Source organism: Gouania willdenowi, chromosome 21, assembly GCF_900634775.1.
Source record: "Gouania willdenowi chromosome 21, fGouWil2.1, whole genome shotgun sequence".
Lineage (NCBI taxonomy): Eukaryota > Metazoa > Chordata > Actinopteri > Blenniiformes > Gobiesocidae > Gouania > Gouania willdenowi.
Window position 1 is genome coordinate 3,440,610 of NC_041064.1, and position 72,089 is coordinate 3,512,698.

General features: G+C 36.2%; 2 protein-coding genes across 2 annotated transcripts in view; one reads left to right on the plus strand and one right to left on the minus strand.

Annotated features, from left to right (window-relative positions):
- Positions 1-619: 619 nt before the first annotated feature.
- ube2f (ubiquitin-conjugating enzyme E2F (putative)) lies at positions 620-49,592 on the plus strand. Its single transcript, XM_028437056.1, has 10 exons — positions 620-857; positions 5,229-5,422; positions 7,762-7,791; positions 8,977-9,042; positions 17,806-17,873; positions 22,542-22,612; positions 22,713-22,770; positions 29,968-30,000; positions 31,898-31,960; positions 49,071-49,592. Exons 2-10 carry the CDS (start codon positions 5,308-5,310, stop codon positions 49,119-49,121), a joined length of 555 nt encoding a protein of 184 aa, XP_028292857.1. The 5' UTR covers positions 620-857; positions 5,229-5,307; the 3' UTR covers positions 49,122-49,592.
- Positions 49,593-67,856: 18,264 nt separating this feature from the next.
- The window catches only part of ramp1 (receptor activity modifying protein 1), a 42,893-nt gene continuing 38,660 nt past the window's right edge, over positions 67,857-72,089 (minus strand). Inside the window, exon 3 of the mRNA XM_028436569.1 lies at positions 67,857-68,557. Coding sequence (XP_028292370.1) covers positions 68,302-68,557 — 256 coding nt within the window. The 3' untranslated portion in view covers positions 67,857-68,301. The remainder of the gene's footprint in view (positions 68,558-72,089) is intronic.

Consider the following 72,089-nt stretch of genomic DNA (forward strand, 5'->3'; position numbering starts at 1 on the left):
CTGAGCTTTACATGTTGTTCTGAGAAGTAAAAGCATCGACTCCTAAAACTAATATTTTGTTTCATATGATATATGAAGTATTATAGTTTTTTATATCGCCAAAATAAAAAACTCGATACATCTTGAATCTCGTACAATCACCCATGATATGATTGGTCAGGAGGTGGGACTTTTTCACTAGCTCAGATCCTAGCCAGAGAAAAACCTGCTTTCGACCAGGCTAGCCGTTCAGCATAAGTTACCATGGTGATTTAGCGCCGCAAGACGTTAGCGAGCTTTGTAATCCAGCACACACTGATTAAATCCTGGAAGTTAGCGCAATAAGAAGTAATTTTGCTTCGTAAATAATGCCCAACATGTTAACAAAAGTTCACAAAATTACAACAAAAAGACAAAACGTCAAAATATAGAACAACAAAAACACACATAAATGACTCCAGAAATACAGAAAAACATTGTTTGTATCCTGTAATAATAATTGGGTTAGTCATTATTAAACTAAACAATTTTATTACTATTTTATTTTTATTTTTTAATTCTAAATGTTGGCATAAATGATGATAATGTGGACCTTGGCGGAACTTTTTATCCGCTGCTGTGTGGACACACGGACCACTATAAGAACAGTACGCAACCTACTTCCGGTTCTCATCGCACCGAAGCTGAGTTGTGTGACTTCGGTGATTGTCACACCGGTCCTCACCCACTGCCAGCCTTTAACCGGAGGTCTGTGAGTCCACCGAGAGTCGGTCTGCCCGCCCTGAGCCTGGCAGCAGCGGCGGACGGCCCCGTGAAGCCCGTAGGCCGGTGTTAGCTAACCATGGTGTAGCAACAGAGAGCTAGCTCTGAGACAGCAGGTAACACCGCCCTCACCACATAGCACTAATACACACACTTTATAAAGACTAGCAGTTAAAATTAAGGGAACACATTTAACCATGTATTTGTTTATCTACAGGGAGGAATAGACGGTGTTGTAATGTATGCTAACATGCTAGTTGTTATTAGCAACTGACTGATGATAGCACCGCAGCTAACAAGCTAAACTTCACTGGACATTTTTTTTTTTTTTAAACTTTATTTTTACATTTTTTGCCAACAAAATTTACAAACCACTCAGACAATTATTACAGATTTTTTAACTTTTTTATTAATATGAACATGAACAAAGCCACCGATTCAAGAATACACCATAAAATGCATAGATATGAAAATAAAGCTAATCTCAATAACATTAAGAAAAATACATGCAATTTTGTCATTTTGTGTATTTTTGTTGTCATTTTACGTGTTTTTCCTGTTATTTTGTTATCTTATATATCAATGCGCAAGTTTGTTGATGTTTTGTATTTCTTTGTTATTTCTTTGTTATTTGTTGTTGTGTGGTTTAGGAGAGTCAATTTGTGTATTTTGTTGTTATTTCCGTTCTTGGAGCCATTTTATGTGTTTTGTTGTGGTTTTGTATAGTTTTTTTTGTCATTTTGTGTGGGTTTTAGAGTCATTTATGTGGCCATCCTGTGAGTTTTTGGCGTACATATTGGGTGTTTTTCTATCATTTTTTTTTTTTTTTTTTCTTTTCGTGGGTGGGGGCGTTTTTTTTTTTTAAGTCATTTTGTCCATTGAAATTTTAGGGGCAGCACAAAAACAGACTGAGGGCCACTTGTGGCCCCTGGCCCAGCAGTTGCCCATATCTGCTCTAAAGTAATGAAAAATGAATAAATAAATGATTTTTAAGGCAGTTGACCTAATAGCTGTTAAGTTTAATTAATTATATAACTTTTTATTGATTTAATTTAGAGTTGAAATTTGTTTCAGAAGCCAATGAAGAAGGGTGGGGTTTTTATGTTTTCACTTAAGTTTAAATGTTGACTTTTCATTGCTTTAAACCTGTCAGACACTTTATTATGAGTAATCCGACCTAAGATTTAGTGTTTGAGTGAAGCTCGTGCTGATATTTCTTTTTTAAACTGCTTTTAAACAGCATTAATAATGAATAAAGTGGAATAAATGATGAGTCATCATGAGACGTAAATTAGTCTGCACTCACACTAACATGGATGTGTTTGTTAAGGAGGTTGGATCAATATGTTTTTGTCTCTGTTTGATTTCATCACGATACTTGGGTGCCTATTCGGTATATTGTGTGATTGAATTGAATAGTATCTGTTATTTTCCTTATCCAAAACAAAAGTTGAATCATACATTTCTAGAAACAATGTACAAGTCATAGTTAAAAAATAAAAAAACATTTATTTCACTGCATTATTTCACTCATTGTTTTTTATTGGATTTATTGAGGTTATTTTTCATGGTCTTTCAGTGTTTTCTGATTTATTTTTCTATTCTTTTCTATTCAGTTGCTGAATATGCAAATGATTAAGTAGTTGAACTAGTGGTTATTTTATCCCTTTAAACATATATTTTTTTTTAGTTTTTATTGGATTTTAGGTTATATTTCAGACAGGTCTACTAACATATATATATATATATATATATATAATTAATTCAGTTAAAGAATATTGTTATATATATGTTAATAATAAATAGGTTAGTTTTTCTCATAGCTAAATTTGCTGACTATTGTTCTCAGTTTGAGTAATATTAATCAAGGCTTTTTGAACATTCCACATTAAAAAATAAGTACTGGCGGTAGTACACACAGGTAAAATAAGTTTAATCTAAATGTATTTTTTTTAATTTTTCTTAGTGTAACAAATCAGAAAAAAATCAGTTTAATTCTAAGCTGTTATTCAGTTCCAGGTGGAAATTTATGATTTATGGTTTTCTGATGCTTCAGATTTATTGTGCACGTAAATGTGCATGAGTTTGACATGAGTGACTAAATGTAACATGATTTCTTGTGAGTGTGTGTTTGTGAACACACACACTCAGTGCAGAGTGAGTGACAGCCAGAGCAGCTGTATGTGCGTGTGGGTCATTTTACATGTTAAATATAGTTAGGAAAATATATTTTAGCATCATTTAAAATTACAGCATCAGTTATTTAAAAGGGACTCCCTATTTCTGGTTAATTGCAATAATTTATTCCCATGAAAAGTTGGTGTTTTCCGATATTCCCTAAATTTGTGAGCTTAAATTCCCGTGGAAATTGTTGTGAAATTATTTATCTTGGTGTCATTTTTTTACTTCATAAAAACCTGGCATTTGAACAGGGGTGTGTAGACTTTATATATTCACTGTATATATGAAATAGGGCAGAAAAAACATTTAAATAGACGCTTTGAATAACAATAAACTACAGAAATAATTGAGTAACATTTATACAAAGTTCAAGTTTTTATGCATTTAAACTTTTTTTTTTTTTAACTAAAAGTAATTCCGTTAGACAGAATATTTATCAAATTTGACCCAGCAGCAGAACTTTCAGTTGGTAGTTTTGAGGAGCCGCGTGATTGCTTTGTTTTATTGCATCAAAAACACAATTATATTTGCAGATAATTACAATTGCCTGTTTAATTCTTTTGATTTTGATTCTTTATGTGAGGAAATCATCAGTTTTTCTACTAAAAATAAATAATTTTTTCAATTCACCTACACATTAATACCCCCAAAAACATTTACCGTAGTTTAGGGCTGGGCGATATGGCCTTTTATAAATACCGCAATATTTTTAGGCCATGTCACGATACACGATATATATCTCGATATTTTGCATTACCCTTGAATTAACACTTTGATGCACAAAATCACACCAGTATGATGATTCTATATGTCTACATTAAAACATTCTTGATCATACTGCATTAATATATGCCAATTTTAAACTTTCATGCAAAAAAGGGGATATCACAACTAAGTCAAAGTTGACATAACTGTATTTATTAAACAGTGAGTGGCTCAAACATAAAATTGTCAACAGAAAGTGCACGTTCTGTGCAAAATTGTCACAGAGACATTTCAAAACAAGACATTAGTGCAGGATGCAACTCACATGGCATTTCAAAACACAAAATTAAAGTGCACTTTTTGTACATAATGCCACTACAATATTTTAAAACAAATAGTGCCCTTTTGTGCATGTTGTCATTAAGATGATGTAGCCAATTGTACATTTACTGTTGGTTAATAAATTTTTTCTCTGAGATTAGTTTCTAGGTTCAAGTGTGAGTTGGGAATGATTACTAAGATGTGCAGAGAATAGACAGACAATTTGTTGTTTATAGAAAATAAGTACCATGGATTTATTATATTACAGAAAATAATAATAAACAAAAGTGGTCTCAAAACAGACTCCAGTTCACCCGCTGGGATTTAGCTCAGTTCATAAGGCGTCACAGCCTGGGGAAAAAAATAGTTCCACTCAAACGAAAAATGAAGTCAGTCCTACCACCCTGGTAGGACTGAAGTTCGTTGGGTTGGTCCACTGGAAGAGAACCTAATTAAATAAAGTTGATCCTACCACCCTGGTAGGATTGTAGTTCATGCGTTCCTGGTAAGAGGATCGGTGCGGCGGTCCTACCGCTCTGGTAGACCTGCAGTTCACCGTCCACTACGTCATCTCCGTGGGTAGTTCACCATCTTTAGATCCATGGGGGGTTTAAAAAACCTGGCCGATGCAATCAGAGTCGCCTATACAAAGTCCTCCGTTCTGCTGCCGATCGCTCCTTTTGTCAGGTGCAAGGCACAACCGCTGGTCTGCACAGTTAGTAAAGTGCTGTCTGCTGAGCACCGGGTGTGCGTGCTACCGTTCATATGCTGCGTTTTCAGCTTCTGCTTGATCGTTTCCCGTATTCAAGCCTTCTCCTCCCGTACCTCATGCTTCCTGTTTATACTAGGATACTGGTCTGTGATTGGCTGGCGTGTGCGCGTGTGGATGAGTGACGTCAGTGCAGTCTATTAGTGCGGTGAAATAATATTGTATATAAATAACTGAAGAGTAGATGTTATAATAAATTTACTTCTGCTAAATATAATATAATTAAATAATATAAATATAATACATTTCTTTATGACGTGGGTTACAATGACATTTCAAAAAAAAAAAAAGTCAAAAAAAAAAAAAAAAAAAAAAAAAAAAAAAAGTCCGCGAGTTTAACGGTATGGTCATTTTCAACACCGCACAGACTACAAGCTGCGATATATCGAGTATATTCGATATATCGCCCAGCTCTACCGTAGTTTGATAACATCTTACTGTCGGACGTCACATGCATTTATCTAAAAGTAATAAGAAATGCCCTGAGTTTTTTGTTGTTGTGATTTTGCAGCGCATCGGTGCAGCACTGCAGTGACACAGCACGGTGCAGTGCAGTGGGGGGTGTGGGGGGGGATCACAGCAGCAGAGCCATGCTGACACTGGCCAGTAAACTGAAGAAGGACGATGGAGGAAAGACGGTCCGCACCACCGGAGCGTCGGACTCCACCCACAGGGTCTCCATCAGGGACCGCCTCCTTACCAAAGGTAAGTAGTAGTTCACCTCTGATTAGGAAACATTTTAAACCCAGTGGGATGTTTAAACTCATAAAGAACCTACACGTTAAAATGTATTGGAACATAATTCAACACATTAATTGATCTTTATTAATAAAGTGTTCATACTTTTTACATGTCTGTAAACAATGTAATGCACTGAAAGATGGAGGAAGGTGATTTTATTCTCATGTAATCAGTGGTAAATATTAAAGGGATCCTATGCTGTTTTTACAAGTTTGACATAAATATTTTTGAAATGTACTTATTAGTAGATCTATGCCTAACAAAACGCGTTATTTTGCACCATATTTGTTTTATTTTAAAATGGGACTACTTAACAGTTTTAGAGCCTGTGTTCCTCCATCTTGAAATCATGTGATTGATGATGTCACACGGCCCCACTGCCTACAAACATCTCATTGTTTTCTATTGCAGTCAAACATTCAGCCTGATTTTTAGATCATTTAGCAGCTTTTTTCAGTCAAAATGACTAATTGTGCTTCTTTTGGTTGTTCTAAATCAGTGGTAGACACCTTTTATTACAGCAGGGCCACAAAAATGTTTGTTTGATCGGCGGGTCACATGATCAACATTCATGTCAGCATTTAGATTAATGAGCGATCTGAGCATTAATACAGGAAAGAACAAAGAGTTTTTATTTCAATTTTCTGTGTTTTTCTGTCATTCTGTGTATATTTGTTGTTGTCGTGAGGCATTTATTTCTATAGTTCTTTAGTGTGATTTTCCTGTAAAATGTATGTTTTTTTTTTTGGAGTCATATTGTGTATTTGTGCTGTCATTTTGTGTTTTTTTTGGAGTAATTTTTATTTATTTCTGTTTTGTTTGTTTGTTAGTACTGTCTGTGGGTTTGTGGAGTCCTTTTTAATGTTATTCTTGTTTTATTTTGTGTACTTTTGTTGTCATTTTCAGTAATTTTGCATATTTATTTGAGTAATTTTGTGTATTACTGTTGTTTTGTTAATTTTTGGAGTAGTTTGTGTGTTTTTGGAGTATTTTCTGTGAGGTTTTTTGGTGTCTTTTACTGTATTTTCCCCCAGTGTTGTAATTCTATGTATTTTTTAATGTATTCTTGCTTTTGTATTGTGTATTTTTCTGTCATTTTGTACCTTTAATTTGGGGGCCGCATAAAATTAGACGGAGTGCCTCATGTGGCCCCTGGGCTGCCAGTTGCCCATGTCTGCTCTAAATAATTAGTAAATTTTAAAGATGTCGATGTAAACCGTTTTTGTTTACAGACGGAGAATAAAAACAGTTGTGAACTTGAAATATGGTGAAAAGAGGATAAAAGTGACAATAATGAGTCAACATGTGGTGGAAGGAGTTTATAAGTGCTGAAAATGTCTTGAATGTAGAAAACATTTGCAGAAAAGGCATTTGAATTTGAAAGAAATGGGAGTAATGTAGCAAAAATGCATTAAAAGGAGCAAAAATATGACAAGAAAAAGTGATAAAATAGATTAAAATATGGCAAGTTTGGTGTAGTTACAGAAAAATATTTTAAAAAATGAGCTCAAATTGTTTAAAAAATAGCACATACCTCAGCACGGGAAGTTTGCTTCATCTGATTAACTGTCTTTGGGTTGCAGTAAAATGTCATTCTTTACGGAGGATTTGAGGACGATTCCTGCTAAAACTGAGGGCAGACGTTAAGCTGTAACTCTTGTTTGTTTTCTTGCGTATTTCACAGGACGACAGCAGTTTACCTTTTTTTGCTTGCATATTATCGCCCACATTAGGACGGCTAACTCCAATACTGTAGGCGTCGTCAACAAACAACAAAACAGGACCAGATGTTGTGAAAATAATAAGACCAGTGAGTCTCATGTCCCTGATGATGACTGAAACACATCATGTAACGTCCTTTTATTGCAGCAACAATTTTTTATAGATCTCTGAGTATTAGATGATTTAGTAACTCAGGTATTGGTTTCACTCCCTTGTGTCACAGTACTTTGCTGTAAACCATGTGAGAGCTGCTGCTGAGTAAGGAAGTATTTATCCTCGTGCTTCCAGCAGCTCTGCGTTAACACTAAAGGGGTGACTGCAGCATTCTCAACGAGGCGGCCTGGAAAAGCTTCGGCTGTCGTCTGAGATTCTGTGTGTAAAAATGTGTTTGATCAGCCGACAAGTGAAAAGTGTGTCAGCGAATAGGAAGCTTTGAAACAACCTCCTCTGCTTCTATTCCCCACAGCAGCCTAATGATTTAATCTTTAGATGGATAGTAGATACAGCTATACTTTATTCATCCAGAGGGAAAGTCACACTTGAACATTTTTGTGTTCATGCAGATTTTTTTCTCTTTACAGAAGTCGCAGAGCTTGAAGCCAATCTTCCTAGTGAGTACAAACTTTTCTTCTCTCAACTTCATGCCTGTCAAACTTATTTACAACAAGTTTAACACTAAAATTAGAGTTGCATTCAAAGAAGTTATATACAACCTACATAAAGGGACAACAGAATTACACAGAAATGTCAAAAAAAAAAAAAAAACAAAATGAACAGAATGCAAAAAAGGACTCCAGAAAGGACATCAAAACTACACAAAAATTACTTCAAAATCTCAGAATGATAATGTCAGAAAAATACACAAAAGCACGACAAAATTATACACAAATTACCTAAAAAAAAAGGACACAACTACACAAAATTACTTCAAAATAATAGAAAAATATACAAAAAGGACATCAGAACTACACAAAAATGACCCCAAAACACAAAAAATTACAGAAAAATACACCAAATTTCACAAAAATAACTCCAAAAAAAAAAAAAAGACACTAAAAATGCACAAATTGATGACAAAAAGGCATAAAATGATACACAAAAATGACTTAAAAAAATTCAAAAATGAAGACAAAAATGTGCAAAATTACTCCAAAAAACCACTAAATAACAAAAAAAATACATAAAAGGACAAAAAATGACACAAAAATTACCCCTAAAATCCAAAATGATGCAGAAATGCACAAAATGACAAATGTACAAAAGGACATCAAAACTACACAAAAATCACTTTTCCATGACAGAAATTACCCCAAAACACACAAAATGTCAGAAAAATACATGAAAGGACAACAAAATTAAACGAAAAATACTCCAAAAGCCCAAAATGATGACAAAAATGACAAATGATCAAAACAAAACATAGCTGCTTTTACGGGTTAAGCTAAAAAAAAAAAAAAAACCCTGGTGTTTAAATGGTGTTGATTGGTTTTCAATGTCACATAATGTGATTGAAACAAAAGCTTCTATACTAAATCCATCCACCATGAGCTCATCAATCTCAGCGCAGTGTCACTTAATGGACACCAGGGGGAAACATTGTGCCACAGGGATTCCTGCAGGGCGACTGTAAATCCTGAAGTCAATGAACGGACTGGAAGGATTTAATGAAAATACTATGTATTGATTGGACGCAGGGCTGGTAATAACATGACCCAGTGAAGTCTCACTCAGCTGTTTGTGGTCTTTACGCTCGGAGATAACTGCTCTAATCCCTGTTATTGTGTGTGTGTGTGCAGGTACATGCAAAGCCAATTTCCCAGATGAGGATAAGCTGCATCATTTTCAGCTGGCGGTGTCTCCCGGTAAGAGAAGAAAAAATATTACAGTTATATATTTATTTCATCCAGGTGTCACATCTGCTGTGGTAATAAGACATTTAGCCTGTAATGACTTGGTGATGGAGCTTAAAATCCTGCATGTCTGAACACACAGATCTGCATCTGCTGTGGGTTTATCCAGCTTTTCCTCATGGTAAAAACTTACAATTTCTGTCCAAAGGTGTTCCTGAAATTCTGCTGCGTTGTCGTTAAATACTAAATCCATTGTGCTAACTCAGCTATGTTTCAGGCTAAGTGAGCAGCTTGTCTGATATTGTTCACACTAACCACACTAGAGTGGAGTCTACCTCTGGAGCTCCCCTCCAGCTTCCCGTGTGTCATACCACTACTTTATTTTACCCCAGTCTTAGTTTAAGGCTGAGGTTTTTTAGTCAAGCAGACAGTAATGACTTTGGTTCATCCTTTATTTAAGGGAATAAGATGATTTGAGACTATATTAGTTTCAGAAATGATGATAAAGACAGTTTGGCACAGAAATTGGGAGCGTTTGGCTTCAAATATTAAAGGGGACAAATCAATTTGTGTCTGAGAGTTTTACAAAAGGAACTCACACGCCATCAATACGTGGACAACTAATGGCGCGTTCACACCAAACGCGTCGAAAGCAGCAGGTTTACATTCACAATACATGGTGGACGTGCTTCTAGGGAGCGTCGGAGGTTCCGCTGTGCGTCCAGGCTTCCAACGCGGCCGACGTTGGAGTTGTAATAGTTGAACTTTTGGGGCATATCGCAGCGCAGTGACCAATCAGGAGCGTTCCCCAACCGTGATATGTTCAGAATAATGAGAAGAAAACACTAACCGAAGGCAGAGACAGATGGACAGGCTTTTCTGCTGAAATAGAGCACCTGTAGTTGGTGTCCTGGTAGGAGAAGCGAACGCCGATGCAGGTCAGTAGGTCATCAAACTGGGCACGGGAGAGATGGAAGTAGCGCTGAAAGCGACTCTCGTCTGAGCGCAGCGCTGGTGAATCCAGAAACGGCGCAGAGGTGCAAATAAAGCCAAGCCACTCTCTGGATAATGTAGAGCAGATGAACAGGAGTTGGAGGGGGCGTGTTCAGCAAGGAACTCCAAACTTTATTCTCAATTCAACTACACTTCTCTATAATCCTCTGACATCACAGTGCACACACTGAGTCTCACCAAAATACATGTGACCAGAAACATCACAATAATGTTCCACTACTTCACAGTCACTGGATGAATTATGAACGTAACTGATTGCCACAATATCATCCATTGTATGAACACCACCGGCAACAGAGAAGTCCCTCCCCTCGACGCGCATGCCCGAGCATCTTCAACACTGGTGACAAGCGTCTGTATTCAATGAGCACAAGCGTCCAACAATAATAATACTGTTTTCAGCCTCAAATACTGTTTGAGATCCATGTTCAGGTTTTTTACGGCTGTTCCTGGGGCTGCTACTTCTGGATTACATGTGCAACTCCCTTTGCAATAAAGTCAGCAAAAATGATGGTTCCGTGTTCCATGAATCTGTGATAACCACATTTGTTTATCCATCTGAATAATATCCACTGTTACACAGGATGTTTATGATTATTATTTGGGCCATAGTATATAGTCATCTTAAAGATGTAAATCCTTGTTTTAATCAGAAATAAAGTGGTGGAAAAGGTGGTGAAATGGGATTTAAAAAAACATATATACATTGGTTAAAAGTTCAAATTAGAGTGGGCAAAAATAAGCATGAAATATAATGAAAAGAGGTTAAAAGTGACAATAATGGGTCAACATATGTGACATTAGGTGGAAAAGTGATGGAAAGTGTTTCTAATTGCTGAAAATGTCTGGAAAGTGGAAAAAAATGTACAGAAAAGGCATTGTAATGTGGTGTAGAAGTGTCAGAAATGGAGTAATGTAGCAAAAATGCATTAAAAGGAGCAAAAATGTGGCAAGAAAAAGCGATGAAAATAGGCTGAAATATGGCAAGTTCGGTGTAGTTGCAGAAAAATGGTAAAAATAAGTGAAAATGAGCTAAAATTGTTCTATCACATTCTCCAGTTTTCATTCATATCACACACAGGAAACTGGGAAATTACTTTGAAAACTAGCAATTTAAATCAAAATAAGCTTTTAAATCAAAACAATATGAACAATGTTGTCTTTTTCTTGATGTTTTACTCCCAGCACACACACTACCAGGCCCTGGCTGATGATTAGCAGGTATCTTTGGTACTGAAGGCCTTACTCAGCTCTGTGTGTGTGCGTGTGCGTGTGTGTGTGAGAGACGCGCGCGCACACAAATGGTGGCATCATTACTGCAGGTCAGCTTTGATAAAATCGGTGTGAGCAAAAAGCTGAAGCGTTGAATCAAATTTAATTGTTGTTTTTCATCTGGAAGTTTCCTGTGACGTCACTCCGAGTGGAAAATAGTCTGTTTCACTGCTGGTTCATACGCGTCTCAGTATTCTAGTGACTTTATTCAGACTGCAGCATATTTCTTTTTGTTCAGGGGGGAAAAAACTTTACTCATGTGTAGTTGTTCTATTATGCCGTGAAGGTTCTGCTGTGAGATTTGTAATGTAGTGAGTCAACTTTATTCACAAAGAAAACCTAAATTTGCCGTGAAAGGAATGTCGTTTTGGTCGGGCGTGAAATGAAAATATGCAAACGTAGCTGGCCTCGGGTGGTGTGCTGTCTCGTATCGCTGCTACCTAAACCAGTCAATGGTGAAACCATCTAGACTTCTAGTGTGTGTAATGTGTAGCTCATCATGCCTTACATAAGCACTCCTTACTTAGTCGTTTTGAGGAAGAAACATCAGCAGCAGCCGAGGCTGAGCCGTTGCTCTGTTTGAGGCTTTATATCAACCACAGTAAAGCTCTACTAGTATCACATTTAGAACACATGTACTCAGGTTAGGTTTACTAGTCTGCTAGTACACTTTACTAGTGAAGCAAAACATGTCACTACGACTAAGGGTGTAAGAAAAAAATCGATTCGGTGTTATATCGCGATATTTCACCTCACGATTATCGTGTCGATCAAAAAAATGTCCAAATCGATTTTTTTTTTAATCATGTTTTTAACAAAAAAAAAAAAACATTTAATTACACTAACATATGCATAAGTCTGCTTTTTTTGCTACGGTAGTAGTGATAGGGCTGCACGACTATGGCCAAAATGATAATCACAATTATTTGGATCAATATTGTAATTACTGTTATAATCATAATTATTTATCATATCAGTGGAAAAATCTGTTTTTAATGCGCTACTTTTAAACAAACAATATGTGTACAGTTTACAGTGCAAAATTAAACTTTAAAATTGATTTATAATAAATTAAAATGTACCAAAGGCTAACTGAATAAATAGTCTATTACAGCCTGCATAGACCCTAATTTAATTGTAAATATTGCGGACGATCAGGTTAATTTAATCGTCGCAACCAAAATCGTGATCATGATTAAAATTTTCGGTGTCAGCCAAGGATTTTCATTTTGGTGCATCGCTAGATAATAGATCGGTTATTGACCAAAGATCCAATATTGTGCATCCCTAACGATTGAAATTAAATGTTTCCTTTATGTTGCCATTCTACTCTTTCCTTTCAGCAGCTCTCTGCTCTATCCCAGTTGTCCCAGACTCCCTGCGTAGCAGAGGAATGGGGACACCAAGGACGTGCCGTCCCATGTCCCCGTGTGAATTAGACGCACAACAATGAATGAAAACGAATGAGCAAATTGCTCAGTGTTGGTGTTTCACACATGTTGATTTTCTGCGTGATTGCATGAGAAGAAGCTTTAGATGGAACGTGTTGTGAGTGTTGGGTTCAGGGAAAGGTCAGAATATCCAAATGTACATCCAGGAATTTAGTAAATATGGCGTGAAAGATTCTGCTTTACGTGAAGGAAGCATGGAGTTGATTCCATGGTTACAGGATTTAAACATACAGAAGATGAATTAATAAATAAAGAAAATATTCTTCTATTCTAACATGGATACTTTGGTTGCATCAGTTTTTCATCAGAGGATCGGGGCTCGGATTTTTAGTTTTAAAATTTTGTTTCAGAGTTTACTCATTTCTGCATCATTGTTTCCATTTCATTCGTTTTTCCCTAATCAGATGTCATTCCTGAATATTAGACTTCCCGAAATATTGCCACACATGCTTGATATAGTTAATTAAGTTAAGTTTTGTCATTAATTTAATATTTCTCCGCTGTATTTGCAACGAAAGCACGAATTGAAATCAGTTGAGATTCTCCCTAAGATTTGACTTCTGTCTGTTGTTAAAGTTGCTAAACAATGAATACAGTATACTTAAATCTAAATGTGTAATATTGTCCCAAAATGTTGATGTCGTATAGCTCTTTCCATTTCAGGAGTTGAACTACGTCATATCACGTCACATTTTGCCTGAGAATTGACGTTTCTGTCACTTAAGCCATCAGTTTACAGTAAAAGAAATTGTGACATTGTCCCAAAATATTCATGTGAGCGTATGTTTCCCGTCATGTTGCAGATTCTGCTTGATTTAGTTTAGAATAATGAATTAAAAATGACAACAATATTCTGTCTGTTTTCCACGTTTACGGAAAATCGGCGCTGTACGCATATCACACCAAAGTGGGAGTGGAAGAGTTTATTCTGCAATCATCTTCATAAGACTTTGATCAGCATGTTGTTTTTTGTGTCTCAGGAGGTACATTTGTCTTTATTATTCAATCAAAAAAAAGTGTTCAAATGCAAAATAAATATTTGAGTATCAAAAATTACACTTTTTTTTTTTTTTTTGATTGATTGGAAAGGTTTTTTTTTTTATTGAAGTAAACTTTCTGGTACTTGTTTGGCCTATATTATGGGTAGTACATTTATATCTTCATTATTCAATCAAGAAATAAAAACATTTTCAGTAAAAAAAAAAATAATTTCAGAGAAAAATGTTCGAACGCAAAAGAAATTTGAGCCAAAAAAAAATTGTTTGGGCACTTTTTTTTTTTTAATTGAAGTGAAAAAATTTGAAGCTCTTTTTTTAATCATTTTAACTCAACTTGTCCGTGTTGAGTTCGTGTAGTACTGAGATTGTGTATTTGCACTACCGGAAAATTCCTTTTTGCTAAAAGAAAAATTCCTTTTTGTTTTCAAAGTGAATGGACACGTGTTTTATTTGTTTATTGGATTGGTTTAGGATTATAATGTACTGAGTTTACCTCCGTACAGAGTTACCTGTACGTTGTTACGATGTTATGCGAACTCAGTACATAACACTGGTCACACCATATGAAAAACTTCTAACACAAAATCAACCGTTGTGTTTATTCCTTCTTGACACTTATGAAAGAAAATGCCTTGAATTTCATTCTTAACTTTTAAATTATGAAATGAAAATCAAATAACCACTCATTTTTATTTTTATTTTTATATCTTTTTCTAACATAACACTGGCGGGTAACATAGATCCGTCGATCATCCTTCAGCTAAATAATGCCCTGTTTCACCACTCTAAGATCACCACCCTACGTATTTCTGGACATCTGTGCTGACAGGAGGTTGAATTGTTGATCCTAACAAAGCACCAGTCAACACCACTGTTATTGTGATGAAAAGGTGTGATTCATAGCGTGACTGTGAAGGCTGCAGCGTAATCGTAGTAAATGAGGCCTCTTTGAAATTACAGGGAAGAGCAATAACAAAGCAATGTGTGTGTTTGTTGGTAATAATGAATCAAGCTTTTCTTTATTTCACGGCTGAAAATAAGGTTTGTCCTCGCATATAAAAATATTTCCAGTAAGTTCTTTTTGTCTTTTTAAATGATATGTTATGGTTTCATTTATTCAGACAACAGTTTTCCAGGAAATGTGCTTTGATCTCCTGATGTGTTCCGAATAAATTAAAATAACATATTATTCAAAAAGAACGCTGGAAATATTATTCTGAAGTCAAGGAAACACACACACACACACACACACGTATATATATGTGTATGTATATATATATGTTAATAAAAAAATTAGAGACATCAAAGTGTTCAGCAGATTCCTCTGAAGAACACTGGCAGTTGACAGTCTAAACACGTCAGGAGATCAAAGTACATTTCTTGAAAAACAGTGGTCTGAATAAATTAAACCTTAAAATATTATTCAAAAATGACTTGCTGGAATTATTACTCGGAAGTCGAGGATACAGCAAAGCGTTCAGCAGACGCCTCTGAAGAAAACTGGCAGTTGACAGTCGAAACATGTCGGGAGATCAAAGTAAATTTGCTGAAAAACAGTTATCTGAGTAACTGAAACCTTTACATATTATTAAAAAAAGACTAAATGAACTTGCTGGAATTATTTTGCGGAAGTCAAGGAACTTCAAAGCGATCAGCAGATTCCTCTTAGGAAGACTGGCAGTTGACAGTCCAAACATGTCAGGAGATCAAAGTACATTTCTTGAAAAACAGTTGTCTGAATAAATGAAACCTTAAGAGTATAATAAATCAGTGGCCGCGTTTACATGGGAGCTTTAACCTGACCTTGTAAACACTTAATTCCTAATGCAAATTTAATTCCGAATTCAACTTAATTCTGAATTAGGTGGCTGGTTTATTCTGCTTTTCTTGTAAACCGTTAACACTTAATTCCGGTCGTTTTGCGCATGTGCGACTTGCGGCGATGACCCGCTTGGTGACGACATCATCCAACATGGCGGCCGAGAACAGAGCTGACACTATTTAATAACAGCCTTAAAAGACATGGATATAATGAAAAAAAGAGGATGGACGGAGGTATAAACATGCTGACATTAACACGGAGACATGGACTTATCACACACATGGAGATCAGCAAACGGCTTCATCGAACTGGTGAAGCCTGTTCAACCGGCGACGGAGTAAATGCGTCCCCGTACTGCTGCACAGGCTGTAATATCACCAAGTTTATTTGTGTGTTATAGCTACTATATTTACCAGGGAGCAACTATTTATTCCTGTTTTTTGTTTTCTGGAGTTTTACTGGGCTGACGTTTCTGGTTGAGCTGTTGCTACAAAACTACAATCAAAATAAAGGTGAAAACAGTTCTCATGTGTGGTGTTCTGTGTTACAGCCGACAATAAAAGCTTTGTTGTGTGTGGTGATATGTCATGTTCGCCTCCTGTCCAATCAGAGCCTTCCCAACCCCCAGACCTAAAGCGGAATTAACTAAAGCTGAATAAACCGGTTTTCCATGTAGACCTCAGTTCGAGAATTACTATTTCCATGTAAACACGAAGCAGAACACTTTAATTCCGAATGATTTCATTTGGAATAACTAATTCAGAATTAAAAAAAATCATGTAACCGTGGCCAGTGTTAAACCGATGCTAGCCCAGTGTTTAGTAAGAGTAAAGTCTGATTGTTCCAGTAAAGTAAAGCTTGTCATTAGTTATTTGAAACCTCTGTAGACTCTCTGTCTGTTGTCTATGCTGATCTACTTTGTTTCTTTTGTTGCCTTTTCTCCTTCACGACTTGTCTTCACCTCTACTGTTAACATTGGTTTTTTCATTTGTCCATTCCGTCCTTCACCTCTCGTCAGATCCCATTTATAATGGAGGAGGAGAGGCTTTTTATTGCACTCTAATTAGATTACTCATTGCTCTTTGTTACGCTGACTGGAATAGGTTAAGGTTTCAATCGCTTTCTTAACAAAGTCCTTATCTCCAATTGCTCAGTCTGTGTGTACAGACAGCCTGAGCTCACATAGTTAATGTCTGCTTTTAGGACATTAGCATTTCATTATTGTTGTTTATCCTCAGGGTAAAACCTGTGTGTGTCACGGTGTTGCAGGCTTTACAGTACACAAGTGTGTAAACATTATATATTTTATTCAGACACATACTTACACATGTGAGCATAAGCTGATTCCTGAAAAACAAAACTTTTTTATCTTTTAATAAGCTATAAAGTCTTGGAAATGTGTTTTGTGTAGCACAAAAGCTTTTGTTGGTGTTTTTTTTACTGTCATTTTGTGAGGTTTTTGTCTTTGTGTATTTTTGGAATCATCTAGTGAGTTTGCTCTGATCTTGTGTGTTTTTGTTGTCGGTATTCATGTGTCAATTTGTTTTTGTTGTTTATTAGAACAAACATGGGGAAATGATGGCCTAGGAGCCCAAAAGTGGATCCACAAAACAACTTCAAAAACACTCAATGTCAGAAAATTACTAAAAACCCACTATTTATTTCTCATATTTTGTATATTTTGTGTATTTTTCTGTCATCTTAACATAATAGTGGGTTATATTAACTAATAAAAAAATGTAATGGCCATAAAAGCCAATATCCACTATGAATAAATAAATGCTTGATATAAAGAGTGTTTCTTTGTCTTTAAAATAGTTAATTGAACATCCTTCACCTAAATGTTAACCCTGTTTACTTCCATTATCAATTTTATTTTTGCCCTTTATTATTTATCCTTTTCTCACAGGAATGTCAACAAGTACGTAAATGTCATTTGACTAATTACTGAATAGGATCCACACACCAGTCAAGGCTTTAATTGGGTTTAAAGGCTTTTCATGCAGAGAAAGACCAACGTTGGCATCAAAATATTGATTATGCCACAGTTTTCATGACGTGTCTTCAGAAAGTGTTGATTATAAATCAAAGATCAGCCACAGCAGCTTTTTATCTGTGTGTGTAAACCCAGAGGAGGCCACTTTGATATTAGGACTGACTTTATTAGTGCTTTAATCCTCACTGATATTTCCCTCTCTGTGTGTTTTATCTCTTCCAGATGAGGGGTATTACCAAAGTGGACGCTTTCAGTTTGAAATAGACGTGCCCGATGCCTATAACATGGTGGTGAGTGCTCTGTGCGATTTTTCTAAACCTCAATATACCTGTCTATGTCAAACTCAAGGACCAGGGGCCACAACTGGCCCTTTAGAGAAGGGGTTCTCAACTTTGTGGTCAGCACCCCATTTGGGGTCGTGAGGCACTGGGAGGGGGTTGCCAGATGCCGTCAAGAAATTAAGAATATTTATTTTAACAATTTTTCTGCAATGACACCAAACTTTTTTCGTCACTTTTTTTTGCCATATTTTTGCTCCTTATCGTGCTTGTTTTTGCCAATTTGACCACATCCACGTTTTGTAATTCCCATTATTTGCCAGTTTAAACTATTTTTCCCTACATTTTTAAATTAAAATACCCTCAAGTTGAACCTTTTAACTAATTTCTGTGGTTTTTATAATCCCATTTCACCACCTTTTCCACCATTTTTGGTCACTTTTAGCCCATTCCATTTCCGATTAAAACAAGGATTTACATTTTTAAGATGACTATATACTATGGCACAAATATTAATAAACTTCCTGGATAACAGTGGCTATTATTCAGATGCATAAATACTGCTTTAGAGCATCCATTGTGGCTCGCAAGAGAACGTAAAAACAGAGATGAACATGAATAATGGTGGAAATTACCACCTAACTCAGTTGTAGATACTGTATTTTAGCTCCTTCAAATACACAAATTTACCAAAACTCCACAATATTTACAGGGCTCCGTTTTCCCATGCTTATATCACATGACAGTCATTTTTAATTCAAAAGTTGTGCAAGAATTCAAAATCTTGCAATTTTACTGAAATTATTTCGAAAAATTCACCCAATTTAAATAAAAACTGATCACAGAGTCTAGAAAATTTAATTGAAGATCCTGCAGGGATTGTTATACAGTACTGTATGTCTCTTATTGCTGAGACATGTTTGTGCCTTTTATTATCTATACATTATTTGTACGATACCATAATGTTAAAGATGCTTGTTTTCTCACCGTCTTTAACTTCAAACTGGTCCAAATTTGGCCCCTGACTTAAAATAAGTTTGACATCCCTGGTCACAACTCTATTACTGGCTTTACAGGTTTATGTTTATTTGATTTTGAACTGATCACTTAAAATGTAAAGTTCTGATCAATAAGTTGTCAGGGTCTGCAACAGCTCTGACACTTTCCTGCAGAATGAAAATTTGCCAGCGCAGTCATTTTATTCTCGCTGATGCAGAAAAAAGAGAAAAGTTCACTTTTTCTCCTGAACTTTGTCCCAGTCTTGGCTCGTCTGTTATCGTGCTTGCAAACATCAGTCAAAACCAAAGTCCCGTTACTCTAAGAAAGATAAATATGTAAAGAGTTTATTGCCAGTGTGTAGCGGTAGTTCCCTCGAGATAGTGTCAGAAATGGAAAAATGATTTGTTTGTGGAAAAATCCATGGAATGCGGCTGGAAGGAATCCCATTGTGTTCAATAGCAGTAGCAGCAGCATTGGCTAATGTCAGCGTGAGAAATAAGGTGTCATCTCCTCTCATGGACTCCCATGGATCACTAGAGCCAGGTCTGTTCCAGAAAATTACCTTCAGAGGGAGCAATTTAGAGAAGTTTGGAGTGCAACCTAACCTTTTCACTGTGGCAGCTCACACATAGTTAGGAAGATTCCTGGGTTGTTGGACACGCGTGGACACATTTCTTTTTAAAGGGTACTTGTAGTGGAAATGTATAGAGCAAAAAAAATGTGTTTAATGTATTACCAATAAACACAATATGTGCACCTTTTTTTTAACACACTAAGGGGACTTTTTAGAACAATTTTATATCTTGGGGCATAAACTGTGGAAAGCTGCCGTTTTGGACAGGATATGACTCATGTTTGTTGATCCTGTCGCTTTAAATGAATAAACGGTGCATTGTGGGAGGTAGAGGCGTTACAGGTCTGCTTACATTGTGGAACGTGTAGTTTGTTTGTTGGCTCTGGGCGTGAAGCAGCCGTGTGCAACCTCTCCTTCAGTGATAAAGTGCAGCAACCAGGTTGCATGTTACAAGAGGATTCATTTTCTGCTTGTGAGTTTCCCTGCACCCACTTAGCATCAGAATTAACCTAACGGACAGAGCTGTTGTTTGCAGCAGAAACGAGCCATGGCTGAGTAGTTCGGTGTTGGAAGTGCAAAAATATTGTTAGAAACTGCAATGAAAGCTGCGTGAAAGAATATCTGCTCATTGACATAATGTTGCGCCAAGGAGCAGCACCTGACGGCCCCCCAATTCTCCAGAGAGAGTTCATCATTTAGTCGGATAAAGGTGAGTTGATAAATAAGAAGGAACATTGTGGTGGGGATGCGGTTAGTGCCATGACACCCCCCATAGGATCCCCTGTAAGCACAAACGTAGTAGTGCTCTGAACAAGTACATTTACGAGCTGCATTGAGACTTTCTGTGAAGGAATTCTGTCGGAACGCGTCTGGTTTCAGATGCAACTATGGCTCTGTGCTTATTAGCTTAGCCCATTAGCTTAGCCCACAGATCCCTCTCATAGCAGAGCTTGAAGCGGTCCTCACATACCACCAAATTTTGTAATTTCGTAGAAATTTTTCTGCAAGGGTTTTTCTCTTGTTGTTATAGCAATCATTGTCTTTACACTCCGCAATTGTTCGGAAACTTTAGATCAATGGAACACTGTTGCCTAGCAACAGCTAACAGGAATCAACCAAAGTCCGTCATATTCTGACCAAACTGGCGGCTTTCCATTGTTTATGCCCCAAGATATAAAATTGTTCTAAAAAGTCCCTTTAGTGTGTTAAAAAACTTGCACATATTTTGTTTATTGATAATACATTAAACACATTTTTTGTGCTATACATTTCCACTACATGTGCCCTTTAAACAAAACGTGTCTTGCAATCAAATCAAACCTTTACATTTAGAACAAGAGTCCACAAGAAAGAGTCGGACTGAGCTCGACAGAAAATCATTCAACTCAACCTTTTTCTAATAAACCTCAGGTTTGAATGCAGGGGTTTGTTAAGTACCCTGACATTTATATTCCTTTATATTTCTGACACTCTATCACAGCTTAATACAAATCCATCAAAGCAGAATATCATTCTGTGGACATTGACGAGTTCTTTCAATTTGATGAAATAAAGTTGTCGCTTTGAAATATTTTTCATTCTAAATTCTAATTTTTTAAAAAGTTTGTCTCCTGAATGCTGCAGTTTTTATCCAGTTAAAGTTTGGTTTTGTACTTGAAGGGCAACAGTACAGTAATGTGTGGATGCATTAATCACAAGGCCTTGATGGAATCAGGAGAACGATAAACCTTGGAGGATTTCTACATTCGCGCTCACATCATTCGTTTGATTGGCAGTATTGAGTGTTTCATGTTGGATGAATGATAAAAAGGTGATGGTTTTCTATTATACTGCCATCCAAATGCTGGACCATCATCCAGTTGAATAAACATCTTCCATCATCTACAGCACGTGTTAAACTCGAGGCCAAGCTTTAGAACATCCAATGTGTCCAGCAGGAGAAAGTAAAAACAACAGAGAAAACGTGAATCATGTTGTCATTTACCAACTAATTCAGTTGTAGATATCTCAGTCCCTCCAAATACATACATTCAATGAAAATCCACAATATTTGCAGAGCTTGATAGAGCCTGATATGTAACAACTCAAAATGTAACAAAGCCCGAATTATTGAAATTTAAAAATTAAAACCCGAAATGTAATAATTTTTAATATATATATATATACATATATATATATATATATATATATATATATATATACATATAAAACCCAAAATGTTAGCTGATCAATAATGTAACGATTCACTCAACTCCTGATACGATTCGATTCACGATACGATTCTCATGATTTATTTTACAAAATGGTACTGTAAACAAATGACCGAAAAATATTCCTTTTTTTTATTGGGAAAAAAAACTAGAAAATACTAGGGATGTAACGATTAATCACAAGGCAGTTAAAAATCGATTCAATACTGTATTATTTTCCTTTTATTTTTTGTTGTCAAAATATTCCCTTGATAAACTATTCAAAACAATGCAGTTTAACTAAAAAAAAATCTTCAATAAAATAGATAAAGGAATAATACAAATGAAGAAGCCTATTAATTTAAATTCTGGTTCTGTAGTAAACAATGCAAAACTGCATAATAGTTATTTTTCTTTTTAAAAGTGCAACTAAAAATGTAATTTGTGCCTTAACAATTGGACTTAAAAAAAACATTGCACTGTATTTACGTCAGATATTTGTTTGGCCCAGCAGAGGGTGCTGGTAACCCAGTGGTCAGTTGGCATGCAAATATTCATGCAGTGAAGAAGAGATGCTACGCGCTAGCAGACAGAGCTTAGAAAAACGTGACTTTTACAGATATTCACGTAATCTTACAGATATTCTTTCAGTGTTAAAGGGGTAAGGAATCATTTATGAACATGTTTAAGAGTAGAAGGTGGCCAGAAAGAAAGTAGTAGCAGATTCCGCCCGCCGCCAACAAGAGAATGATAAATATATATATGCGATTCAATTTTCAGAATATTGATATCAACCGTGATACCTATGAATCGATTTTTTGAAGTAAAACTGATCCATCTGTGTCTGATAGAGGCTTTAATGAAAATGACATCTTCTGTTAATGACCAAAATTCGTCTTTTCCCGTGTCCACGTGCAGCCTCCTAAAGTGCGATGTCTGACCAGAATATGGCATCCTAACATCACAGAAAATGGAGAGATTTGTTTGAGGTAATCTTCTGACTCGATTTCACGTTTTTCTATCTTTTACTATAGATGCACAGTATGTTCTGCAGGAGATGTAATGTGTTTTCTCACCTTCTTTCTCCAGCTTATTGCGGGAACACTCCATTGATGGTACTGGCTGGGCACCCACTAGAACATTAAAGGTAAACATGCTTTTATTTATCTAGATTTGTTTATCTACATTTGTTTAAAACAATGTCATGTTCTAAGGTTTTTATGTTTGCTAACGCATATCTGTGCTAGTCGCGTTAACATCAAAAGTGTTTATTGCAATGCAACAGGGAAGAGAGAATTAGGGTGGGACTATTTTGCTTATGCTGAAAGTGTAATATGATGCTACAGTTATGCATATTTGGCCATATTTTCCGGTCTGCATTCATTTTTTTTGCAATAGAATGAAAATGTGTGTTTAAGTAGTTTCCACATTAGGTTTAACACTGAGGTTGAAACTATTCTCAACGCAAACAGGCCATTGTTTTCTTCACTCTGTAAAAATATCTTTTATATCTCATTTTATGGATTATTGCTTCGAGAAGTTAAACATCTGTCAGTGTGTGTGAGGTAATAACTTCTTTAAAATTGATTTTTTTTTTTTATTCTACACACAAGGTGAAGACACGGGTATGGCACCTCTTGATTTTTATTCATTATTCTTTTTTGCTTGTGCGACGCTGTCCTGTTAAGGCAGAATGAGAAAGCTTTGCCTCAGCCTCATAAATTAAACATCACAATGAAAAGCCTTTCAGCTGCTTAGAAAAGATTCCACTCACTTTTTATCCTTCAGCCACAAGCAGTGTGTGAAGATTCAATCGACACCAGCCGCCTGTCCCCATTCACAAAGGGACTCTGCTGGTGTTTGATGGAAACTATGGAGCCAAACCTTCTGCAGATTTCACTTCCATGATAAATCAGATTTGGCATTGTTGGCGAGAGCTAGACGACGAGATACAGTAATTATAAGAATCTGTAAATGTGTGCATTTAAAGCTCTGGGAGTGTTTCAGGAAATCCTCTTTGAATGCTTTCCTCATAAAGACATTGTGTAATATCAAAGGCTGACAAATAATAAGTCTTAAAGTGTTAAGTGATTAAATTCTTTACAGATTTAAGGCAAGCAGTTTAATGTGCTTTACATGATTAAATAGTGTAGCAGAAAACAATCAATAAGAACATTTAAAATCACCAGTAGAACATTACACTAACAGTAATATGATTAAAAATCTCCCATTCAGTCATTCACAATAGAGAAAAAACATTTAAAAATGTTCACGTGATGTTGACTTTAGCTCTGCTGCAGTTTGTTCCACTTCTTTGCAGCATAACAACTAAAAGCAGCATCACCATGTTTACTGTGACCTCTTGGCTCCACTATCTGACCTGTGTCTATAGATTTGAGAGACCTGCTAGGTTCATACTTGACTAAAGGCAGGCAGACACGGTGCGATTTTTTCAATCGTTGTACTCAGCTCCAGCTCAAACCGTGCGACTCAATTGCAGAGCCCGAATGTGCGCAGCTCACGATTCATATTCTCACACTGTACGGACCGACACTCTGACACGGTCTGACTGCTCACACTGTACGTTCATACACGGCACGTCAAGGTCTTGTTTCCGGAAATGCAACATCCAAATTAGAAGAAGAAGAAGAACTCTGAAGCGTCGCCATTAAAACAGAAGAAGAAGAACCAGGAAGTGGATACTTGTGAATCTCAGCAAAAAGAGCTTTAAAAAAGAAAAGGCGGCGATGTGATGGACCAGGAACTGCCTGGACAGACGTGGGCAGTACATTCCGTCAATACTACAGTGGTCTTACGATGTTAGTGCATGCACAGTGAGGGAGTTTGTGGTAAGTCGGTTCGTGGCACTGCTTCAACAGTGATACCCTCATGCCCAGGATTTCAAACATGTTTGATTTTCTTACGACCATACGATTGCTGATCGGGAGCTGGTCGTGAGGTGTTTATCGCTTCTCATGACCCCATGTATACTACACGATTTAGCCAAGACTAAGCCCGATCCCAAAAATAGACGCACGAGTGAAATATCGGCTCAAAATGGTCCAAAAATCTCAGTGTATGCCCGCCTTAACATCTCACTGATGGGTTCTGGACCACATTTCTACACCAGCAGCAGAACCAAAAGTCTATTCTGAGGCTGACTGGGAGCCAGTGTTAAGACTTTAAAACTGGAGTAATGACTCTCTCTTTGTTCTGGTTCAGACCTGAGCTGCATTGTTCTGAACCAGCTGTAGATGTTTGATGAGCTTTTGGTGGATTCCTGTCAGAAGACCAGATTTCTTCTTAAGATGTCCTGGTGGTCTTTAAAAGACTTGATGAGCATCTGTTTTTCACGAAATTAAATACTGTTGTCGTTCTATTTCAGTGTTAACTAAAGATCAATTCTCACCTCACACTATTTAGTTGGACTTTTTCACGTTGGCCTTAAATGAGTTGATTTCTAATATTTTTCTATATGGTGATTAAATATTAGTGTTTCCTAACCTTTTCTGTCTCGAGCATCTCTTCAAATTCAGAGCTGCCTTTTGTCACTCCTTGTTTTATTTACATGGTCAGCAAAAACCTCAGGGTTTAGCTAATCTCTAAGTGTTTCAAGTGATTAAAGTCCTTTCAAATTTAAGATGTTTCTATTTGTTTTTCACGACTGCTTGAATTTGTGGATTTTCTAATATATTTGATATGGTGACAATTGAGGCCCAAATATTGTCTCACAAAGTTTACCTAAGATCTAGTTAGAAAATAAGGCCACGTTATTGTTTATTCTTTTAATGCTGTTTATTGTCGATGTACCGTGTCTGAAATCAGCATGGTGCTCAAATTCCCAGAAGGACTATAAACCATTCAAATAATACAATAAATGCACTTGTACAAACATTTATTTGGTGTATTAATTAACTGCTTAAATGGTAATTTCGTTGTTCATTGTTTCGACCAATGGTTTCCAATCTTTTTTGTCCCATGTACCCTTTTGCATTTTTGTCAAATCATGTGGACCCCCTCTTCATATCATAACTCTCGCCATAATTTCAAATGCTTTTTCATTTGTGGAACAGTTCAACTCCTAAACCCCTAACGGTGTGTCATTGGTTCCTTACATCTACAAATATTAAACAATGAGTTTAATTTAAAGTGGAATTATATTAATAATACTAATTATATGTATACAATGCAACTTATATGTAAATACTTCAATAGTAAGTGAAGTCTCCTTTGTAAAATGTAGTTAATTGTTGTCTCCTATTGTCAGAAATGTGATAAAATGGCCTCCACGGTATAGAATATTCCTGTTTTAATCAATTAAAACGAATATAGTATTTTATTTAGCAATAGTGCTGTTAGTTTGTGGTGAATATGTTTAAATGAGTTTAGTGGGTTTTGTGTTGAGCTGTGAATGCATACATTTGTGCTAGTTTACAGCAGTGAAAATCAAGCAGGCACAGCGAGGACTGGGAAACACTAGGTCAGGGATTGGAGCTCTTAATGCTTGAAGTGCAGCCTGCACAGCTTGGGCTTATAAATGCTAAAAGTTACATTGCCTATGCCTACACACACACGATACACACATTAATGTAACGTTTCCGTTTCAATTTTTGGTGCATCCATTGTATCCAAGGTCAGAAATAAGGTCCCTCTTATTTTTGGTTTATATGTGACTGATGCGTCGGGGGCTTCATGTAGATGTGCACGTGGTGTCCACATGGTCACAGAGGGGTGAGGGTGGTTGAGTTAGCGTGGACCTGCGTGGGAAGGTGTCGCACTAAGTGTAAAAGCTGCAGATCAGAGTGGGTGATGCTGTCCCTGTTTGTCAGTCACCACTCTTCCCTACTTCGGCCCACACAATGCTTTATGTAACATCTTTTACCGTTTTTTCCACGTCTAGTCACCACAATCACTACAAAATACATATATTTTACTTTGTTTTCCCCAATGTTGAAATGTTTTTTCACCTTTTTTATATCACTGCCATAACTTTTAAAAGCAAACAAAAATGAAAACAAAGGAGCAGTAGGGGTGTAAAGAGTAATCCATCTCGATTGATTACTCGATTGTTTGATCAATAATTGAGTCAAATTGATTTAAAGTACATACATCGATATCATTGCCATTTTGCCTTTCGCTTTGTTAAAACACCAAACATTAGTTGATGAGAAAAAAGGGCTTTTCAAAGAATGTTTTTCATGTAAATACCTTAAATAGTCAGGCAATAACATTCTCAAAATGTATCAATATTATGTTTTTATTCTTTAGTGTGAAAAAAAAAAACAGATTATTGTCAATCGCAGGCCTCTAAATCAAATCGGAATTATATCGTGGCAGGCTTGTGACATCGGCAAATATCGATTTGTTCTGATTATCAACCGTTTATGAAACCGGTCATTTGCACCCTTAAGCGGCAGCAATTTGACATCAATTCTGTGGAAAAATGTGTGGTAGTCGAGATCTTGTTTAGGAATTTGCAATTCAATGTTAGAATTATCTCATTTCTATTTCCAACTTTCAACTAAATTTGTCTCTGTTGATGTAGATTGAGGGTGCGTTCACACCAGTCTATCCTGGAGCATTATAACACTCTAGAAAAGAGCAATAAACTCCACTTTGTGAACCAGAAAATAAGGTCTAGAGGTAGATCAGGCAAGTGAATTCTACACCGATTGTTTTGGCTGAACTCGGAGCGTTTGCAATTGTGTTCACAGCTCTGACAGAGAGCTGACTGACAGGCTGCAGTGCAAGTAAAGTTAAAAAATAAAACACATACGGCTCATATAGCAATAGAAAACAGGGAATTGGGGCAGGTGTCTGTGGATATCTGAAAAATAAGAGCAGAATAAGCAGGTTTTAGCATTCAGCCTGCTTTTCAGATCATTTGCTGCAGAACTTTTGCTGCTTTTGGTTGCTCTAAAAAACAAGGAAAGTTCAAGATGCTGATGTAAACCGCTTTTATTTACCGAAAGAGGATTAAAAACCGTAAAAAATCTGTGATGTGACTGTTGACAATGAAGCAGAGAAGAAGAGCTCTCCTAAAGGTCCTTTACTCTCCCTTAAACAGTGTGCTGACATGCTCTGGTGGCTGAAATTAGCGAGTAAACCACAGACATTAAAACTGTACATTAAATGCACTTAAGATGATGGTCTGAAGCTAAATATTAAAACTTTGTTACTACTTTTGGAGTCATATGGAGATTTTTACCAATCGGTGTTCGCATATGATGTCACGTCAGGACTAATCTTTGTATTAATGCTCCCATTGAGAATCGTTATGACGTTATTCCTAAGAAGAACAGGAAAATCAAGCTAGAGTTTTTCATAAAGTCTGTCACATTGGTTCAGGTTTTTGTGTCAAATTTTCAGAAATGTAGCATTTGAGTCTTGATCATCTGCACTAGATGTGAAGAAATGACTTGCTTTAATTGGCATCCACACTATTTAATATAATGTGTTATGATTGTGATGTGATTGAAAGTAATTGGATGGAAAGTTGAATAGTTAAATTCGTAGATTAGCAAACAGCTGCTCCCATTTAGCAGAAAAAGCCTAGCATCGTATTCTATTTATAGTCATGGTGCTTTCTAGTAGTCTTGTTATCTGCTGTTGATTTGTCATTGTTTTTGACTAATTGGATCTCACTGGGCAGCTCCTGTGAGTAGTGGGGGTGGGGGTGGGATGGTGGGGGGCAGGATAATGGAAACTATAGGCTTCAGTGATGATGGGCAATTACGCTGCCCCTATCATTGTTCTATACATAGAAGCATAAAGGCTGTAGGGAAAGCCTTTTAGTTTACTAAGAGAGCCATTTAACACATTGAGCCATGTTCAAATACATACATCTGCAGATATGCAGCCTAATGCTCAGGAACGTACCACCCACTTTGTTTTCGGACACTTTTAAAACAGAATACGCTTAATTTTATTTTTAACGATTCGAACTTGCAAACAAGTGCAATGAGATTTATTTGATTAGTAGCTAGGTTTATATGGGTGCCCAGTTATCAGATCAAGTACAGACTCAAGTGTTATCACTCACCAGGCAGTGCTCAAATTATCGGCGATGTGTGGTTGCAGGGTATAAGTCGCTATTTTATTAATTGTGGAAGTAACTTATACAGAGGAGCGATCTATCCATGGACATTAGATTTCTGAAAATAGTGCAATGACGAGTAGAGATGTTGGATATTAGCTTTTCGCCGATATCAGTTATGTCACCAAGATCTGAAATAAAGGGTGGTAAACCAATTGCGTCCCGAAATCCTTTGGTGACACAGTTTCCGCACCTGCTGTGAGGAATTCACTAAGATTGCAGCAATGATTAATGCACGTGCAGAAGTGGTGGAGACCGCCCTATTTAAATGAGCGTTTTGCTTGTTCAATGTGGAGACGTGAGTGCACAGAAGCACACAATGACCTTTGAGGAAGTTAATTTGGGTCAGGTCCTGTAACTTTGCTCTGATCAGTGCATGAAAAACAGGCAGATTTGGACAGAAACCGTCCTACTGATATCTGAATTAATGCAGAAACACAGTCTGTCAATCAGCACCATTTGAAGATGACCTACTGACCATCATCCAGCAGGTCTGAGCTCCTGAGTAGTGCTGTGTCACCATACTCTCATATGGCTTGTATGTCTTTAATGCTCCCCATGTCTTTGCTCTCTGAATCGCCCCCATTGGGGGCAAATAAAGTTGATTGATTGAATATCGGTGGACCGATAATATCACCTGTCCGTGATAACTAGCATGAAGTATCTAATTTAGTTCTGGGGTGGAACAAAAAAGCTCCGGTTTCTACCTGGTGAAGTTGAGCTGATGGACAGATTTGATTGATGATTGGCACTTTCTTTAACTAATAGTGTACCGTAGCAAATAGCATAGGAAAGGAAGCAGTCCATTGGCTAAAAAAGGTGCCTTTCTACCAAAACAATTAGAAGCAGTTTAACATCCACATGTGCAACTTATCCACCAGAATGACTTATCTGTAGATTTTCCCAAGAAGAAAGTACATATGTTGATGCATTTTGTGAAATAAATATAAAGTTCAGAAGACACGGTACACACACACTATGTTGTCTTAGTATATAGTGTTGTAGTAGTGTAATAATATAATTTAAGTTTAACTGAATATGTCTGAATGCAAAGTTTGTAATGTATGATAATGGGATGTATTACTTTTTAAATGTTGTATTGTGCTATGAACCAAGATTTTTAAAGTTACTGTAAAAAAAACGTGTATTTTATAGTATGTACAACTTTGTGTTCTATAGAGTTTGCCTACAGGTTTTTGTCTTTAATGGGTTTTTATTTATAATACTTTCTCTTTTCTGTTTTTGTAGGACGTTGTATGGGGATTAAACTCACTCTTTACTGTAAGTATTGCCTTTTTCTTTTTGTATATAAGATATTTGTAGTATGAAAAGTTAGCGTAGAATGTACGTTTCTGTTTGGTATTTTTCCTGCATTATTAAGTAATTTATATTTAGCTGAGCTAGCTGCAAGGCAGCATTTTAAATTTGGATGATTTATCCCTTTTAAATTTTGGTGGCTTGGTTAAATACAAACGCACACAAATTAATCACTGATTATCACTGTGAGCATAACTACATTAAGCTGCAGGTCAACTTTGTATTTCCCGATGATAATGATGATGGTAATTTGCACAGATACGTGGTCGTGCCCCAAATTGTAGCACTCAATGAGGAAAAAGGCCTCTAGAGCGATGCTGCTTTTCATCTCACCAATAACGGCCTTTTGTTTCTTGCCTCATTAATCGTGAACGCGTCACTCCAACCACCGAGTGATTGAACCTGTTTGTTTGTTTGTTTGTTTGTTTGTTTGTGGCTGTTCAGAATGTGAGGAAAGTCAATAGTCGGTTACCTCCCACTGAATTCCCAACATTTGACCCACAGATGGAAGTATTGAACCTCTAAAGTGCTTTATTAAAACAGTTTAACAAACATCAGGGGCCTAATTTATAACCGTAGCCTGTGCCCAAAACGGGGCCTGAAGGATGCGCATAAATCTTTTCACGAAAGGTTGTGGTTTCTAAAAAAATTAAGAATGTGCGCACTAGTTTGCTATCTCTGAACCTGGCACACAGACACTTTGGAGGCGTGGGAAAACGACGGTTCTGATGGTGAGTTGAAGCAAGATTCAAGTCATACATCTAAGGTGCTCATATATCAGAATTATAGATCCACATAATCAGATAATTAACAGTGAGCCATTAGGTCAGACATAGGCATCTTGGTCTGATTTTGTGCGGCCCCCAAAACAAAATTGGAATTCATGAGTTTGGAAGTTACATGAAGCCCAAAGTAACACACGCAGAACTCCATAAGCACAGAAAATGAAGGCAAAATGCACAAAATGTCAGCACAATACACAAAATGATAATGAAGACACACTAAACAACCACTTAAACATAAAATGAAAACGTATATACAAAAGGACTTCAGACACACAAAATGCCAATGACATTTCCCAAAATGACAGAAAAATCTACAAAATGACAACAATAACACACAATGACTCAAAAAACACACAAAAAGGCAAGGAAAAATTGCCATTTTGACAAGAAAATAGAGAAAATGAATTAAAAAACACACAAAATATCTTAGAAAAACAAGAAAACTAACACAAAAGGACTAATACAAACCATTCCTTTCTTTTCCATATTTTTGAAATATATATTTTATAGCTTTTTTGTATTAAAATAGTCGTTTTAGGAGTCGCTACTTCCGTTACTTCTCAGAACAGCATATAACTTTCGGTTAGATGTATTTCTAAATGATTTGAAATTGATTCACACTCGGCCTGGGCAACATATCGAGAGTCAAGATATAACACGATTTCTTATTTGGCAATATAGAAAATTCCAATATCGCCTCTATATCGATATATTTAAATTTTTTAGCTTATTTTTTATTAAAATACTAATTTTAGGAGTAGCTGCTTTAGCTACTTGTCAGCACAGGCTGAAAACCACAGTTAGATGGATTTCTGAGTGCGTCCTAATCCAGACCTTCCCCTAAACAAGCCATACTACAGAACTCACTCACTCAATGTTTCATCAGCAAATTTAACCCTGAATTGACGTTCAGTTAAAATATCGATTAATATCGTGTATCGCCATGTTGAGTAAAAATATTGAGATATGAGTTTCGGTCCATATCGTCCAGCCCTAGATTCTACTCATTGTTTTATAAATGAGGCTCCTGGGCTGTTGTCTGATAACGTCTTTTATCTTCTTATCTATTCCTTCAGGACCTGTTGAACTTCGATGATCCACTGAACATCGACGCAGCCGAGCATCATCTGAGAGACAAGGTGACGTGTTTGTTACTTCATTCAGCGTTTATTCTCCGTGGCTTTATCCTTTTTGCAAGGCTATACTTCCCCATGCTCCGAGCATGTATATAACACAACCTCCAAACCTATTTGCATTCTCTGCTGAGAGTGTACATTTGCCCAGCTTTTCATCTGCTTCACACTCGTAACAACGTGTTGAAAGGAGGCTCTCCAAGCACAGGACTGTTCAACTCCTGAGCTGCGTGCATGCAAAGCACATATAGCAGTAGAACATGCACGTTAGAGAGCGTGTTTAATCTTTTCTAAGTCTAAAAGGCACCACACCACATCCCCATATCTCTCTTTGGTGCTGTGTGTTAAAGCAAAGTTGGCTCAATTTAAAAACTAGGCTTCTTTACGCCCGTAGATGTTAACACTATAATCTCACTCCTAATGCTGTGTACACTAAAGCTGATGCTGCCTGGAAGTTGTTTCTAATTGAATCCATCGATATATTGACTCTTCCTTACGCTCTCCTGTCTGTATTTGTAACTAAGTGTGTGATAACTGAGTATTCTCTTAGCAAACATGCAGCTCATTGCCTGACGCTAACTGACCGTTGAAGTAAATAAAACGAGGTCCACGAAGCTGAAAGCATTTCTAACTCTAACTGGGACCTTTGGCTCCCTGTAAATACCCTTTGGTATTCGTGCAAGTGAGTGCAGTCAACAGTGCGTGATAATGGTTACCCTCGTGATCCCATGAGATTAGAACGAGTGTGTGTGTGTGTGTGTGAGAAAGTGAAGAATAATTGTTGGTTTTATGGCAGGAGGAAGGACTCAATGCTCCATAGGAGTGAGGGACTGTGAGGGAAAGCTTGTTGGTTATTTCTACACGTGATTCGAACTGAAAACGAACAACGTAATTAACTTTATGGATCTCTGGTGATGGTTTCTGTCGCCATCGAGCAGATTTAGTGGACGACTCTTTGTTGACGGTAAATTCAGTCACCGCTACCGTCAGCCCTCTAAACAGGAAGACAAAAGCAGCATTAATGGTCAACCACCACTGAAGTTATCTGGGCTAATGAGGTCATATTGGCTGTATTGATTAGCTGTGTGTCCAGGTTTAACCAATCATTTTGTTCTGGTATTTTCAGCCATTTTTAAAGCACTGTAAATTAGGCCTATCACCCACTGTGTGTATGCAGCCTGGACTGGTTTTACTTCCGATACAATACCGATATTGCGTCCTTTTGTATCTGCCAATACCGATATTGGTCCGATATGATATCAGCACTGATCACACATACTTTTATTTATCGTGTAGTGTGGAGTGTTAGAAAATGCTTTGTAGAGGGTTTAGTAAGTTTTATTATGAATTAATTTAAATGTGTTGATTTTTTTTAAAAGGGACAATGCACATTAATAAACAGACATTCTGTAAATGAGCCAGAGTTAGCTGAAATAGGCTAGTTTTCATCTGTTGTCCCTGGCCAGATTTTAAAAGCTAACCTAAAATGTAAAACGTATTAAAATGCCAAGAGATTACAGCATGACAAAAGAGAAGAGGTACAAATAACAAAATAATTACTGATCAAACAAAGCACCAAGCCTGGACTCAAACTTTCAGAATTGCCACACAGTAAATTACAACTGGAACACAGTTCAAACAAAATGGTAAATCCATACTTGACACAAGAGAAACAACATAGAAAAAATCTAAATAAAATATGACTGTCAGTGTGAACATAATTTGTGGTCAAGAAGCCATATTTTTAGCTGATTAAAGATTAATGTTTAAACTTTGGGGTGACATCTCTTTAAAAGAGGAATAATGCTGTTTAGCAGTTGTTAGTAATTAACAAAAGCTCTGAATGTGAATTCTCAAACTATCTACTCTTCTATAGCAGAACAACATTGATACATAAACCACAGATGTATAGGTAACAATTATCAACACTACAGAGCAAGATGCTCACTAAACTAAGGCTAATACTTAATAAAATGAGAAAAGAATGCTTAGTGAAAGAAAGGTAAAGAAATGAAATCAACACAGCAGGGTGGGATATCGAGGTCCGTCTGTGTGTTTCAGCTTCTATCGTCCGATGAGAATGAGATTGTGTGTATGCGATTTAAGCACCTAAAGTTATGTGAATGTTGTTATTTTTAAAGCGGCAGGCGGCTTGTCAGGTAACAGACTATGATGTCCAGAGGGCTTGATGCAAAGGCCTTAGAATTTATGCTCCTTTTGGGCAGTATTGTTCACTGTTCAGTGAAGAAGTGGAACTTTCACGCCCAGTTGCGCTGAGTTTGCCTAGCAGGAAGAGGTTTTGCAGAGCGTGTAACTAAATTAAAGTCTAATAAACAAACAATAACGTTTGTGAAAGCATTGCACTGGGGACATATGAACCAGCATCTTAAAAACCAACTTCTATCTTCATCTTTTAAACAGAAATGTAACTTATTAATTTATGCAGGTGTTAGCGTTAACCATTGGAAATATGTTTTACAGCAGCCGATTGGGTAGATTTGGGTGTGGGTTTCTGCTCATTTGTTTGTGTGCGTGTTTGGTGTGTGAAAGCATCTTTTAAATTAAGAAAAAGGGGGTTGCTGGCAGTTTTAGGACAATGTTTTTGTTTCAGTTTGTGAGTAAGAAGAAGGCGAGAGTTGGTTACAGGCTTTGGAGGCCTTCTCTTAAAGAGAGGCGTGATTTCCAATATCAATTTGTTTTCTTTTTAGTTTCTGCATCCCTGTATCTAGGGATGTAACGATTAATCGTAAGGCAGTTAAAAATCGATTCATAGGTATCACGGTTCACATCGATAATGTGAAAATAGAATCGCAGTTCGGAATCTGCTACTTCTTTTTTTCTGGCCGCCTTCTACTCTTAAACATGTTCATAAGTGATTCCTTACCCCTTTAGCACCGAAAGAATATCTGTAATATTACGTGAATATCTATAAATATCACGTCGTTTTTCTATTAGCTCTGTCTGCTAGCGCATAGCATCTCTTCTTCACTGCAAGAATTTCTGCATGCCAACCAACCACTGGGTTACCAGCGCCCTCTGCTGGTCCAAACAAATATCTGACGTAAATACAGTGAAATTACTTTTTTTTTTTTTTTTTTTTTAAAAGTCCAATTGTTAAGGCACAAAACACATTTTCAAGTTGCACTTTTAAAAAGAAAAAGAACTATTATGGTTTTGCATTGTTTACTATAGGACCCAAATTTAAATTAATAGGCTTCTTCTTCATTTGTGTTATTCCTTTATTTATTTCATTCAAGATTTGTTTTTAGTTAAATTACATTGTTTTGAATAGTTTATCAAGGGATTCTTTTGACAATGAAAAATAAAAGGAAAAAAGTACAGACAACGTAGTTCATTCTATGGTAAAGTGCAATGAATCTGTAACCATTTTTAATCTAGCGTCAATTTTCTACTAAATGGAAAAATTCCAGTTAATTTTCATGCCCGAATGTTAGGCTGCTTCCTCTGGCTTGGTTTACATTCGAACTTCCTTTTTTCTAACGTGATACGTTTTTGGCTTCAGAAGCTATCATTATGCCTAGCCCAGGGTGCTGGCTCTGATACCTGAATCCCTGAGATAGAAGGAGGCTCACTGTGTTCTTGTGAAGTGATTAAATATTTTTCCTTGTGTGAAGTTTCTAATAATGTGTCACCTTGTCCTGTGCTCCCTGCATCACGTGACTGAACATCAGAACAAACCATGTGAGGACTCGTCACAAAACAACTGAAAACCCATGACCCCCCTCCCACTAAATCACAACTCACTGTCATCAACTTTAACAAGTGGATAATGTGGGAGTGTGTGTCATCATCACACAAGTGTGTTTGTGTGTGTTTGGGCTTTTGGAGTGCTGCTTATGCTGGAGCTACACTGTGAATTCATTAGCTGGTTTAAAGAGTGTGTGTTGAGGTGTAAGTGGTTATTGTTGCGGTACGCTAGGCAGTAGCATGGCACAACACTATCTTATCCACTGTTTGGAAATAAACAATTGAATTAAGTGGTAAAGTGGCAAACAACAGTGCTGTATTTTACAGCCTATTGAACGCACTGTTGCAATTTTCCAAGAAAAATCCACGTAAAGGTCACACTTCACATGACTCGGCCAATCAGAACAGGCAAGTAGGCGAGCTGCTGTACTCCCGTTAGGTTTCACTGAGATTTGTGTATTTTTGTGTATTCTGATGGGTTTCCATCTCTACAGGAAGTCTCCTCCTCAATGCTCCACGTCTGCTTATCAGTCCATTTACAGCTATTTATGGTTCATTTTTACTGGATCCAGACTGATATACTGCTCCCTTCATCTGCTCTTCTTACCATGCACTATCAGCCTCATTCATGTCCAAACTCTGAGTCAGAATCCGGATGCGATCACTTCTGAACAAACTCAATGTGCTGATTTTGACACTTTATGCTGTTTATCATTTCTGACTGATTTTTTTACTGTATCCAGGCTGACGCAGCGCTCTCTCTCTTTCTCTACATCAGATCGCCTTATGTAAGCTTCTCCATCAACGTGGTGATTTGACAACGTTATACTGTTTATTTATTTATTCAGTTTATTTCCGACATAATTACGTTCACTTTTTTTTTTTACATTTTTTTTTTTTTTTTTTTTTTTTGTACATGCCGAAAAAGGAGACGAGAGAAGCAGCTTATCTGGGTCCCGTCCCCTGTTTTACCATCGCAAATTTACATGGGTTTACATGTCTCTCTGGTCAAACATTCTTGAGTTGTTCTGAACAGTCCTTTTTTTGTGTATTCTCATCTGTAGTCAGTGTTGTCTTGTTTTTATTCCTCCTCCTCTCTATCGTTGTTCGTGTTGGCCTTGTTCGTGTTGGACGTTGTTAGCATTCCTCCAGTTCAAGAATAGTTCCTCTTTCGAAGGTGTTTGGAAGGTTTTTCCCTTTTCATGCATAATGTCACCACTCGGGAATGTCTCTTTTGGACACACAAGTTTGCAGCTTGTTTTGTGTCTACATCAAGGTTAATCCAGCTGTTGTTAGTTCTATTGGCAGTGTTGTATTTTCCACTGTTAGATTTAACTTGTATAAACACATTATTATATCTTAGTTCATAAGCAAGGTAGTAATTTCATTGTATTATATCTTAGTTCATAAGCAAGGTAGTAATTTCATTGTATTATATCTTAGTTCATAAGCAAGGTAGTAATTTCATTGTACAGGAAAACGTGTTTCTAACTGCACATATGACAATTAACACTTTGAATTTAAATTTAATGTAATCCTTAATCACCCTACCACCTAGCAATTGAAATGAATAAATGACAGACCTTTTTTACTCTTATTGTTTCCTATTATCAAAAACTGGCTGAGACATCTTACATTTTAAACCTTATTGTACTTTTTAAACGCTCTTCTCACTGTAAATGCATACGAGCCAGCACCGCTCCCCGGTCCACAAGCTTGGATTTATTACTATTTGGTTTTTATTCAAGCAAACATCTTATTTTTAAGCACAGAAAATAAAAATAAATATTCAATAGACTTGTGCTGTCACTCACTCCCACTCAATTTCCCTCCACTCAGACGTCATCCTGTATACGGACCACGTCTCATCCGTCTGGTTATTAAAGCTGTGATAGCTTTCACTTTTCCTCCATTATCTGAAGCTGGCTTTTCACCATTCAGTTCACCATGATGTTCAGTGGCTGTTACAGTTCAGTCATCCTGCTATAGGGGTAAATAAACACAGTGTCCGATACGCCGGAAAATATGGTAGTTTGATCTCACGTGGGCCACAGATTCTGTGTGGGAAAAAGATCAATTTCAACTGATGTTAGGGCTGCAGTAAACTATTCTTTTAGTAATCGATCAATCTATTAATTTTTTTAAATCAAATGTTCATAGAAGAGAATTCATGCTTGATTCATGTCCTTGTTCCTCAGAAAACCACAGAAGAATCAAACGACATGAACTCACACAACCTTTTAAATATTTATTACTTCACTAAAGGCCTGATGAGCAACATTTCTTAAATAATCACAGCTCCAGTATTTCACTGAACTGTGCATTTAGGTCCAAATTCAGGTCAAACTAAACTTTTTTTTCCACAGAAGTTTAACAATAAACGATAACGTCGACTGTCTGTCGAGCAAACGACTAAAGATCCAAATCAATCCATCCATGTCCTGTTCATAGTGGTTTGACTTTAAGTACTGATAAAATATTCTGTGAATGAACCGAAAGTATTCACGTGTGGAGTCTGATATATTGTGTGTCTAGGATGTGTTATAATTGATGTCAGTAAAACACGATGTTGTAATATTGATTTTATGTCCCACTTTGAGAGCCCCTCCTAAAGTGAGACAGTGACACTTGTATGGGGGCTTGTTCACTCTGTGCATACTGATGTATTGGTGCTGCTCTGATTGATGCTGGTCAGCCCAATGAGATACCTGTTGCTTTTTTCACTCTGTGGCTTCCTTCAACATCTCAAGTGGGTTGGCCTGTTTCAATCAATACTCATTGAAGTCAAACAAGCACAGTCGACTCTCACAGTATTCACTACATCCCACTGGGATTAGCTTTCACATCTATTCCTGCTTTTTTTTTGGTGGTCTTTGTTCCCCTGCAGAGTCTGGAAACACGGAGGGGAGATTATTGCTGTATTGCAGGAGTTTGTCTGAAGAGTGAACAATATTTTTTGATTATACACTTTGTGTTGTACTGAGTCAGTTTTGCAGACCGCGGGAGGTTAATGTGACCTTGCAAGAGCCAGATTGTTATATAGCCCCGCCCTCTAACTCGAGTTCTCCACATCGATTTGTGTCTGTGTTTGGGAATCCTTTCAGAACCAGGGAGGGACATGAACAGAATGCTTGAAGCTGATTAAGCGAAGCGCCTGTCCACCATGATATTTTTTTTGCCAATCACACGGTAACAAATGATGTCATCGGCATGTGCCGCAGAGTCGCTGCTACAACAACAACAACACGGCTCTGCTGATGGAAACTTTCTTTTGGGATAGTAATGCTGCGGTCATTATGTCGTTGAGTGACTTTTGCCTTATTTGTAACAAGTATGTGAGTTAAGGACACGTTAACCATCCTCCTGCGTCGTCATCTTTCTATTTTGATTTGGAGCTATGCTATTAGCGGTAGCCCAGCTAGTTCCTCTCCACGCAACTGCGCATGCGCCAGTTTTGCTTTGGCGCTTCTGCCTTAGTCACACCCGGATATCCCGCCCGAAACCACAACACTGCCTCATGATTGGTTCAAATTGTTCGGATTCGAAAGGCAAAGGCAGGAACAGTACAAGATTCTCCTGGTGAACGCCAGAATCCATCTTACAGACAAGGTTAAGGTTAATGAGATTTATGTTAAAAATCAGTGAAAGAAGGAATGTGGAAATGTAGTTTTGCTGGATGATTTTTAGGACTGAAGATATTTGGGTATTTCAAAAGCCGCTAACCGATTTATCGGCAACTATATGAAATAAGAACATTGATATATACTGTACATGAACAGAAACAGAACACTACTACTAATTAGTAACACTGTCAACATGGAATGATGAATAAGAAAAGGAGAACTGTATGTGGATCAATGACTTAAAATGATATTTCATAAAATGTTCATAATCGGGCAAGGTTTTAAAATGGGGCATAAAACAAATTTGAATATATTTAGAGTAGTTTATTTATATTTAGATATTTTTTCAAAACGGCAGTCATGGCCAGTCGCACCACATGATATTTTGACACTTTGAGTAAGCACATTTTAACTAAAAGAAATGCAGTTGAACACATTTAGGTGTTGCGTCATTGATTGATTTACAGAATATAAAGTGAAAAACAATTACATTTCCTGTAAAAAAAAAAGTTGTCTGAATAAATGAAACCATATATATATTATTCAAGAAGAAGACAAAAAGAACTTGCTGGAATTATTGCTTGATGTTGAATAATTTTGAGGGCTAAAATCAGTCGTGGTGTAGTTTATAGTTATACCAACTATAGTAATACCAACTATTTAAAAATGTCTGTCTTTTGTAGAGCATTTAAATCTTTAATTTTAATGTAAAATTAATGTATTTTTTTTAATTATTTGTTGGTGAAATGAAATGTCTGTATTCTTTTTTAGCTGTCTTTATTTTTTTTCTGTTCTTATATATACTAAAATATAAGAACATGGACCCCAGGAAGATTAGTAACCACCACGGTGGAAGCCAACAGGGATCCAGTGAACAAACAAGCAAATAGTTACAGACCAAATGTAATATTTAATACCATAAGAAGCAGTTTGATGTTGAAGTGTTGGTGATAAAATGGGGAGGGGTTAGTGTCACATCTGTTCCTCACTGTCTCACTGCTGAGAGGTAAGGCTGAACGCTGCAGTGATCAATCACTCCTCATCACTGAGTTCCCTTTAGTGTCAGAGCCTCGTCCCAGTAGTGATGCACGGTACTGTCTGCTAGCTCGGCCTCTGCTGCACAAAGTTAGACCTGTACCAAACTCAGCAGCTGTCGCAGGCGGCTAAACTTTTTCCACCCGCTTCTGCTCTTTAGTGATTCAATGAAAAGTGGTGCATTGCAGCTGAGGCCTCACGTCGTCTGCAGCAGAGTTCTCCTAACAACATTACACTTTGGAAAATGATCAAGTGCTAATGATGTTCATGCAAAGCACTGTAGGGAACATTGTAAATTAGGATTCTGAGCAGCAGGTTAATTAAACAAACCACACACGCTCTTTTAAAAGCCTTAAAGCTGTTGGAGATTAAATCTTTTAGCAGATAAAAACGTGGACCTCATAGATCAATAAATTAAATATCATTTGCTCCAAAAAAACACAGATGTACAAGGTTAAAATTGATGGTCGAAAGTTTGTTTTGATCTCCAGTGTAAACACTTTCTTATTGACATTGTTTGAATAGTTTGGTGCATTGCATTGTGGGATGTGGAGTCCTGTAGACCAGGGTTCCTTTGGGTTGCGAGACACTGATGGAGACACATGCTTTTAAGAAACTAAGAATATATATGTATATATATATATAACAATTTGAGCTCATTTTTGCTTATTTTTACCCTTTTTCTGCAACTACACCAAACTCGCCATATTTGAACCTATTCATCACTTTTTTTTGCCATATTTTTGCTCCTTTTAATGCATTTTTGCTACATTATTCCCATTTCTTCCACTTCTCCATCAAATTTCAATGCCTTTACTGCACATTTGTTCCACTTCACAGACATGTTTAGCACTTATAAATCCTTCCCACCACTTTTCCACCTAATGTTACATATGTTGGCCCATTATTGTCACTTTTAACCACTTTTCACTATATTTAATGTTTATTTTTTTGGCAATTTAACCACATTCACGATTTGTTATGCCCATTATTTGCCAGTTTTAACTCATTGCTCCAATATTGTCCATTCCCTTGATAATGTAGTTGTTCTGATCCCAGTGTTCCATTTAAATGTAAAATTACTGTATTTTATGATTCCTATGTTTCTTGTCCTGTATGTAATCCTTCTGTATATTGTTTTGTTAGCCTGTCTAGGGACATCAGATGGAAACTAGCCAATGGCTATAATCTGACATACTGTATTTACATTTGTTAAATGTTCATTGATATGTACTGTCCCTACTTAAATAAAAAGAATAAATACAAATATTGGGCTGAAATATCTAGAACTGAATTAGTTTATAACTTAAACTATGATTCATGTTTTTTTCTTGGTATTGACACATCTTGTAAAGGGACATACAGTAAATTTAGTGTAAATATGAGTATTTCCATGGTGATAATATCATGATCTGCACTCAGAGGTGATGAGTATGATTATAAACGGGTACGCTAAGCTGTCAAAAGCTAAAAACAGGCTAAGCAATTGGAAGCAATGACGAGGCTCAACATGACACTAAGAGCGGCCCCCGAATTATCGATATAATTTGCAGAGAAATGACGGCGTCATTTAATCTGACAGCTGTCAACATAATTCACGTAAAGTACAGTCAAACACGGTACAACATGTTCACACATCATTTACTGTCTTTCTCTCTCACGTCACTGAAGCTGTTAGTTAAAATTATTTAATGTTGGGGAAAAAACTGTCTAGTGAGGTTTTACATGACGTTTGTAAGAGAATAACCATCACATTGATTTTATATAGGCCTCATAGATCAATAATTAATAATAATTTTCCCCCAAAAAATGTAAAAAGTTTAAATTTGTGCTCAAAAATTTGTTTTGATCTCCACTGTAAACACTCTCTTATTGACATTTTCGGAACATTTTGGTGCATTGCATTGTGGGATGTGGTGTCCTGTAGACGGATGCATTTTACTTAATTCTTTCTGTGAATTCTTGTGTTTCTTCATCAGACAAGGAGGACACTGATTGGTTTGACTCCATTTTTGTAGTAGTTTGTTCCCAGTATTCCCAGTGATATCACGTCATTCCAGATCTTTCCGTGTAAACCCCAAAAAAACATCTATTTTTTTTTTGGCGCAACTTTGGTGAAAACACCAGAAATGTGCTCTACAAAGGAAACCATTGAGCGGGAATTTCAGTCTTTTACATCCTTTTTTTTTTTTTAACCAATGAGTTCCAGCAAGTTTTTTTGTCTTTTTTTTTTTTTTGAATGATATGTTCAGAGGAAAGTTTTTCAGGAAAGTTACGTTGATCTCCTGACATGTTTCGACTGTCAACTGCCAGTCTTCTTCAGAGGCGTCTGCAGAACTTCTATTTTATGATCTATGAGTCTTCAATCTATGTCTTTATCTGATATAAAACATTATCCACTCCAGTTGCTGATCAGATCAATCTATGAATGTAAACTGGACATTTCTCTACTGAAAATCAATGCTGTAGCATCAGGGATTGGTTCGTCACAAGCAACACAATGCAATAATATCAACATATATAATGAAACGAACATTTTCATCGAGTTATTAAAAAATCGGACACCCTGTTGTTCTTTTTTTGCTTTTATGAACCAAAAAACCTACTGTTGTAAGATTCAGATATTAATTCATTCATTCAATCAATCAATCAATCATTTAGTGATTTTTTTTTTTATAAAAATGGCTTTTCATACAAAAAGATGCATCTCAAAGTGCTTTTACATAGATTCAAATACACCTACCTAGGGCCGGGACAACGCGTCGCGAAATATGCGTGCGGATGCGTCGTCTGACCAAAACAAAGATGGCGGCACCGGTGAATCACTAACATGAGTGGCTCCTCAAAAGTGCAAGGCATTTTAGATATGTAAATTAACATGTATAAATTACTTTTAGTCAATTAATGGGGAGATAATAGAATTGAGTCAAATCAAACTGGAAAAATTAATCGTTAGAATAATCAATGCATCGAAAAAATAATCGCTAGATTAATTGTTAATCCCGGCCCTACACCCACCCCGTACACAGGTTAAAAAAAGGACAATGGCACATGGCTGGGTACAGAGGTACTAGGTCAGGAGACATCACAAGGACAGCACCACTGCAGCCACGGCCCATCAAAGCCCCCAGTGCAGAGGGTGCCTCCCGAGGAAACCCCTGGAAAGTAATCCTAAACAACCTAGAATATAACAATCCTGAAACTGTAAAAACAACAAAAGATAACAATACTAAAACAAAAAATTACTTAAAACTAATTTGATAAGCCTGATCTTAAAAACATCAATGTTCTCTGCAGCCCTGAGGTTCTCCACAGACTGTTCCACAGCCGTAAAACTGGAACGTCGCGTGCGTGTGTGCGTGACCTGACTTTGGGGATTATTAAAGGGCCAGCGCTAGAGGACCTCAAGGCCCAGGAAGGTTCATAGGATAAAAGTATGTCTGAAAAATAAGAACGCCCAAGTAAGAGAACCTTGAAATTGATCCTGAAACTTACGAGGAGCCAATGCAGCGATTTTAAAATGGTTGTAATGTGTTCCCACCTCGTGGTCTTTGTCAGGACACGTGTTGCTGAGTTCTGTAGTAATTGTAGACTTGCAATTCTCTTTTTGGGAAGGCCAGAAAGCATATTCCCTTTCTGTTCTGTTGCATTTAAACTTTTAAAAATGGGACCAAGGCCTATTAATCAGCTTTAATTCCCATCCTTAAGGAGTCAATGGACTCTCAGTCACTGGCAGCTCTTGTGTATTTCCGCTCCCTCAGGTCTTTTCTCACAGGTTTTTAACTTGAACTCCGTGGCCAAACAGAAGCTTTAGAAATGTTCACTTCACTAAAGCTCTAGGCTAACTTAAAACATCAACACACTGAGCTCAATTCCCATTTGTTGTCAAATCAAACACACAGCTGGACACAGAAAGAAACATGTCGACCTGGAGATGATGGACGGGTGATTAGGGAGTGGAATAGAGCAGAGTGTGGAGTTTAAGATTCAATAACACAAGATGAAGCAATAGACTGATTTACTAAAGGTCTCTTTGTGCCTTTGTTGCTGATGTTTTTTCCAGAATGAAAGTCTTCTCTGTTGTGTAATTGTGCACCCAGTGGCACCATTTGCAGCTGTTTCTATGATTTATAGCGTCAGGGTTTATAATATGCTTTTTTGCTGGGCTTTGCACCTTTTAGTGCAGAGGGAGTCGCAGAATCTTTGTAGAGGAGAAAACGCCTGTTTAAGTTCAAACCAATGACCTATCGTCTCTTATCCACGTCAATGAAAATTTAGTCTACTGGGTGTTTCAGAGATGGGAATAAAACCAGTTAGGAAAGAAACTACATCGACCAAATCATTTACAGCAAAGAAAGAGACGATAAACTGAAAACTTTTCTAATATTTGTAGTTTATGTTGGAACAACAATAAGTGAGGTTTTTCTCATTTAGGAAGCAGAACATCAGGTATTCTGCACTTACTCATACACAAAGTGCACACTTTTTGCTGAGTTAACGAATGTTTGAACGTGTTGTTCTTTCCGTTTCCCATTTGAGAGTAATTTACTGGCTAATGAACTTCCTGAAGTTGTGCCAAAAATGCTAAATAGGTTTAATAGAGTCAAGGACTGTTAATAATTTTAGATTTTATACACTTGAGATGAGTTAGGGAAGCACAGAGGGTTACGTTTGCTACAAAAATACCATGGAAATGTATATGTTCCAAAAACTTGTAATAAAGCATTTGTTAAAGGTTTGTACATTTTATGGGTGCGCATTGCCATGAATCTGACCATACAATTCACAATTTGCATGTCATGATATGATATATCCCGATACTAAACAATACGATATACATCGACTTATCACGGTATCAATAATTACAAATTTCACTTTTACAAGTATAAAATGGTATGAAATACAATGCATTTCTTTTTTTTTTAATTTGTGAGAGTAAGTAAAATATCAAACAAATATTAAAAACAAGTGGAATGTTAATCAAACTGTGGAATTACATTTTTCAAAAAGCTAAACTTGCTTTTACAATAGATTCTGAGTCTGTTAAATTCTTAAATTATTTTTAAAACTAAAGAAAAAAGTAACCAAATACATCTATAAAAGTGTATTTTTTACGTAAAGTGGAATCATCTTCCAGCTGGAATGCAGTGTTAACATGATATGCATATGTTAGAGCAATTCAATTGCAAAAAAACATGTTAAAAAATATATTTGGAATTTTTTGGGTCGACACGATAATCATGCAGTGAAATATTGTTACATATCGCCAAATCGATTTTTTTCTTACACCCTTAATAAGTTAGTAATTAATTTTCATTTAGCAGTAGATTTAGTGTTTTTCTACTTTTTATGGTTTAGTTGGTGGATCTTCAGGGTCTCCAGTCCCTTTTGTTTCTTTGAGTCACTAATGTTTGATACGTTTCGTTACTTTATTCAAATAAACAAAACTCCAGACAGGAAAAAAAGATTCCAATTTATGTTTTTGATCATTGATTGAACTCCTATATCGGGGCTGTAAGAGATGATTTTGAGTCGATTTGTAGATTTCAAAAGGTTAATTTTTTACATTTTTCTAATTTACAAACCAGGTGAGTCCTTTTAATTTGGATATTTTCCAATAATAATATGGTCCAATAATTCAGCAGCTGACCGATGTCAAATAGAAGATCAATGAGCAGCAATAATCAAAAATGTAATCAGTAATCGATAAGGAAAGAGAAAAAAACAAAAAAAACTACCACAAAAACACAAATATGAAAGAAAAATCAATTTTATGACCAACAACACACAATATACTAATAATACCAATAAGTCACACACGACACCAAAAAAAAACACAAAATGAGAGAAGAATACACAAAACAACAACAATGACAATTAGAGATGTAACGATTAATTGTAAGGCAGTTAAAAATCGATTCATAAATATCACGGTTGATATCGATTTTCTGAAAATTGAATCGCAGTACTTTTTTAAACAGCCGAGGGCGCTATGTATTTATCCTTCTCTTGTCCAAATGCTGAGGCGGCGGGCGGAATCTGCTACTACTTTCTTTCTGGCCGCCTTCTACTCTTAAACATGTTCATAAATGATTCCTTACCCCTTTATCACCGAAAGAATATCTGAAATATTACATGAATATCTGTAAAAGTCACGTTTTTCTATTAGCTGTCTGCTAGCACTTAGCATCTCTTCTTCACTGCACAGAATATCTGCATGCCAACCGACCACTGGGTTACCAGCGCCCTCTGGTGGTCCAAACAAATATCTGATGTAAACACAATGTTTTTTTTTTTTTTTTTTAAGTCCAATTGTTAAGGCACAAAATACATTTTCAGTTGCACTTTTAAAAAGAAAAAAACTATTATGCAGTTTTGCATTGTTTACTATAGAACCAGAATTTAAATTAATAGGCTTCTTCTTCATTTGTATTATTCCTTTATTTATTTCATTCAAGATTTATTTTTAGTTAAATTGCATTGTTTTGAATAGTTTATCAAGGGATTCTTTTAACAATGAAAAATAAAAGGAAAACAGTACAGTATTTTGTAGTTTATTTCCCAAAAAAAATAAAGGAATATTTTTTAATCATTTGTCTACATTCCCATTTTGTAAAATAAATCGTGAGAGAATCGTATCGTGAACCCAGTATTGCGAATCGAATCGTATCGGGAGTTGAGTGAATCGTTACATCAATAATGACAATAGTAATGCTCTAATTGGTTAAATTCTAAATGTTGATTTGAATTTCCAAAGATTCATTATTTACATTTTTCTAGTAGTATTAAAAACCATTTTCATTTTCAACGACACTACACAGTGGTGTTACTCGAGAGGGAAGTCCAATAATTCAGCAGCTGACTGACGTCAAATAGAAGATTAATGAGCAGCAATAATCACAAATGTAATCAATAATTGTTAAGGAAAGAGAAAAAAAAAAAAAAAAACTACTACAAAAACACAGAAATATGAAAGAACAATCTATTTTATGACACACAATATACTAATAATACCAATAATTCACACATGACACCAAAAAAACACAAAATGAGAGAAAAATACACAAAACAACAACAATGACAATAATAATGCTCTAATTGGTTAAATTCTAAATGTTGATTTGAATTTCCAAAGATCCATTATTTACATTTTTCTTGTAGTAATAAAAACCATTTTCACTATACAGTGGTGTTACTCAAGAGAGAAGTCCAATAATTCAGCAGCTGACTGATGTTAAATAGATCAATAATCGTTAATAATCGTATCGATATTCATAAAAGAATCAGTTTGTAATAGAATTGAGAATCGAATAATCAGAATCAAATTGGTAAATTGGGCGGATTAATCACCTATTGTCAAAGATGGTGACAAAATGGTGGTCATGTGATTGCGTAGCGCAAGATTTTGAACGAGATTATGAGCAAAATTAGGCATAAACGTCCGTTTACAAAACGTAGATGCGTATTTTTTTCCCAAAACATGGATGTGAAGCATATCTGTGTCATATCACAGCCTGGTTTTAAAATAAACAGCTTCAGATTGCTTTTCCTGTTGATTCATACTGTATGTACGGTAGTTTAATGAACAGTCGAATCTGTGTTTCTATTCTAACTCTGAACAACACTGGCAGAGAAAATTGCTTTTTTTTTTTTTTTTTTTCATCAGTAAAACCCAATTTTCTCAGTTCTCATCCAATGTGGGGCCATGCCAAAGGGAATGAAACGAGAACAAGATTCACTTCCAACAACATTGTTTATCTGGCCAATATTTGACCAAACACACACTCCTGCTTTCCGGCCACATGTGACCCTCGGACTGATTTTGTGCAAAAGTAAACTCACAAAATGACTCCAAAAGCACAAGAAATTACAAGATGACAAAGCTAACAAGTAATATACAAAATTAGAGAAATAACTAATAAATTATATCAAGAACACACAAACAACAACTAAAGTACACAAAAAATACAAAAAACCCCCCCAGAAAATATTGTGAGAAAAATATACAAAAATGACAACAAAAGCACACAGAGAAAAATGTACTAAATGATATCAGGAACACACAAACAACTAAAGTACACAAAACGACAACAACAAAAAAGACACAATGAGAAAAAAATATTTAAAAAAAACAGACACACTAATTACAACAAAAATACACAAGATGACAATATTACAGATAATGAGCAAGAAAAAATACAAAATAACACAACCAGACACAAAATGACAACAAAACACCAAGTCAAATTCCTTGTGTGTATAACATACATTACTTGGTCAATAAAGTTGTTTCTGATTCTGAAAATATGAGAGAAAAATAAACTTATAGACACTAAAAACACATAAGATTACACAAACCACAGCAAAATTACACCACAAAGGAAATACACAAAATAACAGTAGAAACACCAACAAAAATGACTATAGTAAAGCTCAGATTAGTTAGATTGTAAATGTTGAAATAAATTTAATTTTCATAGTGTGACCATAAGATCAATCACATCCCACTGGGATCGAAGTTGTCATATCTGAAATAATAATGTCAGCAGCATTGATTACATCATTAAAGCAGTTTTTGTGCTGACTGTTGGGTTTTTAATGTGATTTTTGAATAATGACAAGAACGTCAGACATCTGAGATTGTTCTTTATTGTAGATCAGTTTCTTTCCTCTGATGATCATTTTAAGTCTAAATATTTCTTTGTTTCTGTTTTTTTTTTAATTTTTTGTTTTTTTTTTCGTTCTTTTAGGAGGATTTTCGAAACAAGGTTCAGGATTACATCAAGCACTACGCCAGATGATGAAGCCGTTTGTTCCTCGCGTCAGCCCAACCAATCAAACGGCTCTGAATCAGCAGCTGACTCTGACACCCCTACGCCCCCCTCCGCCTCCTGCTGAGCACATGCAATAACCACCTACGTATCAATGCAGAAACAACAGCTGACCGACCCACAGACGTGAGTTACACTTTAACCCCGTAACCCTGGAGTAGAGCTGGAACTCTGTCTGTTCAGGGGGCGGGGCCAACGAGTGACATCACAGGCGCTCGGACCGTGACGCAGAGAGAGAGAGAGAGGGAGCGAGCGCACCCTGAAGAACGGGCCGGTCCATTCAGTTCAGTTCTCAGCTTCAGTGCCTACCACGTTTGTGTCGCTCAATAAAAATGCATGCGAGCACGCACTGAATCAGTGTCTCTCACACACACACACACACAGACAAAAACACACACACACACACACACACACACACACACACACACACACACACACACACACACACACACACACACACACACACACACACACACACACACACACACACACACACACACACACAGACACACACACACAGGTTTCAGAAGCCGAGCTCGAGTTGAAAAAGCCTCCAGCCTCATTAGACAGCATGTGAATGATCACAATAGCTCATTTTGTTCTCACCCTTCTACACACACACACACACACACCATCTGTGTGTATCTTAGCACATCTCCTCACTGTGTTTCTGTTTGTCTAACAAACATCAAATGAATAATTGTAGCTAATATTTTAAAGCTAACATTTCATCACTATAGTACAGTGTGAATTGTTTTTTTTTTTTTAAGGTGAAGATTTAATCTTCCGCACACAGCACCACTTCCTGTTAGTCTACGTAATGTGATGTCATCATAAAACGCCTTTTATTTCCTGAATTATTAAAACAAAGGTGTACAATATGGATTAATAAACCCCTACAAACAGCTGATTATTGATCTTCTAATAATGTCTACAGGAACTCCTTCATGGTTAAAGGGAGTCCCGTTTTTAAAAGTTAATAAAACAAAATAATGTGTTTTATCAGACATAAATGTTCTAATAAGTACATTTCTAAGTGCTTTGAACTCAAAGAATGCAATTAAATTTACTGCTCATTTCAATCATTTGTACTTTTACTTTTGAATCGATCTTTGTCGGTATTTATCATCGTGGATGACACGTGTACACCGATACGACTCTGATACGAGCCTTTGACGTGTGTGTGTGTGTGTGTGTGCGTGCGTGTGCACTGTGGGAACTCACTCAACGAATGTGTGTGTAATCAAAGTCAACAAACATGAGATTTTATTCAAAGAGGCAGGAAGTAGGAGGACAGGCGTACGTTAACGCTGTGAAAGTGTAGCACTAGCTTAGCCGCGATAGCACGCATATCATTGGTTTGTTTAGCTAGCGCTAACTGACAAACATGTGCATGGGACAGAAACGTGTGTGTGTGTGTGTGTGTGTGTGAAGAATAAGATGTGAATTAGCATGTTTTCACTTCCTACTTCTTTTTTTCCTGTTTTTTTTTTTTCTTTTTTTTCTGGCCCAGAGGGTTTGTTTACTTGTTTTTTCATTGAACAATGACAGGATGACACTCAGTCTCCCCCGCCAAAATAAAGTTTCATGTGTCCTTTTACCCTGGTGAGTTAGTCTGTCTACTCCACACTGAGTGTGAAGGTTAAACGGCTGCTAATGTGAAGCGTTTCCTTTGTTGTTGTTGCCATAGCGATGGTGGTCGCGTCTCTGTATGTTTTGTCGTAGCCTTAAACATTAAACATTAAACGTGCGCTCCCATCGGAGACGTCAACGCTGCAAATCCCGAGCTCGGCTGTTTTTGTGTTACTCAGGTTTGAGGTTTTTTTTTTTTGGATTTATTTCACTTTTTTGGGGCAGAAGGAGAACACTAACTAAGGCTGTTCTTCAACTTATCAAATGTCTTTCTCAGATTGTATTCTTTTTAGAGATATATTAAAGGAAGAGTAAAACGTTGACCTGATGTCATGTCTATTTATTTCACATTCATACAATAAAACTCCTACGTTCATATAACGCTCCAAGACGTGGAAATCAAGCTTCTTCTGTCGTCCCTGAACTCGTTATAATGTCTATATTCTGACCCTCTAAGGCGGGGGTGTCAATCATTTTAATCCAGGGGCCAAATATGGAGCAGTTTCTTTCCAAGTGGGCCACAGATTTCAAGCAAGAAATTTCAACCTTAATGTGCCATAGTTTGAACTTTACATATAAATAATATTTTAAATATGTAAGGCTTAGAGATATCAAATCACTAAGTGACATATCAGTCCATGCTGCATCTTCTTTTTCACATTTCATTGATTTTTGTGAACAATCTTTATTGAATTCAGAGAAATTATTTAAAAATGTAAGAGACATTGCAGGATTTAAAAAAAATACTCATATAAAATGTAGTTTGGTGTTTTAAGGTTTGAGTTTTATTGAAATTGGGAATTAAATATCCAAATCTGGCCCTTTAGAGCAATGGTTCTCAAACGTTCTTGGCTCAAGTACCCCCTTTCTCTTATTTCTGAATCAAAGTACCCTTTTAGTTCAACTTCAACATTTGGCTTTAAAACTATTTAGTATTTAAAAATGAATGTTTAAATATTCTCATTTTGTAAATAAGTGAATGAAACAGTATTTAGTGCAGTGGTTTTTGGATCGTGACCCCATTTTTATATCAATAATTCAGTATTTTCAGGCGACCCCATTCAAACTCCAGGTGACCCCACATGGGGTCCCGACCCTAAGGTTGGAAAACACTGATTCAGTGCCTCGTGAAAAGATTTATTTCTATACTTTTGATCATTTCTGTTGATCTCGTGCCTGTTGTGGGACCAAGACTGATATTTTCCTCTCTCTTAAGAACCCTCTGTAGTGCCATCACATACCCCTAAGGGTACACGTACCCCCATTTGAGAAACACTGCTTTAGAGCATCAAATTGGCCCACAGTAGAACAGAAAAGAGAGCGAAAGTATCAATCATTGTAAATGATCAAATAATTCAGTTGGAGATATTTCAGTCCCACCAAATTTATAAATTCATTGACACTCCAGAAAATTTGCAGAAACTTTCTGATTTCCCATGCGTATATCACATGATTGCCGTCACAAATTGTCAAAAATCAATTTGATTAAAATCCCTCAATTTCCCACAAACAATCCCATAAAAGGCCCTAAATTGCAGAAGAAAAAAGAAGTCACAAAATCAGGAAATATCATTTAAACATTGACGTAGACGGATTATAATATTATCAGTTTTTCATACTTTGGGATCAGCTCTGAATTCTGTTTGCACCTTTACCACCAGCTGAGAAAAAAGGACACACACACACGACTACCCACAATCCCTTCCTCCAGCTGTCAGCCAATCACACGTTAGACTCATCAGTGGAGGAAAAAAAAGAGCAGACAGTGCTGACATCTGCCTGTCTCACACACACACACACACGGTGTCATCGTTATTTGGGGTGCATGTGCACAGATGTGTGGGACACTGGGTCTAAAGAATGCTCCTCACTCTCCACACACATCATGACAGTCACAGCTGCAGTAATGAGATGCTCTGAAGCAGCAAAAATGATGTGTGAGTTTGACAGAAGGGCCACATTCTCAATATTCATGTCAGCATATAGAATAATGACCAATCTGAGCGTTACCGTTGCTTCTTATGATTGCATTTTGTGTATTTCTGTTGTTCTTTTGTGTATTTTTCCTGTAAAATATATGGTTTTTTTGTGTATTTATGTTGTTATTTTGCATTTTTTTGGAGTAATTATTGTGTATTTCTGTTGTTGTTGTTGCTTGTTTGTTAGTACTGTGGACTTGCAGAGTCACTTTTTTGTTTTTGTTATCTTTTTGTGTACTTTTGTTATTTTCTGTAATTTTGAATACTTTTTGTATTTGTATTTATGTTGTCACTTTGAAATTTGTGGAGTAATTCTTGTGTGTTTCTGATGTTTCGCTATTTGTGTACTTTTGTTGTAATTTTCTGTAATTTTGTATGTTTTTTGGGGTTATAGTGTGTGTGTATGTTGTCATTTTGCATTTTTTTTTGGAGTGATTTTTGCGTATTTCTGTTGTTGTTTTGCTTGTTTGTTAGTATTGTGGGTTTGCAGGGCCATTTTTGGGTTTTTCTTGTCTTTTTGTGTACTTTTGTTGTCATTTTCTGTCATTTTGTATGTTTTTTGGATTTAAATGGTGTATTTATTTTGTCATTTTGCATTTTTTGGAGTAATTCTTGTATTTTTCTGATGTCGTTTTGCCATTTGTGTACTTTTGTTGTCATTTTTTGTAATTTTGTGTGTTTTTTGGATTTGTATTGTGTATTTATGTTGTCATTTTGCATTTTGTGAAGTAATTCTTGTGTGTTTCTGATGTTGTTTTGCTATTTGTGTATTTATGTTGTCATTTTGTATGTTTTTTGGGGCTATATTGTGTATTTATGTTGTCATTTTTATTTTTTTGGAGTAATTTTTGTGTATTTGTATTGTTGTTTTGCTTGTTTGTTAGTATCGTGGGTTTGCAGGGCCATTTTTTGTGTTTTTCTTGTCTTTTTGTGTACTTTTGTTGTCTTTTTCTGTCATTTTGTAATGTCTGCTTTAAGGCATTCTCTGGATTCTCTGATTCTTCTGTTCCATGATCCATTTTCTCTCAGAGCTAAATTCGCTCACACACACGGTAATGAAGACACTCAGAGGCGGAGCTACCGGCCCATCAGTCACATGTCACATTATTTCTCATGTGTAAAGTATAAAACACACACGTTAGATTAAAGAAGACATGTCTGAATGTCACTCAATCATCTCAGCCTCTCCATCTGATGAAGAACCATAACAGAATAAATGGTTTATTATCAAAAGAGAAGTGAGCCACACTTTATTTGATCATTAGTAATTAAACATTGTAATTGTCGCTTCTGGCAACATTGCCGTGTTGATGTCGGGAGACGTGAGGTTGGATGGATTTACTTTGTGTGTGTCTAGATCTACAGAGCAGCATTATATTCATTATATTCATTATATTCTGGTCAAATCAGAGCTTTTTTCTTTGCTGAGTTTGAACTGGACAGACACTCTTCCTGTGTCACAGACTGTCACATTTAAAAGCAACATTTGATGCTCAGATGGGAATAATATCAACAAACACTGTGTGGAAATACCAGCACTTTAACTCCTGGATCAGTGACCAGTTTGATCTAACGTGAGCTGCAGTTTATAGGAAGAAAAACAAGACATTTCAACAATAATATGCCCTACTTTGCATTCACCTTTAAATGATAAGTAAAATATGTATGTATGGGGAAACGACAATATCCCAACCATAAGTGACAGATATCAGTTCCTGCTGGAGCTTCACCTACATTCACTTGATTTTGTGACCAATTTTTATTTAATTTGTAAAAATGTGGAATAATATCAGCAAAATTCAAGGATTTGGGAAATATTGAGAGTTCTTTCAACAGTTTCGCTTTTAAAAATGACAGCAATCATGTGATCTAAGTGTGGGAAAACTGAGCTCTGGCCATTATGTTAAAGTTTGATTTAATTTGTGTATTTGAAGGGACTGTGATATTCACAATTGAATTAGTTGTAGTGTACACATTCATTTATATTTTTTCTAGTTTTATATATTTTTTCTATTTTTATAGTTTGTCATTAGATGCTCTAAAGGGCCTTGAGTTTGACACATGTGATGTAGTTTGTAGACAGTTGATGATATGCTTATATATTCCTGCATATTTGTCATATTTTAACTGACATTTATTTCTTTGTTTGTTTGTTTGCAGGATTACGTCAAAGGATTATAATCAAATTTAAAACCTCACAACATGGAAAATTCCATTAAATATGTAAAAATTATCACCGTTGGTGAAATTTTTTTAAATTAATTTCTCAGTTTGTAGCAGATTTTTATGAAATTTGACGGTTACATGGGATTGGTTCATCAATTATCTCACCGAGTTTCATCTGGATTTCATTGTGATTTTTTTACTATAATAATTGGGGGTGTCCATACATTATGACCTACTGTATGATTATTAATAAGGATATTAATGTATTCCACTGATCAAATAACTACCAATATCTGGAAAAGAAGAGATTTGGCGCTGACTGACTGTTCTTGTTGTTTTTACATTTTTATGATGAAGTGTAGGATCTGTTTATTGATTTTCAGCGTTAGGTAGTATAATAATAATCCTGCTTGTTATCAAACACACAACGTGTGCTAAAGGCGGAGCTCCTGTAGAACAGGAACAGGAAGTAAAGTTGACTCTGAGCTGAGTGATGGAAACCAGCAGCTGAGACTGAACGAACTCCCACCATGTGGTGAACAAACAGGATGAATCAATACTGAAGCTTTTAACTTGTTGCTTCAGGGATGAAGGAGTTATTTTCTGACAATTATTCAGCAAATATTCACACTGTAGCATTTATTCATTTATTCATTTATTCATTCATTCATTTATTCATTTATTCATTTATTCATTTATTTATTAATCAATTCATTTATTAATCAATTCATTCATTCATTTATTTATTCATTCATTTATTAATCAATCAATTCATTTATTTATTTATTTATTTATTTATTTATTTATTTATTTATTTATTTATTTATTTATTTATTTATTTATTCATTCATTAATTCATTTATTAATCAATTATTAATTAATTAATCAATTCATTCATTCATTCATTCATGTATTTTTTCATTCATTCATTCATTCATTCATTCATTCATTTATTTATTTATTTATTTATTTATTTATTTATTTATTTATTTATTTATTTATTTATTTATTCATTCATTCATTCATTCATTTATTTATTCATGTATTCATTCATTCATTCATTCATTCATTCATTCATTCATTCATTTATAAAATAGTGGCCCTTAGAGAGGATCTGTGCCAAACATTCATGCTTTTATACCAAAGTGAACACGTTTTTTTTTTTATTAATCTGCTGCATTAAGAGGTTGTTTATTCATTTATTTATTCATTCATTTATTGTTCAATCAATTCATTCATTCATTCATTTATTTATTTATTTATTTATTCATTTATTAATCAATTAATTCATTCATTCATTCATTCATTCATTCATTCATTTATTCATTTATTTATTAATCAATCAATTCATTTATTTATTTATTTATTTATTTATCTATCAATCAATCAATCAATCAATCAATCAATCAATCAATCAATCAATCAATCAATCAATCAATCAATCTATTTATTTATTTATTTATTTATTTATTTATTTATTTATTTATTTATTTATTCATTCATTCATTTATTAATCAATTCATTCATTCATTCATTCATTCATTCATTCATTTATTCATTCATTCATTCATTCATTCATTTATTTATTTATAAAATAGTGGCCCTTAGAGAGGATCTGTGCCAAACATTCATGCTTTTATACCAAAGTGAACACGTTTTTTTTTTATTAATCTGCTGCATTAAGAGGTTGTTTTACCCAGAACGACTGAGTCCTCAGATCTGGCAACGCAACACACAAATGAATCATCAGTGTGGTCATGCTAGAACACACGTGTGTTATATGTTGAGTGAACACTTCACCACTTCTTAAAGAGCTGCCCACACACTGTAGGAGGATTTATTCCACGTTCTCTGCTGTGAGCTGAACTTGACAGACTGCTGACGATAATAGATTTAGTCACGCCAACTTAAGCAGAAACAATGAATACATCCCTGTAATTCAATAAAGTTCCATCTTAGTGAATCTGAACATCAACACGTTGCCTTCACATTAGCAGAGCTTTTCACAGTCAGTGCTTCAGTGGAGGCTTTAATCCCTCAAACAGCCACGTTCTGCCTTCAGACCTCCATATAAATGCAAATCACTGCTTCCATCAGGAGCTGAAGATGAAATCAAATCATGAGTTTAACATGGATCTGTTTCTTCTGCATTCATTCACACGTTTACACTGAAATCAAACTCAGCAGCAGCAACGGTTTGTGCTGTTATAGTTTATGATAGTTTCTGATAGTTTGCTGGTGTTGGAGGACTGGAAACAAGGAGGAACCAGCCCACTGTCAAAGACACCATGTAGAAGCTGTTATTAAGTCAGTGATTCTCAACATGTGGCTCTTCATTTTAATTATTATTCCACCAGAAAACATTAAAGGAGGAAATCTTTTAACCCCTTTTTACCTACGGTATTTCCTTTGTCCCATTTTTGTCCATTTTCAAAAAGTTCTGACGCTTTTTTCAGACTTTAGCTCCTTTTGCCAATAAATAAATAAATAATTTTTTTCCTACTTGATCATTTTTGCAGGTTCTTTTTGACACTTTTATCCAATTTTTCTCCTTTCTTTCATTTTTTGGCCACTTTTAATCCAAATAAGCTAACTTTTGCCCAATAAATACCACTGTTACACATTTTTGCCCATTTAAACTACCTTTTGCCATTACATACCACCTGGTTCCTCTTTATTTGCCAGTTTTTTGGCCAATCTTAACTGCTTTTGCCCCATTTTAGTCACTTTACACTCTTTTCTTGCCTCGTTTTTTGCCACTTTTGGACCATTTTTGGCCACCCGTGTCTGCCTCCACTAGCTCGTCACCTGACCGGCCATCTTTAGCTCTACAGCCCGCTGGGACGACGCCCAGTATACCACATGGCCAGTCCACCCCTGACTGGAAGGACTGGGTTCAAACCCTGTGGGAACTCCTTTTGGCAAAAATAAAACACAGAGAATACATTTAAAAACAATTTAATATATAAATGCGATCAAAACAGACACAGACAGTGCATCACACACACATTGGCCGTCTTTGATCAACCTTGCGTGAAAACAGATGCAAATCTGAGTTCACATTGTGTCGTACGACAGGACCAACGTGTGGTTCATGAAACATTGATATCTGACCAATCCCAGCACACCAATGATCGGGTGTTGATAAATCTGGCGGCCGAATTCGATCGTCATGCTGCTTCGGAGGCCCCGCCCACTGAGATCAAACAATAAAATAGACTTTTCCAAGATGAAGATCGGCATCTTCACATCTGAGCTGGAGCAAAACAAGGTTGTGATTTTTGAACGTGTGAAAACTGGACTTGAAGAAGCTCATTTAAACGCTTTGTGGAAGAGGATCAGCTACTGAGCAGGTGAAGTCTGCCCCCCTGTGTGCGCTGAGAACAACTTCACAACAGAGACTCTGGAAACACACACGGTTGTCATGTTTATATCAGCCTCAGTCCACACACTTTAGACAATAAATAACACATTAAAAGAAATTAATGATCGAAAACGCTTAAAAAAGCCTTAAAAATGACTAAACGTTGTCCCTTCAGCCAATTTCACCTGTAATTCATCACATTACTAATTACTGCAGCGCATGTGTGAAAGCTTAGAGAACTATTTACATTTAAAAGCATGAATAATATCAAATGAACCCTTTCTCGAACCAATTGTCTTAAGTCTTCAACACCTCATGAGGCTTCATCTCACCATCACTAGTTCTAGGCTCTGTTAAGCTTTGTTCACTCGTTTCCTTGGGGATTCCCAGGTTTTCCTGCTGTGTGTGTGTGTGTGTTTGGGTTGTGATTGATTAGGCTCCTCCTGTTTTGCACCCAGGTGTGCTTCTTCAGTGATTGCTGGATCTATGTTTCCCTCCTTGTGTTCTGTGGTATGTTCCTCTCTCCAGTTCAGGGCTTTTTCTCCTCATGCTTTTCTTATTTAATGCTTTGTATTCAGAGTTTTTGAACTATGAATTAAACACCTCCTCTTGTTGGGACACAGCTTTAATGAAGCGCCATGACGTCTATCTGATATCCAATGGAGAAGTGCTGCTGCTTCCTCAGGTAATCCCAAATAATAGATACTGTACATATAAGAAACATAAATAGCTTGAAATAATTACCTTTAGAATAAGAAAAGCACAATGTATGTATCTTCTTTTAGTAAATTATATATAATCTATACTCGAGTGTCAAACTCATTTAAGTTCAGGAGCTGAATACAGATTAAAATGTGCCTGTAGTTTTTACTTATATGTATATGAAGTATGTAATACGGAAGACGATTAGGGACAATTTTGATGGAGGAATTAATTTTTGGCAAATCAAGAATGAAGTCGAGAATAAAGTTGGAATATAATGTTGAGATTTAAGTAAAAAAAAAAAAAACTAGAATAAATTTGGAATTTTAAAAATAAACTCTAAATACAATAATGTGATAAAAGTCAAAGGTTTGCTAATAAAGTCAAATCTATGGAAGCTGATTAGGGCCAATTCACCATATATGACAACAGTCCCCATCAAAACTGGCCCTAATCTGTTGCCGTAATCTCGACATTTCAACTTTATTCTTGATTTGCTCAAAATAATTTACTGTATTAAAATTGGCCCTAATTTTCTTCCGTAATGTAAGGTCACCTGTAATAAGTGACTGGTCTTATTTACTATTTACTTCACTTTAAATTGTATTTAATTTTTAGTTAAGTTTGTGGAATAATTCAAGGGATTTTAGAAAAATGTAAAATCCTCTTCAACAATTTGCGATTAAAAAACGACTGCCATCATGTGATATTTAAGCATAAGAAACTGTGAACCCTGAAAATATTGTGGAGTTTTATTAAATGTGTGTATTTAAAGGGACTGAGATATCAACTGTAAACATATCTATAAATAGTCACCATAGCCATTCCTAATAAATCATTAAGTGTGTGTGTTTTGGCTAACGTTAGCTGGGCTAGACGCCAGATTTCCATGACCGTATTCTGGGCAAAGTGGGAATAAGATTCTAATGATGGGATGAAAACTTCCAGTGATGATTTTTTATTTTTAAACCTAAGAAAACAGGTCAGCGTGTTGTGTTTTCTCCTGAGGCTGAACAAATACACCTATAATAAGGAAGGTAAAGGTATGAGTCGTTGGGTGTTGGAGTGTTAAAGATTCACGCTTCACATATTTACATGTTTACGTCTAAAAGATGCCGTTACGATGTTATTCCAGCTGATGGAACTTGACTTTCTCCCAGGATGCACACACAGCAACCTCTGCAGTGAATCACTGTTCCAGCTCTATACGATCAATACAAACTAGATCAGTTTGAAAAGAGCTTCTTCTTCTTTCTATCCATTGCTTTCACACTTTGCTACTGTCGGGGTTTTCTCTGCTTTAGTCTCTGGAACCTTATTAGCTCCACCTTAGCTGAGCACAAGTCGATTATGCTTCTCAATTCCACATTTCCCGTTCCTCTCTCTTCCAATAACCTGGATCTGTTTGTTTAGCCCAGAGCCGTTTGTGGCTATATGCTAATGTACAGGGCCCACTGACGACTCCTGGGGCGCCCCAGCAGAGCCAAAATAGAAATCTACTCATGCTCAGATCTTTAATTTAAAAGACAAGTTAGAATGACTATTTAAAAGGTAAAAGTCATTTATTCTAGCAGTTTTTGCACCTTTCTATCAGTTTAGAACAGGGGAGTCCAAACGCAGTCCTCGAGGGGGGGGTGGGGGGTTTCAATATGTCCCTGCTCCAACACTTCTGAGATCCTGAAGCAGCTTTGCAGAAAAGCTAGCGTTAGAACACACCTGGTTTAGCACAAAGCTAGAAACAGTTCTAGCAACTGAAAAGATCTTGCTTCATGGTTTCAGAACCAGCAAATATTAAATAAAGTAAATAATAAGCAAATAAAGTCTTTCACTAGTAGGAATGAATGTTATTTTAAATATTTCTCTCATGTTCACATCCTAAACTGCAATACAGATATCTGGAATTACATTCAGTAATTTAATCAGAATTCATTTTCAGATATCTACAATTCAATTTATGATATCTGAAATGTAAGAACAATTGTAGATATCAACAATTAGCATTGTTACTACTCAAAATTATGTTATGGATATGTGGTCTTGGAATTGTAACATGTGAATTGTAGATATCTGACATTGAATTTGAATGGAAGTCAATGGGATATTTTGGCCACTAGTGAGAAATCTACAATTAATAGTGTAACTAGTGAGAATAGAATTGTAGATATCAATATTAAGAATTGCAACTAGTCAAAATTATATTATGGATATGTGGACTTGGAATCACAACATGTCAAAATTGAATTATAGATATCGACAATTACAAGTACAGCTACTTATTAAAAGTAAAAACGGCTTCAGTTACTGTGAGCAGTTACCACTCAGTGTCATTTAATAAAATGTTCAAATGTAAAATCCTGAAATGATGAATTTTTCAAAGCAAACTCAACCTTTGTGTAGGGATGTATGTATTACAAGGTTATTTTTATTTCTGTGTCACCCAGGGGAGATGCTTGTGTCCTCCATCCATGTTCACACACACTTACAAAGATATATTAGGAATGGCTTGGGGGTTTTTCTATAGGTTTGATATTTACATGAACTCATTTAATTATGAGTTATTCAGACTTTGATGGATTAGAATCATTGGTCAATATCTTTTGTTTGCTGTATGTTCTTATAATTCTGTGGCATGTTAAAGGTTTGGGAGCCTTGCACTAACCCACCTTTAATGAATCAGGACAGTTAAAAAAAGCCCAGTCACTCTCCAGGAATAACCAGTCTTCTTTCTAAGAAGCGTCTCTACATTTCAGTTCTTTGAGCAGCTCTAGAACATCATCCTGTCGATGATTCACTCAGTCTTTGAAACTGGAAGATTGTTAAATTTCAACATCATCCCATGCAGGAAAAGCAGTTATTGACCAACATTTATGGCCCAGTTCTTGGACTGGTTTCCAGTCTTCCTGTTGCTAAGTTCAAACCTCCCTGGGGGGTTACACAGGCAGCTTGTGAACAAGCTGGAAATACACCAGAGCCACATGGGAACAGGAAGAACTGGACACCAATCAATTATCACATCTGACATCTGCGGTGGACGTGGTGTTGTGTAATACCCGTATGGTAAGACCTCAGGGGGTCCTGGTTCCTGTTTCTGACATCTTCTAAACATCTCATACTTCCATGAGATCTAATTCTACATCAGTATTTCTGTCACTCACGCTCCGATGTCTTGTAAGTCGAGCGTAAAAACCTAACCAGGCTGTTGACCAGCTGTACAAAAGTAGAAGATAATTGCCTTTAAAGGAGCACAGGAAAAAATAAACATTAGTTTTAAGTCTTTGAATGCCAATGGGTGATGAAGCAATCAAAACCAAAGAGAATGAGCCCGCACACAAATTGTGCGATGCCATTGGCTACGTGCACAATATGGTGTCCAATAACCTCCGGTCACAGTTTGTGGGGGCGCTGACTACTGGTCCGTTATTGTTGTTACAAAGCCAGGGAGCGGGGGGAGAAAAATGAGCATGTTTGGTGTTTAAAATAGGCAATTGGTCTATCCAAGGGTTGGAGGTTCAGCATTACACTGTTGTGTACTTAGATCTACCTTTTCTTCACAGTATAATTCCTGTATTAGCTTACCCGCTGATAATACAGCTCGTCAGCAATGGCTAGCCAAAATCCGGACAGATAACTTCACTCCAAATAGGGACACAAGAGTGTGTAGCTGGCGTTTATTACCCAGTGAATTTGTGCCTATGCCAAATATGGACCTGCGGAGACTATTTCACTTGGCTCTGAGTCAAATAGAGCGGCTGTGGACGTGTTTTGGAGCGCTTTGCTAACAGATGACCAAATTCACCATTACACCAGACGAGTTTGCATTTTATATTCTGTATTTAGTTATAGCAACCGCTGCATATAGTATTCATAGTTAAAGCTGCAGTGTGTGAGTTTTCAATTCAACTTTATTTGTATAGCGCAATTTACAACAGTCATCTCAATGCGCTTATCAAAATATGAAATTCATAAAAAGAAAAAAAAACCCAACAAGATCCACATGAACAAGTATTTAGAGACAGTGGGAAAGAAACTCCCTTTTAACAGGAAGAAATCTCTGTTAGAACCAGGTTCAGAGGTGGCAGCCATCTGTGTGGACTGGTTGTGGTTAGTGGACAGAAGGACCAACAGAACAGGATAGAGAGATAGAACATCAGAGTGTTCCTGACTAGTTGAGTCGTGAACCACAGATCAGGAAGTGACGTCATCAGCTTCATGACACCTGAAACAGAGCAGAGAGAGAAGAACGAGGAGAAGACACTGACTGCAGAAAAACATGATACATTATTATCAAGTCAGTCTGTCTTGGCCTTGGGCCTCACTCCCAGTAGCTTAGTCAGCACTTATTATAAATGTGATGAATCTCTTTCCATTTATTGGTCAGCTAACAGCGACTCCAAGGTCTGTAAATGTGACCATTTACGGACGAGCTCATGTCCGCTCTAGCCATTAACTTAATGCTATTATACGGTAAACGCTTCAACATATAAGTAGGTTTTAAGTTTAGCCTTAAAGATGGAGAGAGTAGCAGCCTCCCGTACTGAGACTGAAAGCTGGTCCCAAAGGGGAGGAGCCTGGTAGCTGAACGCTCTGCCTCCTGTTCTACTTCTCGACACGTTAGGAACCTCCAGAAGGCCAGCAGACTCCCCGGAAGATAGGGCACCAGCAGGTCTCTAAGATATACAGGAGGTTGATCATGTAGAGCTTCGTATGCTAACAGGAGGATTTTAAACTCTATTCTAGATTTTACAGGAAGCTAATTAAGGTTTTGTGAGGCGCTCCACGCTCCCTCCTGAACGAACCTCTGTGAGGACAGTAGAGGCTGAGAGAGTCACCGCTGGAGCAGATCAGAGCACGCACACTCCGTCCACACTGCAGATGATTTTAATAAGCTACTCCGTCTGTTCCCGCACTCTCTCTCTCTGACACGTGGTGGACTGCGCAAAAATATGCAACATATTTAGATGTTTTTTGGAAGCGTGACGCACTTACAGCTAAGTCTCTGAACAGCTCCATAAACATTCAGTGCTGCTGGCGTAGAAGAGTCGTCACATACTGTACTGTCAAAAATACAAAACGCTTTTTTATGCACCGTCATATGGGGCTCAGTGCGGCGAGAGCTGTCAGGGACTCGGCTGATCACACTGTCTCGTCATTGGAACGGAAGTGTGGTGCCTCACACCGTCGAATGTGGAAGTACATTAATAAACAATTCTGCGCCTGAATTTCCCGCATAGTTCTGCAGACGTGACGTCAATTAACAGTGATGAGCGTTTTCGACGACTTGGAGAGACGTTCACTCTGCCGTCGGGTACCGTTGGGCTTCATTGATGAGAGGGGAATTTCAAAGTCAAATGAATTTAAATTTGATAATAGATAATAAAAACATAACTTTTTTTTTTTCTCGTTTCCTCCTTTTCAAAATAAAATAAATCAAATGGATGAGAGGGAAATTTCAAAGTAAAATTAATTTGATAAGTAAATAATAGATAAATAAATTCTTTGTTTGTTTTTTGTCTTTTTCCTCTTTTCAAAATGAAATAAATCACATTGATAAGAGTGGAATTTCAAAGTCAAATGATTTTTAATTTGATAATACTGATATATATATATATGTGTCTTTTTTTTTCTTCCTATTTTCAAAATAAAATAAATTACATTCGAGGGGGGAATTAAATACATTTTTTAAAAAGTGTCTTTTTTCCCCTTTTCAAAATTTAAAAAATCACACGTATGAGGGGGAATTTCAAAGCTGAATGAATTTTACATTAGATAAATTACTTTCTACTACCTTCTTTTTTCCCCCTTTCAAAATAAAAAAAAATTACGATTACGATTATGAAATGGGAATTTCAAAGTCAAATTAATTTAAAATTATTAATTTGATGTTAAAAAAAATGCTTTTTTTCTTTATTTTTCCCTTTTCAAAATAAAATAAATCACGTTGAGATGGAGATTTGACCACATTATGTTAAAGTTTGGAACTAATCCTGCTTTTCACTTTCTTTCCATCGTCTAGAGTCACTTTCCATAGTTTGTTGACTTTAATCTTTGTTTTTCAAACCCCTTCACTGTGACAGACACATATTATATTTCCAGTCAGAATATCTGCTGCCTCTGCAGCCACATGTGGATTCTAACCTTGACTTTCCACAGATTGTCTTTCATGTCATTAAATATTCATGGAGCGTTGGTAACTCTTTAATGAGTTCAGTCTGAGGAGGCGTTTATTTTCTGACAGGTGATGCTTTTCTAAACAATGCAGTAACTTTCCATTTAGATAATGTGTGTGTGTCATTTCCATTCATAATGAACACAAGTGCAAAGCTAATTGAATGACGCTTCCATTGGGAATGTAAAGTAGAGCGTTCCCACGGTCAGTAATGGTTTGTTTGGTGTTTTATCACAGAAATGACCCTGATGTTAGCATTATTACCGTTGTTAGCATCTTTTTGTTTATTTATCTGAGCTGTTACTAGCTTTGTGGTCGACAGATGTGGTAGATGTGACAGTTTTATCTTGAGTTTGAAATCCTTCATTTGACGGTTTTAATGTAAAATAAATTGTTAGCACCGTGCTGATGCTGCTCGCTAGCTAGCACGAGATGCTAAATGTGCCTTTCAAGAAACTAATATTTTTTTTTACAATTTGAGTATATTGTTGCTTATTTTTATCCTTTTTCTGCAACTGCACATAACTTACTATATTTGGACCTATTTTCATCCCTTTTTCTTGAAAAAATGTTTTGCTCCTTTTAATGAATTTTTGTCACTTTTACACATTTAAATGCCTTTTTTTCCACTTTAAAGACATTTTCAGCACTTAAACCTTTTCCACCACTATTTATCCACCTAATGTTTATCCCTGTTACTTTGAACCTCTTTTCATCATATTTCAGACTTTGTACTTCAGAAGGTTAGGACTAGGATTAGTTAGTCCGTAACGTAGTTTAAGGTTAGTTCATAACGTAGTTTAGGACTAGGGTTAGTTAGTCCGTAACGTAGTTTAAGGTTAGTTCGTAACGTAGTTTAAGGTTAGTTCATAACGTAGTTTAGGACTAGGGTTAGTTTGTAGCGTAGCTTAAGGTTTGTTCATAACGCAGTTTAAGGTTCGTTCTCTAATTTGCAACTTTTAACCAATTTCTGTGGTTTTAGAAATCAATAGCTAAATAATATCAATAATTAAATTTAAAATAATCAAATTTTTTTTATTTCTGATTAAAACAAAAACGTCCATCTTTAAGATAATTATATACTAAGTAATAATAAACTTCTTGGGTAACAGTGGATATTATTCAGATCAATAAATAGGTTGAGAACCACTGATAAATATGATACATTTTGATACAACTTGCAATAAAAAATTGCTCCAGGTAAGTTTAGTGTTTGACGCTGTTTTTCTGTTGGAGATTGTGTTGTTTGGTATTTTTTATTTATTCCATTCATTAAGTTTGTTAATCAATAAGTTTAGTTTGTTTTTAACAATGTAAAAACTTGTGCAGGGTTTTAAAATACTTTCAAGCAAAAGCCTTAAAAGACAAGATAATGTAAAACAAATAAATGTTTAATTTGTGACGAAGCACTTACTGTACCTTTGACCGCCTGGATCTTTTAGTAACAAAACGATAATTAGAATTATTCAGTGATTTATTTATGAAAATACACAATAATGTAGTAATTTATTTGATGTCTTCCTCTGTTTGTCACAATGAAACACAATATCGAGATTTTATTGAACCATGAAAATACATTTTGAAATTCAGCTTCCCACAGATAATTATTAGACGTGTGTGTGTGTGCGTGTGCGTGTGTGTTCCAATGACATGTCAGTCGTTCTCTGAAGTAAAAAGAACGTGTAGAATCGGCAGAGAAGGATGGGTTCATGTGGCACACGGTGAAATGCCATGAGATCAGGAATCAATGGGAAGTATGTGATGCTTTAGGCTACAGCAGAGATCCACTGAGACGTGTGTGTGTGTGTGTGTGTGTGTGTGTGTGTGTGTGTGTGGGCAGAATTCTCTCCTTTAGTACAAATAGTGATTCTAACCTCTTGGCTTTCACTCGTTTTTATTGTCTTTTATATTTATCATCAAGCAGAACACGAGGCCTCCTGTAATCATCGTTTGTTGTGCTTTCGCCTACGTCAAGTCATTATTCATCAACCTCCAATCTGTGACAGTCATTACCTGCTAGCTCGTTATACATTAGCCTATAGCGGCTAACGGGGCAAACAGTGGTTCTCAACCTCTTCAGCCTCCAAAATAAAGGATATTCATGTGGAGACAGGGACATCTATAAAATAATCTCTAAAACGCACAAAACGACAACAGAAAATAACAAAATTACTCCATAAACACAAAAATACACAAAATGACCACAAAAACACAACGAAAATACATAAAATTAATTAAAAAAACACAAATGACAACAAAAATAAACAAAATGACTCAAAACACACAAAACGGCAACAAAAAATACACAAAATGACAAACACAAGACAACAAAACAGTTGCAAATTAGAGTGGACGAATACAGATGGACAAAGTGGTAAAAAGGGTTAAAAATGTCAATATTGACTTAAAAGTGACAGAAATAAGGGTCATTTAAAAAAGTTGGAATAATTAGTTCAAACTGGCAAATAATTGGCATGAAAAATCATGAATGTGGTTAAACTGGCAAAAAATTAAGCATGAAATTTGATGAAAAGAGGTTAAAAGTGACAATAATGATTCAACATATTCTGACATTAGGTGGAAAAGTGGTGAAAGTAAAAAAAAATTTAAAAAAAATGTGCAGAAAAGGCATTAAAATTTGATGTAGAAGTGTCAGAAATTGGAGAAATGTAGCAAAATGCATTAAAAGGGGCAAAAATATGACAAGAAAAAGTGATGAAAATAGGTTAAAATATGGCAAGTTTGGTGAAATTGTAGAAAAAGGGTAAAAATGGGCTCAAATTGTTTAAAAAATATTCTTAGTTTCTTGAAGGGATCTGGTGTCTCGCGATCCCGAATGGGGTCCTGGCCCCAAGATTGAAAAACTCTGCATTAGCAAACAGGACTAGTGAGTCCATCAAAACACTCTGAGACGCATGACTTTAGTCATTTGTTGTTATTTGTCAATTATTTGCATTCAAGACATTTTGTTTAATAATATTTGAAACATTTTCCATCATATTGTCGATGAACCAACAGACGCAGACGTTTCCCTGAAGGTGGTTCTTCTTTCTTCTTCACCCCAAACAACCACCCATGGAGGAAGTGGTCCTTTTAGTCTTTCAAAGTAAGAGTTTAAAAGTATCTGGTGCCTGTGTGTCGTTACACAATCCCCTCACTGCGTTTGCTCCTCCACACCACCAGGGCCGTCATGAGGAGCGTGACCAGGATGGGCACCACGATGAAGGGCCCCAGGATGCGGTTGGGAGGGTCCCTGAGGAGCCGCCCTGACAGCGAGCAGTCGTGGAAATAGTGTCGGTGGACCCTGATGAAGAACTCGTCCACCAGGCGGTTTGGCCAGAAACAATCCATCTTTAGAGCCACCAGGTACGTACAGTTGGTCAGCTCACCGTACGGCCTGGAGACGGAGATGATTACATACAGTATTACTTTAAGAATCAAACATCATGATTGAGCACTTTTAATGCACACGTTAGACCGAGGACCCGAAGTAATCACACAAAATAACAGCAAACGTGTAAAATGACAACAAAAACATACAAAATGACAAAAGATACACGAAGTGACAACTAAACTATACAAAATGACTCAAAAACACACAAAACTACAACAAAAAATACACACAATTATTCCATAAACACAAAACGACGACAATTTTACACAAAATGACCCCAAAAACACACAAAATGATGACAAACATACACAAAATGACTCAAAAACACAAAACTACAACAAAAAATACACACAATTATTCCATAAACACAAAACGACAACAATTATACACAAAATAACCCCAAATACGCACAAAACTAAACGGGCACCAAAAATACACAAATTACTGAAAACACAAAATGACTACAAATGAATATCCATGCAATTACTCACTTTAAATATGCTTTTTCCTTTCAATGGACATAGTTTGAAAGAAAATGGCATTTTACTTGAATAAGTAGGGCTATAGATTTCAATAGGAGAAAGTGGTGTATAAAGCTGGTCCAGAATACATCAGTGACATGTTAGTCAGGTCTGAACCCAGCAGGTCTCTCAGATCTATGGACACAGGTCAGATAGTGGAGCCCAGAGCTCACAGTAAACATGGTGATGCTGCTTTTAGTTGTTATGCTGCAAAGAAGTGGAACAAACTGCAGCAGAGCTGAAGTCAGCATCACATGTGAACATTTTTAAATCAAAGTTAAAGGCACTTTTTTTCTCTACTGCATATGATTGAGCGAGAGATTTTTAGTCATGTTGTTGATGTAATGATGATTTTAATTGATTTTACTGATGATTTTAAATGTTCTTATTGATTTTAAACAATTGAATGTTTTATCATGTAAAGCACATTGAGTTGCCTTGAGTATGAAATGCGCTATACAAATAAATTTGCCTTGTGTGGAAACGATAGAATTAAGCACCTTAGTTTTCAGAATAGAAGTTTGTTCTGATGTGCACGACTGTTTATCTTTGTCTTAGTGTGAGTTTCACAGATGTAAACCACTCAGACCCTTGGACTCAGCACCAGCACTAATGTTGTTTCAGGTGAACTTTATTTACACTTCTACAAATGTCTAAAAACAATCTAGAACCTGCTGTGGTCTGAGTTCAGGCTTTATTTACAAATCCATGAGTGAGAGCCAACACAGAGGCGGAGCTTAGAAAGAGATCAGTTACTAATAATGAAAAGATCCTTTAAAGAATAATACTTTAAACACTTACATTAATAAACAGGCTTATATAATCATCTATTTTCTGTTAAACTAAAAGCTCTGTGTGATTCTGCTGTGTATCTATTTATTTATTTTTTTATTTATTCCCATATTTCCAGTGTGCTGCTGGCCCAGAGGCACTATCGTCTTTCAACTCAACTAATATTGAACTGACTCGCACACAAATCAGAATAGTTTTATTTGCCAAGTAGAGTTTAAAACAATATAAGGAATGTGACTTGGTGGATGGTGCAAAACTGGGAATAAAGCATCATGTTGGAGCACAAGTTAGACCAAGAGCCCCGTCGTTTGTACGACACCTGAAGAAAATGACGACAAAAACATACAAAACAGCAACAAAAGTACACAAAATGACCCCAAAAACACAAAATGGCAACAAAAAATATACAAATTTACTCCATAAACACAAAACAACAACAATAATACACAATTACCCCAAAAATGCACAAAACTGCAACAAAAAACACAAAATTACTCCAAATACACAAAATGATGGAAAAAAAGTACACAACAAAAATACACAAAATGATAAAATACACAAAAGAACAAAACCACAAAAATACACAAAAGAACAAAACCACAAAAATACACAAAATGACCCCAAAAATGCACAAAACTGCAACAGAAAATGCACAAAATGACCCCAAAAACACAAAAATCAAAGCAAAAATACACAAAACAACAAATACACAAAATGATGAAAAAAATACATAAAACAACAAAAAACACAAAATGACTCTTTAAACACAAAACAACAATATATAATATAACATATCATCCCTGTAAGAGCTCCTCTTTGAATTTCCTCAACTTTGAAGGAGATTTTGTGGAACAATTTGAGAAAAATTCCATTATTACTTCATTACTCTACTGGGGGCCAAATTAGATGCTCTAAAGGGCCGTATTTGGCCCCTGAGCCTTGTGTTTGAAACGTTCCTTTTGATGTGAGACTACAGCCTAGTGTAGGTGCTGATCAGATGTGAGAATAAACACAGTGAAGCTACATATCAGTTATCATCACCATCTGATCCCAAACACAGGCTGACTTTAACCTCAGATACAGAAACCAAAAGGATTCAGTGACACATCCATCATAACGTCTTCCTCTGCCAGCGTAAATAACGCTGAGTGAGTGTTGACTCGGCGTTATTATCAGGTGATAATTGTGTTTCCATCAAGTATTGTTGGTTCTGACGGAGCACAGGAAGTGTTCACTCGTCTCTAAACAAACACTTCAGACTCTGAGTCTCACGTCTTTGTTGTCGTGACGTTTGGAGCCAAAACACACGTTTAACAACAAAACGATTAAATCTGTAGTTTAGAAGCAGCTCTAGTCGATACAAACACACACTAAATGGAGATAAATGCACTTTACTCACATTGTGTTATTATTAATAAGCCTCTACTTTCACTAATAAGTCTGTATTTTCACTACTCGTCACCATCTCCTACATTTATTCTCCCCTGATCTATTAAAGCAGACTGATCATATATGACAGCTGATCAGCTGCACCTCAAAAATATTTTTTACGCTTTTATCTACAGTGGGTAAAATATTGTGTGGATAAATGACTAGAAAAAACCCCCCCAAAAATAACTTTTGAGCATTAATAGAGGAAAAAGTAAAGTTTTTTTTTTTTTTTTGTTTGTCATTTTGTGGTGTTTTTGCTCATTATTTACTATATTTTTCTCTGATGTAATTTAGTTTTTTTTAGTGTGTTAGTCGTATTGTGTGTTTTTTGGAGTGTCTGTATATTTCAGTTGTGTTTTTGGAGTCATTTTTGTAAGGTTTTTTGTTGTGATTTTGTATATTTTTGGAGTAATTTCTGTTTTCTTTTCTTTCGTTTTGTTTTTCGATGTGTTGGAATAATGTGTGTTGTTACCATTTTGGATATTTTTGGAGTAGTTTTCAGCGTATTTTTTTGTGTTTTTATGTCATTTTTTAAAAATTATTTTGTGTATTTGTATAATTTTGGGGGCTGGGCTGCACCAGTTGTACCATCATTTAGAAACACAACCGCCCTTTAAATACGTGTAAAGGTGAATGTTTGTCCTTGGAGTCATGGGGCATGGTTGACTGTAAATCAATAATAAACCAAATATTATGAGAGTTTAACGGTGCTTTAGAGGAGAAATGTGTGAGGAAGTAAATGAAAAGGTCGTTGTCGTGTCTTTGGAAGGTAAAAATATCTGATGCGTGGT

What these genes read in the sequence shown, in the direction of transcription:
- ube2f (XM_028437056.1), top strand. Translation starts at nt 5,308, where the DNA reads ATGCTGACACTGGCCAGTAAACTGAAGAAGGACGATGGAGGAAAGACG. An exon ending in GATTAAACTCACTCTTTACT is followed by an intron (nt 30,001 to 31,897) that starts GTAAGTATTGCC and finishes CTATTCCTTCAG; the next exon opens with GACCTGTTGAACTTCGATGA. An exon ending in AGCATCATCTGAGAGACAAG is followed by an intron (nt 31,961 to 49,070) that starts GTGACGTGTTTG and finishes TCGTTCTTTTAG; the next exon opens with GAGGATTTTCGAAACAAGGT.